The sequence below is a fragment of the Salmo salar genome, chromosome ssa25, assembly GCF_905237065.1.
Source record: "Salmo salar chromosome ssa25, Ssal_v3.1, whole genome shotgun sequence".
NCBI lineage: Eukaryota > Metazoa > Chordata > Actinopteri > Salmoniformes > Salmonidae > Salmo > Salmo salar.
The window spans coordinates 30,812,661-30,873,608 of record NC_059466.1 but is presented as its reverse complement, the minus strand read 5'-3'; the positions used below and the strand labels follow the sequence as shown (position 1 = coordinate 30,873,608).

The 60,948-nt window shown below is 44.5% G+C and overlaps 4 protein-coding genes and 1 long non-coding RNA gene across 9 annotated transcripts; 4 read left to right on the top strand and 1 right to left on the bottom strand.

Annotated features, from left to right (window-relative positions):
- Positions 1 to 352: 352 nt before the first annotated feature.
- On the top strand, positions 353 to 8,611 carry LOC106586582 (coiled-coil domain-containing protein 93). The gene is given in 25 exon segments (XM_045707658.1): positions 353 to 661; positions 841 to 924; positions 926 to 955; positions 1,069 to 1,154; positions 1,247 to 1,358; positions 1,455 to 1,553; positions 1,683 to 1,739; positions 2,368 to 2,425; positions 2,428 to 2,467; positions 3,152 to 3,188; positions 3,420 to 3,521; positions 3,640 to 3,690; positions 3,787 to 3,873; positions 3,997 to 4,110; positions 4,244 to 4,380; positions 4,500 to 4,549; positions 4,552 to 4,565; positions 6,441 to 6,515; positions 6,622 to 6,693; positions 6,843 to 6,951; positions 7,038 to 7,120; positions 7,382 to 7,419; positions 7,533 to 7,612; positions 7,778 to 7,876; positions 8,071 to 8,611. Coding segments are annotated over 24 exon segments (1,746 nt in total). The 5' UTR covers positions 353 to 541; the 3' UTR covers positions 7,789 to 7,876; positions 8,071 to 8,611.
- Positions 8,612 to 8,761: 150 nt separating this feature from the next.
- Positions 8,762 to 27,384, top strand: LOC106586581 (zinc finger protein 654). Its single transcript, XM_045707657.1, has 13 exons — positions 8,762 to 8,923; positions 14,284 to 14,429; positions 19,243 to 19,324; positions 19,534 to 19,669; positions 19,799 to 20,001; positions 20,121 to 20,257; positions 21,314 to 21,455; positions 21,595 to 21,876; positions 22,051 to 23,538; positions 23,712 to 24,481; positions 24,642 to 25,058; positions 25,294 to 26,234; positions 26,610 to 27,384. The coding sequence occupies exons 1-13, from the start codon at positions 8,801 to 8,803 to the stop codon at positions 26,612 to 26,614; spliced, it is 4,872 nt and encodes a 1,623-aa protein (XP_045563613.1). The 5' UTR covers positions 8,762 to 8,800; the 3' UTR covers positions 26,615 to 27,384.
- LOC123730527 (uncharacterized) lies at positions 8,932 to 12,395 on the top strand. Its single transcript, XR_006761982.1, has 2 exons — positions 8,932 to 11,603; positions 12,318 to 12,395. It is a non-coding gene; the product is annotated as an uncharacterized lncRNA (long non-coding RNA).
- Positions 27,385 to 27,428: 44 nt separating the features above from the next.
- On the bottom strand, positions 27,429 to 33,552 carry zgc:152951 (glutaredoxin (thioltransferase)). Of its 5 annotated transcripts, none has more exons than XM_014173965.1 (11): positions 33,466 to 33,552; positions 32,342 to 32,581; positions 32,022 to 32,145; positions 31,150 to 31,302; positions 30,867 to 31,046; positions 30,291 to 30,364; positions 30,002 to 30,199; positions 29,782 to 29,919; positions 29,538 to 29,627; positions 29,286 to 29,429; positions 27,429 to 29,203 (listed from the first exon to the last, which is right to left on the bottom strand). In XM_014173965.1, exons 2-11 carry the CDS (start codon positions 32,579 to 32,581, stop codon positions 29,075 to 29,077), a joined length of 1,470 nt encoding a protein of 489 aa, XP_014029440.1. In that variant the 5' UTR covers positions 33,466 to 33,552; the 3' UTR covers positions 27,429 to 29,074. The 5 variants fall into 5 exon arrangements, with proteins under 5 accessions (XP_014029440.1, XP_014029439.1, XP_045563173.1 ...); XM_014173964.2 differs by having other exon boundaries at positions 33,296 to 33,523; XM_045707217.1 differs by lacking the exon at positions 30,867 to 31,046 and having other exon boundaries at positions 33,296 to 33,524.
- Positions 33,553 to 33,555: 3 nt separating this feature from the next.
- Positions 33,556 to 38,393, top strand: cssa25h3orf38 (chromosome ssa25 C3orf38 homolog). Its single transcript, XM_014174012.2, has 4 exons — positions 33,556 to 33,779; positions 36,710 to 36,885; positions 36,972 to 37,210; positions 37,357 to 38,393. The coding sequence occupies exons 1-4, from the start codon at positions 33,653 to 33,655 to the stop codon at positions 37,721 to 37,723; spliced, it is 909 nt and encodes a 302-aa protein (XP_014029487.1). The 5' UTR covers positions 33,556 to 33,652; the 3' UTR covers positions 37,724 to 38,393.
- Positions 38,394 to 60,948: the final 22,555 nt, after the last annotated feature.

The following is a 60,948-nucleotide window of genomic DNA, read 5'->3' as shown; positions in this document are numbered from 1 at the left end:
ACACACACACACACACACACACACACACACACACACACACACACAGCAAATAGATGTTACGTTTTATGGGACAAACTGATGGTTTGCATTATAGGCCTATGGCAGGATCAGTGGACAGGATGTGTACTTGATGGTCCTGCTTCCTTACATCACTTCAACAATTGAGGATCATTAATCACAACGTGCATGATTTATTTGTCTCCAGGAATACTGACAACCCTGTTCAAATGAAAGATTCAATGATGTTGGAAAGGCTTCAGACCAAGAGAGCTTCATCATGTCAGCCTTTCCATATAATCTTTAGTGGCATTAGACCTCCCTCCAGTGGACGAAAGTGGAATTGCAACGTTTAGAACCGCTGCAGCGATTCACATCCAACATTGTTCCCTTTTGTTTTTGTAAATGTTAACTCAATTCTCACTTTATTGACTCCCATCACTCGAAAGTGGCCGTGTTGCAAGTGAGGTTAGCTTACTTTTTGTATAAAAATTACAGCTACATCTTGACCGCACAATTTATCAAGGATTAAGACCAAAGTCATATGCTTTCGTCATGTTACTACACACCACAGTCCAACATGGCGGCCACGTCTGTTTTCCACAGAGGGAGAACAGGGTCGAAAATAGGAGCTCAGTATGATCAAGAGGGCAATCTTATTCAGGTAACATATTTTTGTGTCTGTAATTTTTCCTAATATGGTGCGGTTTCTGTCATAATATAACAACACAACATTGCAATGTAAACATTTATGGGTTTGCCACTTGGCTAGATAGCTACAGGAGGTAGCGAATTCACAGTTTGCTAAATAAAGCAACTGATGTTAGCAACTGTGGCTTGCAGGTTGAAACAAGGAAGGACGAGGAGCAGAGTGTCAAGCTAGCAGAAATCCTGGAACTTCTGCTTGCTGCTGGATATGTCAGAGCCCCGAATAAAAGGACTGGGACCTTTAGACAAGGTGAGAACCAACTTACATTACAAACCTGAAGATCTGCAGGCTTTTGATTCCTGGTTTTACCATCTCCTCGCTACCCTTTCTATTTCCATTCCCTGAACCATGTCTTTTTATAGGTGGTTGGAGGGATGACATGGTGCATCACAACATTTAACTTTGACATTGATGTGGATCTGCTGTTCCAGGAGAATTCAACATGTAAGTAGCTAACATATAGCATTGTTTTGTTTACTGTTAGTGATGTTGCTGGACCAGTGTAACTGATGTTGGATGATTTTGTGTATATCTTTGCAGAGCTCTCACAGAGAAGATTGTCTCTGTTCTGCCCAAAATGATGTGCCCTCATCGCCTGGAGCCCCATCAGATCCAAGGGCTGGATTTCATCCATATATTTCCAGTGATACAGGTGTGTATTCCTGAGACATTAGAGTTTTGTAATAGAGTACCACACTTGGTTTGTGACCTCATGTCTGATTCATTGCCTGTGTTGTATGATCTTCAGTGGCTGGTGAAGAGGGCCATAGAGACGAGGGAGGAGATGGGAGACTATGTGAGAGCCTATTCTGCCTCTCAGTTCCAGAAGACACACAGCTTCCCTGAGGTGAGTGCTGTTATTGTAGGGTGGGTCCATGGCAGGGATATTCAACTCCAGCTCTACTCATTACATTTCTAAGTGCAATGTTCTGAACTTTTCACTGAATAAACCCCTGTCGTATTGTCTCCATCCTAGGATGAAGACTTCCCCCAGAGGAAGGAGAAGGCTGTGAAAGTAGTCCTAGATGTATTGGTGAGTGACTCCCTGACATGAAGCTGACATGCCATGCCTGGGTCAAATTATTCCATGAGCCTTTACAATAAAGATGGTGCTGCAGTGGATAGCAGACGTTTTACAGGCTTCTGACCAATTCTGCTTATATATACATATCTACCTCAATTACCTCATCGACTCGACTCGATACCGGTACCCGATGTTTATAGCCAAGTTATCGTTACGCACTGTGTATTTATTCCTCCCTTATTTTTCTCTTTGCGTTGTTGGGAAGGGCCCGTTAGTAAGCATTTCACTGTTGCTCCTGAGTGGCACAGCGGTCTAAGGCTCTGCATCTCAATGCAAGAGGCGTCACTACAGACACCTTGGTTCGTCTCCAGGCTGTATCATAACCAGCCGTCCCATAGGGTGGGGCACAACTGGCCCAGCGTCGTCCGGGTTTGGCCGGTGTAGGCCGTCATTGTAAATAAGAATTTGTTCTTAACTGACTTCCCTAGTTAAATAAAGGTTAAATAAAAATAGTCTACACCTGTTGTTTACGTAGCATGTGACAAATTAAATTTGATTTGTTTTAAAGACCCCCTTGTAATAGTATAGAAACTTTAAAACCACACAGCATGTTGTTTTTCTCCTCTGGTATTGACAGGAAGTGTATAAACCTCATAGGAAATACAAGAGACAGGTTGAAGCAGGAGCGCTGCTGGACGAGAGTCCAGGGTTCACTCCACTCTATTGGAGTATGGAAGGTAGGCTGCCTGTCTCTCTCGCTCTCTCCGTATTCAGTCCTCCATATCCAACTTTCTCCACAGTTCATGTTACATGTTCACATAAAAAAAAAAATGTTTTACCTTTATTTAACTAGGTGGGTCAGTTAAGAATAAATTCTTATTTACAATGACGGCCTAGGAACAGTGGGTTAACTGCCTTGTTCAGGGGCAGAAGGACAGATTTTTACCTTGTCACTGAGAATCAGAACCAATGTGATCCCATCCCATTTGACAATTGTGTTCCTTTCATTTTCCTATTCTTTTCCTGCATCTCATCCATCCTTATATTAGAATGTCAGATGACCTTCTGTAAGTATGTAAATGGACTCGTTCACTGCAAGGAGAGTTTCACATGAATGCTTGTTGTGTGAGTGTTTCGATACAGAAGAGAGTACAAAACTTCAAACAAGCATGGAGTGGGTGTGTGTGTGCATACATGTGTTATGTGCTCCTTTCATGTACCAGTATCCTAACAGCAGTGGAGGCTGTTGAGGGGAGGACGGCTCATAATAATGGCTGAAACGGAGCAAATGGAATGGCATCAAACACATGTTGTTGATACCTTTCCACTATAACGCTCCAGCCATTACCACGTGCCCGTCTTCCCCAACCAGCCTCCTGTGCCTAACAGTGATTTAAGTACTTATTACTCCTGTGTTTTAGACGGTATGGATTCAGCAAGCAGACAAAACAGGACCAGGTGAGCTTTATTGAAATTACTGTCATATGTGTAAAGTTAATTGTAGCGTTATATGAATTCAAAGCCTATAACTACAGCCTTCTACAGAAAGATGAAGACCGGGACAAGAGGTCGATCATTACAACCAATATTACAGGGATGGAGACTGGTAGATCATAGGTGTTCTGTGAACTGTAGCTATAGTAGAAAGTGAAACCCCGATGAAAGATGGTATCCCCCTGTTCCCTACAGGCAGAGGAACGGAAAGCCTCGTTGATGCCAGGCTCTCAGGCCACACCCCCAGGGATTACAGAGGGGTCGCAGGAGGAGGAGGACCTGCAGGCAGCGGAGTAGGTGAGGTCACATCACATGTGTATCGCTCTAAACCCAACCGTAGCCCCATGTCCAATACTACAGAAATGCATCCCTCTTTGTGATGATGTCCCTGACTCCCTGTGATATATCCTCTCAGCTGCGCATCAAAACACTGATGACCAGCATGGCTGCCATGGCGACTGAGGAGGTAGGCATGGCTTTAGTTCTACTCTTGGCCAGTGCCTTTACTGTGTGGTTGATTACTGTGTAAAGTTGTTTTATTTCATATGTAACACCAACACAGGGGAGGCTAACGGCTAGCACAGTGGGACAGATAGTTGGGCTGCAGTCTGAGGAGATTAAACAGACAGCATCTGAGTATGCTGAGAAGGTGAGCGACTCCCACAGCAGGGTTAAATGGTTAACTGCAATCATAAAATATTTGTCATATTTTAAAGAATAAGTCAATGCCACAGTGTGTAGTTAAATATTTCCACATACACATTTCCATCAGTTGGAGAGGTCTGCAGAGGACCGTCCAGAGCGGTACGGGCCAGTCCAGCAGCACCGTAGGATAGTGACCTCTCTGAACAAACAGATCCAACAGAAGACCAAGCAGTTGGAGGAGGTGACGACTGGACTTTATGAATTTCACAGAACGTTGTGTAAAATAGCCATGCATTTCTTAAATGGAAGGATACGATGCACTTTATTTTCCTGTCAGAAGTAACTAAAAGTATGTGTATTTGGTGTGTTTTCAGCTACAAGCCAAACACCTGTAGGTAAAATCAGGGTGTGTGGAAGCTAAGAGCAAACTGATGGAGGCCACAGAGCAGTCAGAGAGACTGGAGAAAGAGCTGAGTGCCCTGGAAGAGGCTGAGGGCCGGGCTGATACTGGGTGAGTGCTGCACATACAGACCAAACCATTAGGGCATTCATTCAGTGGTTGTTAGTATATAAACTCCCTGAAGTTATACAGGTGTTTTGGACTTTTCTCATCCTCTGTGTGTGCCACAGACTGTTGGAGAAGCTGAGGGCTCTGGTAGGCATGAATGAGAACCTGAAGCACGGACTCATTGTAGAGTAGTAGAGAGTCTAGAGTCTGCATACTTTCAAATCAAATGTTATTTGTCACATGCACCGAATACAACAGGTGTAGACCTTACAGTGAAACGCTTAGTTACAAGCCCTTAACCAACAATGCTTCAAGAAGTTTAAGAAAAATACGTTTTAAGTAATAAGCCCCCCAAAAAAAATATGAAAATAAAAGTAACAAATAATGAAACAGCAGCAGTAAAATAACAATAGCGAGGCTATATACAGGGGGTACCGGTACAGACTCAATATGCAAGGGCTCCGGTTAGTCAAGTTAATTGAGGTAATATGTACATGTAGGTAGAGTTAAAGTGACTATGCCAGAGAGCACCAGAGAGCAGCAGCAGCGTAAAAGAGGGGTCTCGGTAGCCCTTTGATTAGCTGTTCAGGAGTCTTATGGCTTGGGGGTAGAAGCTGTTAAGAAGCCTTTTGGACCTAGACTTGGCGCTCCGGTACCGTGCGGTAGCAGAGAGAACAGTCTATGACTAGGGTGGCTGGAGTATTTGAACATTTTTAGGGCCTTCCTCTGACAACACCTGGTATAGAGGTCCTGGATGGCAGGAACCTTGGCCCTGGTGATGTACTGGGCTGTACGCACTACCCTCTGTAGTGCCTTGCGGTCAGAGGCCGAGCAGTTGCCATATCAGGCAGTGATGCAACCAGTCAGGATGCTCTCGATGGTGCAGTTGTAGAACATTTTGAGGATCTGAGGACCCATACCAAATCTTTTCAGTCTCCTGAGGGGGAATAGGTTTTGTCGTGCCCTCTTCACAACTGTCTTAGTGTGTTTGGACCATGATAGTTTGTTGGTGATGTGGACACCAAGGAACTTGGAACTCTCAACCTGCTCCACTACAGCCGTGGCGATGAGAATGGGGGCGTGCTCGGTCCTCCTTTTCCTGTAGTCCACAATCATCTCTTTTGTCTTGATCACGTTGAGGGAGAGGTTGTTGTCCTGGCACCAGACGGCCAGGTCTCTGAAGACCTCCCTATAGGCTGTCTCATCGTTGTCAGTGATCAGGCCTACCACTGTTGTGTCATCAGCAAACTTGATGATGGTGTTAGAGTCGTGCCTGGCCATGCAGTCATGAGTGAACAGGGAGTACAGGAGGGGACTGAGCACGCACCCCTGAGGGGCCTCCGTGTTGAGGATCAGCGTGGCGGATGTGTTGTTACCTACCCTTACCACCTGGGGGTGGCCCATCAGGAAGTCCAGTATCCAGTTGGAGAGGGAGGTGTTTAGTCCCAGGGTCCTTAGCTTAGTGATGAGTGGGAAAGGGCAGTATTGAGTGCAGTATAGATTGCATCATCTGTGGATCTGTTGGGGCGGTATGCAAATTGGAGTGGGGCTAGGGTTTCTGGGATAATGGTGTTGATGTAAGCCATGACCAGCCTTTCAAAGCACTTCATGGCTACAGACGTGAGTGCTACTGGTCGGTAGTCATTTAGGCAGGTTACCTAGTGTTCTTGGGCACAGGGACTTTGGTGGTCTGCTTGAAACATGTTGGTATTACAGACTCACTCAGGGACAGGTTGAAAATGTCAGTGAAGACACTTGCCAGTTGGTCAGCGCATTACGTCCTGGTAATGCATCTGGCCCTGCGGCCTTGACCTGTTTTAAAGGTCTTACTCACATCAGCTATGGAGAGCGTGATCACACAGTTGTCCGGAACAGCTGATGCTCTCATGCATGTTTCAATGTTACTTGCATAGAAGTAATTTAGCTCGTCTGTCATAGTCCGTCCATATGACTTGTTAGATTTAAGTTTGAAATGGAACTACTTCACAGGTGTATTTGTGATGTAATTCCCTTATTTCCTGGTAAGAGGAAAACAACTAACATGGAGTGCAATTTTTTTCCAGGAGGAGATGGATCGCCTGCAGCAGAACATTGAGGACCTGAAGATGGAGTCAGGAGATGATACGGAGGACGAGAAGGTAACACACTCCCAAGACCAGCTAACTCTTTTTTTTGTCTATGTTTAACAAATGTTACACTGTGACTGACTTTCTTTCCCCCTCTCTCACTCTCTCTCTCCCTAAGGAGAGGAGTCACCTAATCGACAAGCAGTACAACACAGACAGAGATAAGCTACAGAAGATCAGACTGCTGATGGTAAAAGCACCAATGCACACTGCTGTAGCAGGATTCATTCCTGCTTAATCAATTTGAATTCACTTAGGCATTCTGTTTGGAGCATGCAAATAGTGGTCCTCTTACCAAATCCTTTATTTGCTCATGACCTGAGGGCTACTCTCTGATAGGCTCGGAGGAACCGTGAGATCGCCATCCTGCAGAGGAAGATAGACGAGTTGCCGAGCAGGGCAGAACTGAACCAGTATCAGAAGAGGTTCATTGAGCTCTATGGCCAAGGTAGGTATCTTAGCCTCAACCACTTACTGATTTGTTAACAATTTCTTACATCAAAGAAACATTACTTTTGTGTGTGTGTCCCCTAGTTTCAGCAACACATAAAGAGACCAAGTAGTTCTTCACCTTGTATAACACATTAGATGACAAGAAGGTATACCCAGAGAAGGAGGTAAGAGGAGAGGGCATCAGTTTCATAGAGCCATTGCAGCTGAAATCAGCTTGTTTACTCATGTGTTTTTTTTATTTAACTAGGCAAATCAGTTAAGAACAAATTCTTATTTACAATGATGGCCTAGGAACAGTGGGTTAACTGCCTTGTTCAGGGGCAGAACGACAGATTTTTACCTTGTCAGCTTGTCACCTTTCGGTTACTGGCCCATTGCTCTAACCACTAGGCTACCTGCCACCCCGTGTTGATCTGTTTCTGTAGGTGAACTTGCTGAATTCCATCCATGACAACTTCCAACAGTGAGTATTTTCACAATTTACCCTTTATAAACCTATCCTGCTTTTCGTATTATGGGTAATGAAGTCCAGCAGGTTTACCTCCTGTCTAAGCCGTGATCTTCTGTCTTGCTCAGGGCGATGGCGTCTTTGGGGACCAAGGAGCAGTTCTTGAGACAGATGGAGCAGATAGTGGAGGGAATCAAACAAAGCCGCAGTAAGTTGAGTACAGTAACTAACCATCTCTCATCTTCACTGTCTGCTGCCTAATGATAGCTTGAACTGAAGACGCCAGGTGCTTTCCGCCTGGCCCTAGTGAAAAACACTTAAATATGGCAGTGCTGTGTGATGCATATTGGTGATGTCTCCTCCTGGTCTACAGATGGAGAATAAGATGAGGAGAGACCAGCTGAATGATGAGTACCTGGAGCTTCTGGACAAACAGAGGCTCTACTTCAAAACTGTCAAGGACTTCAAAGAGGTGAGGCCTGAGAGAGAACCGCATTCGGGTTATGTATGGTAAAACATGCCGAAACTAGTTAACTGTTTTATGAATGTGTTCTGCTGTAGTCTCCCAGAGCTGATTTTATTTTTGTCTTTTTTTGCATTTTCCCTTCTAAACTGATAAAGTGAATCACTGATGTTGTTTTACTAATCCAATACTCTTTCTTACAGGAGTGTCGTAAGAATTAAATGCTGCTATCCAAGCTGAGAGCCAAGGGTGCTTCATAACCCAAATCACTGCCTCCAAAATAATTTCTCACTGTTATATAAAAACTAATCTCATCAATCAACGACTGTATGTCTTGCTGTCTGAATCATGTATTCTCCTCTATTTGGGGTCACTTGTATTGTATTGCCTTATTCTGCCTATTGTATTGTGCTTTGACATTCCACGTTGCTTTGCAGTATGTGGATAGTGATGCCACTCCTGGCAGGGCAGAGAGATTCTTGAGGGACATCAACCGCCCTTTGCACGGTGACATGAATGTTCTCTCTACGTACCATTTATATTAAGGTGCAGGAACTCTATACTTTTGAGCTAATATTCTAGGAGATGCAGGATCTCCAGCAGAAGAACATTTGAGGTGCTGGTACTCAGTTCCAGTGAGCTCCTGCCCAAGTCAAGCACTGGCTTTACCCATGTGTATTGATCTCTGTTGTCTACCCAGTTTATCATCACTTTGGCACTTAATAAAATAAACCATGCACAGTCCGTAAGATTTCCTGCAGTTTAATGCCTGGTCATAAAAAAATGTAAAAGCATTACGAGCAACTGCCTTGCTTTCTCATAACCCTTCATATTGATGTAGTTTTTATCCAATCTAGATCCAGGATATTAGTTGTTGTAGTATGTCAACCTATCCGCTAGTAGGCCCTTTATGTGCAAGGTAAACGAGCCAGTATGGCGGAGGGGGAAAGTGATTTGGAAACAGACAGGCTAGAATTGGAACTGGAGACTTTGTACATATACTCTAACGACAACTGTTCGGTACAAAGCAAAGAATATTGCTCTGAGTTTTGTAAGGTAAGCTAAATCACGACAATTCCTGGTTTTAGTTGGGAGAGAGGCGAGTTCTTAGGCCAAGCTTGCTAGCTACTATTAGCCAGTTGCTTGCAGTACGAAGCAGTTCAGCTACTGTAGATGGCTAGGAAAGTAATGTATTTGCTAACGTTACGTAGCATCGCGTTAATTAGCTAGCTAGCATTCATCGCAAATGAAGTCAACCCATACTGGCCTAGCTAGCTATAACCTTACCCTACAGAGCTTTTATTTCTCTTTGAGTTGGCTAGCTAGCCAACTTTAACTACCACTATGTGACGTTGCACGCTAACTATGGGTGCGTTCGTAAATTCACTAGCTATCTACTCCGAATTCAAAGCACTCGAAGAATGAGGAATTTACGAACGCGCAACATCCGTAGAATATGACCGATTTCAGTACTGTAAACGGCAGCACAGTCACCACCGCTCTTAAATAACATGAAAACAGCCTAACCAGTTCTGCTAGGGTGATTAAAATGGCCAGAGTGAGGTGTTCTCTCATTTGTGTCTGGAAGTAGCTTGTTAGCAAGCTCATTTAGCTTGGATGTTTGACTGTTGTTGTGAGGCCAGAACGCTCTGATCAACCCTACTCCTCAGCCACAGCGTACGATCAGGAGAGCGTAACCAAAGAGCTGTCGTTTCCAATGGGAGCAAATAAATCCTAGTGGGCAGAACAAGCAAGGAGATGGGCAGAGCCTAGAACGAGCTAGCGGGATCCAATTGGCGCGTTCTAGCATTTATTTGCATATTTCCGTTAGGGAACGCATACTCTGATGTGCGTATTAACTCGATTCGCCCTTGCACTCCTAAACAACACTATTTACTATTTTGTATATTTATATTTTGCAAATGGTAAAGTCTACAAAACGCAGTCCACTGTTTGTTACAGATTACTTTTCTGAACTGTATGGAGATCAAATGTTTCATCGAGGAGAAAATGTGCAGAATGTCGGCCAAAATCAATTTTCTCCCACTGCCTGCTACTGGGTTTCGTCTCGGCAGGATATTTGGTAGTGAGTGGAAACGCCAACCAGATGCTTCACATTTATACATCCGGTAAAATATGTCTCATTGTTCTGTGGCGAAACGTTCTGAATTTATGAACGGACAACAATGATCTGACAACGCTCTGAATGTACGAACGTTCTCCGGAGTCTATTTACGAACACAACCTAGGATTGCTAGCTAGCATGCAAAGCTGTCTACCTATCACTGTGAAGAAGCCTAACGTTACTGATTGTGTCCACAAGTTTAGTTAAAATGACAATAAGCTGGCATGTAGCTCGCTGTGCTGCAATACGTTTTTCTTCGCTAATATGTTAATACAGTGTTTACATTTAGCCAGTTGGCTAATAAGCTAGCTAAAGCTGTCACATCAAATCAAATGTATTTATATAGCCCTTCTTACATCAGCTGATATATCAATGTGCTGTACAGAAACTCAGCCTAAAACTCCAAACAGCAAGTAATGCAGGTGTAGAAGCACGGTTGCCAGGAAAAACTCCCTAGAAAGGCCAGAACCTAGGAAGACACCTAGAGAGAAACCAGGCTATGAAGGGTCTGTTGGCAAAAAGCTAGGGTGACCAGATTTAAAATACCCATATGGAGGACAACAGGATAATTGTAGGACAGTGTAGCCTACATTCATTTTAAAAAATGGCAGCACCTATTTTTAACACCCCCAAACACCAAGTAATGTTAGTTTCAAAATGGGCCATCACTGTTAATCATGAATGACAATTTTTCACGTCAAACGTCCAAGTTTCATCTGCATGTCAATCATTTGATCTCAAATCAGTTTCATGGGAATATGCATTTAGATCAAGTTTTTTTGTGAGCAGATTACAGCAGATGGTGTTAATTGAGCAATAAGGCCCGAGGGGGTGTGGTATATGGCCAATATACCACAGCTAAGGGCTGTTCTAAAGCCTACTGCAACACGGAGTGCCTGGATACAACCCTTAGCCGTGGTATATTGGCCATATACCACCAACAAACACCAGAGGTGCCTTATTGCTATTATAAACTGGTTATCAATGTAATTAGAGAAGTACAAATACATGTTTTGTTATTGATTCAGCAGCTTTGATCTAAGCACCATTGTGAGAAGCGCTCCACTACAGCCTTGCTCCCACGGCACCGAACGAGCTAATAGAAACACACGTAGCCTACTTTTTTTGCCTCACGCAAAATTTGGTGATGCAGAAACGAGAGACGAGAAATCTGGGAATATTTGGCCAACAAATAATTTCTGGTTGGTCTCAGGGAATGTAAAACAGATAAGGGAGTATTTTAAAACGGGACTGATTGAAGTAGCAGCAAATATGTTGAATGAGCAAATAGTGAGCATGGAGAGCCTCAAGTTTTATGAAATGACCTTAAATGTTAAGGTACCTTACTTCGTCAGAAGCACGCATTTTGTAAGTCGTTAGGCCACCCCAGCGGGCACATCTTCACGCTTGACACTTTTGAATGTGAGAAATAAAAGTATTATCTAAGGTTCTTTAATCCCCTGCTTCCCAAAATCCTCTTTGCTAGTTAGCGGGATCGACACTGGTAGACTGTCCTTTTCTTCTGCCTGCGGAACAGAAATGCTGGAAAACAGTGCCTAACAGGCAGTGGCGAAGGACACCGTCTACCGGTCGCTCCTGCTAGAACATCAGGTTGGAGCGATTGCATGTGTTAGCTTGCTAGTTAGTGACACCGTGTTCTAGATTGCCCTCATCGTATTTAACAGAACTATGGGGAAACCGGTGCCTGATAGGCGGGGACGAAGGACACTGTCTACCAGTAGCATCCGCCTCCCGCTAGAATAGCAGGCTGGGGCGATACCGTATGCTAGCGAACTAGGTAGCTAGTTAACGACACCATGTGTTAGTTAGCTTTCTAGTTAGCTAGCGCACATAGCTAGTTAGCACACGGTGTAGCCACAGGTAGCAGGTGTAGCCCCCGCCTGCTGTGTTCCGGACTAGCTGGATAAACTAGCAGTGTCCTTCGCTCCAGCCTGCCTATCACCTGCTGTCGTTAACAGAACTGCGGGAAAACAGTGCCCGACAGGCAGGGTGAAGGACACTGTCTGCGGGTGTATTGCTAGCTAGTTACTGTTTTCGGCCCCGCTCATTTTTCAGTGGAGTTTATCTGCGGCTGATATCCAACATTGTGCATTGACACCACGTACTGCACTGGAGAGCTCCCGCTGTCCTAGCTTAATAAACATGTACCAATATAAGTATAGAGGTGTTCCTGCATATGCAGGATCGATCTGAACTGCAGGCTGCACTTGAACCCTTCTCCCAAGTTTTACTGGAATTTAGCCCCAAAGTATTTGAGAAATGTGGTTGATTGATGATATGCCTGTCTCATCTTGCGCTGCGCAGAATCAGATCTCAACGACTGGATATGCGTTTAAAGAGTAACTCTCAACCCCAAGTTCAGCCTTTGCCCAGCACCTCCAAGAAAAAGAAAATAATGCATTAAGGTGAGAAGTTGTGGTTGGGGGGAATTGCTCATAAATATTCGTTTATTGGTGGGTAAATGTACCTGATCCCAACACTTTCTCAGTAAAGCATTCTTACCATAAGTCCACTGGCACACTCATAAAATAATGGCCATCGCTTACAAATGTGGTTCTGGACAGTTACCTCACAGTAGTAAGGCGCTGAGTTCATGAAATCTATTGCCACTTGCTGTGTAACATGCAGACCACAACGCCTGCAAAATAAATGTACACATGCATGTTATTCAATAATTTCATCCAAACTGCTCGCGTGTGTCAACAAGCATTTGCGTAACCAGGCGCTAAAATAGAGCTTGGTTCTATTTTAGACGCTTGTTGCGCTGCAAGTCCCGCCTCTCCCATTTCATTTGTTTTTAGGAGGATATACCCACGTGGGTGATTGGCAGACGAATGATGTCCACACTCCAGTCCAGTTGGTTGATGCACCTTAAAGTTGCTTGCCAAATGCCATATAAAATCCAAAGAACAAGACTGAACTAGGAGAGATTACTAGAAACTAACTAGAGCTGTGTTCGAATACTCATACTAACCCGCACTGATTATATAGTATGCTTACTGGTCATAGTATGGATGTAGTGAGTATGCCAAAAGTTCCTGCGTACTAATTTCGCGAAAATATGAAGTATACGCACGTTCTTCAGGAAATGGGCGTGGCTTCACATAGTTTTCAGTTTTGAAGAAAATGGCGGAAAATATGCAGCCAAAGTCCAACGAGAACTAACTGACAAATGTTAAGAAAATGTAATGACTTTTCAAACAAGTTACATTACACGTTACGTTGGCTGACAATTTGTTAGCTACGAATAGCATTTTTTTTTATTTAACCAGACAAGTCAGTTAAGAACACATTCTTATATGCAATAACGGCCTACCAGGGAAGAAGGGGATTCGATCCAGCAACCTTTCGGTTACTGGCTCTAACCACTTGGCTACCGTCCGCCCCTAGTTACGTAGTTGGATAAAAAATACATCGAACTTGCCATGCAACTAACCAACGTTTATTGACTTGATTATTCACATCATTCTTAGCTAAGTGGGATAGTCATTGTGCGTTTCAATGGACATAGCAAGAATTGTCAATCTTCTCCGATTTCAGAGCACTCGCACGGTTGAATATGGCGGGTGTCAGTAAAAAAGCGTAATTAAATTGTTGCCAGCAGCACAGTTCCAGTCACCAACACTCTGGATAACATGAAAACAGCAACGGACTGCGCCACCAATTAGTTATAACGGGTGGCAAAAACATAGATATTGTTGACATAATGACCACCAGTGTAATCAATGTCTTTTTACGAAGGATGTAGTTACAAATTAAACGTATCATCTTCATAGTAAAACCACACAGATGTGTATGAAACGGTAAGCAGAAACGTTGAATTTATTCATATGAGCAAATGTGCCTTACTTCCTTTTGAATTTTGTGTAACGTTAGTAGTCTAGTCAAAGAGAGGATCATGTAAAAAATATATTGGCTCACTCCACTTGCCAATAACGTTGACAAATAAGGCGCTCTGTCACTTGATTTTATAGTAAGTCTTGAGGTGGTACTACCCAGCACATCTAACGAGAAATGAAACCCAATTTGAGTAGCACTCTTCCATGAAACATTCCCTTGCCACATGGTCTAAAATCTAGATTGCTAGCCAGCTACACACGTCTCGACTGCACAGATGCTGAGATCTCTACAATACATGAAAATCACCTGAAAAAAGGTTTTAATATTTCAGAATTCAGGAACCACAACAACACATGACATACGGATCCAATAATGTGCACTGGCCTGTGTATCTCAATCACAGCCCCTGTATCTCTGTCTTCCTGTAAAGCTGGTAGAGGTGCACACAGGGAGATGGCAGGTGCCGCTGCCCCAGCTGAAGGTGCTGCGGACGGCTCTGACCTGCTTCACCAGAGCCACTGTTGCCTACCCCGATGACTGTCAGCACGTCTGTTATGCTCTCAGCAGCTTGGCTTTGTAAGTACTTGTTTGGTTTTCATCATGTAATGCTGACCCACACTGTACAAAGCTGACTTGAATATTCTCTTTCAACAATGTGCTATCCAGCACGACTGTTCTCTGAAAGTGTGTGTGTGTGTATATATATATATATATATATACAGTTTGTTTACAGACAGATTATTTCACTTATAATTCACTGTATCACAATTCCAGTGGGTCAGAAGTTTTCATTCACTAAGTTGACTGTGCATTTAAACAGCTTGGAAAATTCCAGAAAATGATGTAATGTCTTTAGAAGCTTCTGATAGGCTTATTGACATAATTTGAGTCAATTGGAGGTGTACCTGTGGATGTATTTCAAGGCCTACTTCAAACTCAGTGCCTCTTTGCTTGACATCATGGGAAAAAAATTGCAGACCTCCACAAGTCTGGTTCATCCTTGGGAGCAATTTCCAAACGCCTGAAGGTACCACGTTCATCTGTACAAACAATAGTACGCAAGTATAAACACCATGGGACCACGCAGCCGTCATACCGCTCAGGAAGGAGACGCGTTCTGTCTCCTAGAGATGAACGCACTTTGGTGCAAAAAGTGCAAATCAATCCCAGAACAACAGCAAAGGACCCTGTGAAGATGCTAGAGGAAACAGGTCCAAAAGTATCAATATCGACAGTAAAACGAGTCCTATATCGACATAATCTGAAAGGCCGCTCAGCAAGACAGAAGCCACTGTTCCAAAACCACCATAAAAAAGCTTGACTACGGTTTGCAACTGCACATGTGGACAAAGATAGCACTTTTTGGAGAAATGTCCTCTGATCTGATGAAACAAAAATAGAACTGTTTGGCCATAATGACCGTCGTTATGTTTGGAGGAAAAAGGGGGAGGCTTGCAAGCTGAAGAACACCATCCCAACTGTGAAACACGGGGGTGGCAGCATCATGTTGTGGGGGTGCTTTGCTTCAGGAGGGACCGGTGCACTTCACAAAATAGATGGCATCATGAGGGAGGAAAAGTATGTGGATATATTGAAGCAACATCTCAAGACATCAGTCAGGAAGTTAAAGCTTAAAGATCCTTACACGGAACCCAAACCGGCTGCGCATACATTTATTTTGTCCCCCCACACCAAACACGATCACGACACGCAGGTTAAAATATCAAAACAAACTCTGAACCAATTACATTCATTTGGAGACAGGTCGAAAAGCATTAAACCTTTATGGCAATTTAGCTAGCTAGCTTGCACTTGCTAGCTAAGTTATCCTATTTAGCTAGCTTGCTGTTGCTAGCAAATTTTTCCAGGGATATAAACATTGAGTTGTTATTTTACCTGAAATGCACAAGGTCTTCTACTCCGGCAATTAATCCACACATAAAACAGTCAACCGAATCGTTTCTAGTCATCTCTCTTCCTTCCAGGCCTTTTATTCTCTTGACTTTATATTGCGATTGGCAACTTTCATAAATTAGGTGCATTACCGCCACTGACCTTGTTTGTCTTTCAGTCACCCACGTGGGTATAACCAATGAGGAGATGGCACGTGGGTACCTGCTTCTATAAACCAATGAGGAGATGGGAGAGGCAGGAATTGCAGCGCAATCTGTGTCAGAAATGGAACTGAGTTCTATTTTAGCCCTTGGCAACGCAGACGCTCGTTGGCGCACGCAATAATTGAATAACATAGATTTCTAAATTTATTTTGCAACGCACACGACGCGAGCGGTGTGGTCAGCCTGTAACTGACCTAAGACAGGGAATTTTTACTAGGATTAAATGTCAGGAATTGTGAACAACTGAGTTTAAATGTATTTGGCTAAGGTGTATGTAAACTTCCAACTTCAACTGTATATATAGATAGTACCAGTCAAAAGTTTGGACACACCTACTCATTCAAGGGTTTTTCTTTATTTTGACTATTTTCTACATTGTAGAATAACAGTGAAGGCATCAAAACTATGAAATAACACATATGGAATCACGTAGTAACCAAAAAAGTGTTAAACAAATCAAAATATATTTTATATTTGCGATTCTTCAAAGTAGCCACCATTCTCCTTGATGACAACTTTGCACACCCTTGGCATTCTCTCAAACAGCTTCACCTGTATTGCTTTTCCAACAGTCTTGAAGGAGTTCCCACATATGCTGAGCACTTGTTGGCTGCTTTTCCTTCTCTCTGCGGTCCAACTCATTCCAAACCATCTCAATTGGGTTGAGGTCGGGTGATTGTGGAGGCCAAGTCATCTGATGCAGCACCATCACTCTCCTTCTTGGTCAAATAGCCCTTATGCAGCTTGGAGGTGTGTTTTGGGTAATTGTCCTGTTGAAATACAAATGATAGACCCACTAAGCACAAACCAGATGGGATGGCGTATCGCTGTGGTAGCCATGCAGATTAAGTGTGCCTTGTATTCTAAATAAATCACTGACAGTGTCACCAGCAAAGCAACCCCACACCATCACACCACCTGCTTCATGGTGGAAACCACACATGCGGAGATCATCCGTTCACCTACTCTGTGTCTCACAAAGACACGGCGGTTGGAACCAAAAATGTCAAATTTGGACTCATGAGACCAAAGGACAGATTTCCACTGGTATAATGTCCATAGCTCGTGTTTCTTTGCCCAAGCAAGTCTCTTCTTCTTACTGGTGTCCTTTAGTAGTGGTTTCTTTGCAGCAATTTGACCATGAAGGCCTGATTCATGCAGTCTCCTCTGAATAGTTGATGTTGAGATGTGTCTGTTACTTGAACTCTGTGAAGCATTTATTTGGGCTGCAATTTCTGGGGCTGGTTACTCTAATGAACTTATCCTCTGCAGCAGAGATAACTCTGGGTCTTCCTTTCCTGTGGCGGTCCTCGTAAGAGCCAGTTTCGTCATAGCGCTTGATGGTTTTTGCGACTGCACTTGAAGAAACTTAAAAAGTTCTTGATATTTTCCAGATTGACTGATCTTCCTGTCTTAAAGTAATAATGGACTGTTGTTTCTCTTTGCTTATTTGAGTTGTTCTTGACAATATGGACTTGGTCTTTTACCAAATAGGGCTATATTCTCTATACCACCCCTACCATGTCACAACACAACTGATGGGCTCAAACGCATTAAGAAGGAAAGAAATTCCACAAATGAACTTTTAACAAGGCACACCTGTTAATTAAAATGCATTCCAGGTGACTACCTCATGAAGCTGGTTGAGAGAATTCCAAAAGTGTGCAAAGCTGTCATCAAGGCAAAGGGTGGCTTTTTGAAGAATCGCAAATATAAAAAATATTTTGATTTGTTTAATACTTTTGTTTGTTTACTACACGATTCCATGTGTTATTTCATAGTTTTGATGTCTTCACTATTATTCTACAATGTAGAAAATAGTCAAAATAAAGAAACACCTACTCATTCCTGGGTTGTCTAAACATTTGACTGGTACTGTGTGTATATATAGTTCCAGAAGCACAACCATCTCTGCAGCACTCCACCAATCAGGCATTTATGGTAGAGTTGCCAGATGTGCTTTTTACTGAGGAGTGGCTTACATGACAGCCCACTTGGAGGCACCTAAAGGACTCTCAGACCACGGGAAACAAGATTCTCTGGTCTGATGAAACCAATATTGAACTCTTTGGCCTGAATGCCAAGTGTCACGTCTAGAGGAAACCTGGCACCATCTCTACTGTCAGTGAAGCGTGGTGGTGGAGAGCACTCAGAGCCAGAGTGCTTAGGACCTCAGAATGGGGCAAAGGTTCACCTTCCAACAGGACAACGACCCTAAGCACACAGCCAAGACAACGCAGGACAAGTCGCTGAAGGTCCTTGAGTGGCCCGGACTTTAACCCAGATCGAATATCTCTGGAGAGACCTGAAAATAGCTGTGCAGCGACGCTACCCATCCAACCTGACAGAGCTTGAGAGGATCTGAAATGTTTTGGTACCCTTCCCCAGATCTGTGCCTCGACATAATCCTGTCCTTGATCAAGGCCCTTCTACCCTGATTGCTCAGTTTGGCTAGGCCGCCAGCTCTAGGAAGAGTCTTGGTGGTACCAAACTTCTTTCATTTAAGAATGATGGAGGCCACTGTGTTCTTGGGGACCTTCAATGCTGCAGAATTTTTTTGGTGTCCTTCCCCAGATCTGTGCCTTGACACAATCCTGTCTCGGATCTCTACGGACAATTCCTTTGACCTGATGGCTTGGTTTTTGCTCTGACATGCACTGTCAACTGTGGGACCTTATATAGACAGGTGTGTGCCTTTCCAAATCATGTCCAATCATTTGAATTTACCAGAGGTGGACTTCAATCAAGTTGTAGAAACATCTCAAGGATGATCAATGGAAATAGGATGCACCTGAGCTAGTGAGCTAGCCTAGTGGTTAGAGCTTTGGGCTAGTAACTGAAAGGTTGCAAGTTCGAATCCCCGAGCTAACAAGGTACAAATCTGTCGTTCTGCCCCTGAACAAGGCAGTTATCCCACTGTTCCTAGGCCGTCATTGAAAATAAGAATTTGTTCTTAACTGACTTGCCTTGTTAAATAAAGGTAAAAAAAATACATTCGAGTCTCATAGCAAAGGGTCTGAATACTTATGTAAATAAGGTATCTGTTTTTAAATGTAATTCATTTGCAAAAATGTCTAAACCTGTTTTCGCTTTGTCATTATGGGGTATTGTGTGTAGATTGAGTAAAAAAATGTATTTAATCAATTTTAGAATAAGGCTGTAACGTAACAAAATGTGGAAAAAGGGAATGGGTCTGAATACTTTCCAAATGCTGTGTGTGTGTGTGTGTGTGTGTGTGTGTGTGTGTGTGTGTGTGTAAATGTCATTTTCAGGAGCTTCTTTGAGCTGATGTTGTTCTTTGGGAAAGAGGAGTTCCTGGAGGCCCCCCTGAGGGACATATTAGCCTCTTTTCAGGTGAGGCAAAAAAGAGTCATGTTTTTATTCTCACTGTCAATCATCATGATGATCCATGTAAACTGTGTTAACGTGAGTCCCATTTCCTCCTCTTTGACCCTGAAGAAGGCACAGTGATGCCGAAATGTTGGTGATTTACCCAATACATTACTGGGAGTTTATATATAGAGTGTGTGACTATCTTTTATTTTTTTATTACTCCTCTGTAGGCCTGCCATCGCCGCCTGCTGAGACACAGGAACGTGTACCTGCTGCAGGTGAGGCAGATCATCAAAGATGGCGGTCCCTGGGAGAGACCTGCTCTGCAGGCCATCCTGAAAGACACAGCCCTCACACAGACAGAAGGTACACACACATTCTCTGTTTGTTTTTTTGTTTGTGAGGTTCCTATGCATTTCTTATTGTCTCTTATCTCCTCTCCCCCTCTCTTCCTTTTTCCTCTCTTCCTTCTCCCACTCTCTCTCCCTGTTAAAGTGGAGAAGTATTTGAGCTCAGAGAAGCCAGTGTTCTTTGAGCTGCGTGTGCGGTACCTGCAGGCCTGTGAGCGCGTGCGGGAGGCCATGGCCCTGGCTAAGTGCTGCCTGGAGCACCCAGAGGTGTGGAGGCACCTGTTCTTCCACCAGGCCTACCTCACCTGCCTGTACAAGGCCTCACTACACCAACACCTGCACGAGGAGGTACAGCAACCATCTATAACTACCTTTCACTCTATCTTCAGACAGTCTCTCTAATCAGAGTAGGTTGATGGACAATGAGCATCATCAGCATGGACTCATGGTTTTGTTTCCTCCCTCAGATGGCTGAGATTGATGGCAGAGACGCAGTAGAGATAATCTGTAACGCAGAGAGCCAGGAGAAAGATGAGCTGCTGCTGTCTCTGTGCAAAGCCTTCCTCAGCCAACGGCTACACAACGGAGACATGTACTACATCTGGTCAGTAACACTGTGATATATATACTTCATGTAGTACATCTGGTCAGTAACACTGTGATATATATATACTTCATGTACTACATCTGGTCAATAACACTGTGATATATATATACTTCATGTACTACATCTGGTCAGTAACACTGTGATATATATATACTTCATGTACTACATCTGGTCAGTAACACTGTGATATATATATACTTCATGTACTACATCTGGTCAGTAACACTGTGATATATATATACTTCATGTACTACATCTGGTCAGTAACACTGTGATATATATATACTTCATGTACTACATCTGGTCAGTAACACTGTGATATATATATACTTCATGTACAACATCTGGTCAGTAACACTGTGATATATATATACTTCATGTACTACATCTGGTCAGTAACACTGTGATATATATATATATATACTTCATGTACTACATCTGGTCAGTAACACTGTGATATATATATACTTCATGTACTACATCTGGTCAGTAACACTGTGATATATATATACTTCATGTACTACATCTGGTCAGTAACACTGTGATATATATATATATATATATATATATATATATATATATATATATATATATATATATATATATATATATATATATATACTTCATGTACTACATCTGGTCAGTAACACTGTATATATATATATATATATATATATATATATATATATATATATATATATATATATATATATATATATATACTTCATGTATTACATCTGGTCAGTAACACTGTGATATATATATACTTCATGTAGTACATCTGGTCAGTAACACTGTGATATATATATACTTCATGTACTACATCTGGTCAGTAACACTGTGATATATATATATACTTCATGTACTACATCTGGTCAGTAACACTGTGATATATATATACTTCATGTACTACATCTGGTCAGTAACACTGTGATATATATAACTTCATGTACTACATCTGGTCAGTAACACTGTGATATATATACCTCATGTACTACATCTGGTGAGTAATAACACAGTACTGTAACATAATAGAATGTTGTGTTGTTACAGGGATCTGGTGTTCTTGTGGAGCAGACTGTACCTCAGGGCCCATCCCTCTAAGCAGGGCTTCCTGTCTGAGTGTCGCCAGCTGATGCTGTCCGCCATCAACGCCAGCGCCATCTTCCCCTTCATCAAAGTCATCACAGCAGAGGTGGGTGTACAGCCAACCACCAACACATCTGACACTCTTGTTTGCTTGTAGTCCTAGTTTACCCTGACTTAGAAATCAACTTTGTTGTTCTGCTATTTACATAATTAAGTGTTACACATTGTTCTTATTTCTTTGCCAGATGGGTAGTGAGGGAGTGCCGTTGTGTGTGGAGCTTTGTGCTACAGCGTTACAGACAGACCTCCAGTCTGACCCTGTAACACGCTGTCTGCTGTGTAAGACCATGGCCTTCCTGCTCCCCAGGGACCTGGAGGTATGTCGCCTTTGTGCCCTGCTAGTGTTCTGTCTGGAACGTAGCATGGAGGCCTACAAGACCATGTATCTGCTCTACACATACCCCGATGAGGAGCCACACCCCCAGCACACCCATGTCAGAACCAACATCCGCTTCTATATCCTACAGGTCAGACAGGGAGTACGTTTGTCAAAAGCGTATTTCATTGTACAGTATGGCATTTGAAAGCCCATTGGGCTATGTATTTTTTTTCTATGTAAGAAAATGTTGGATTTCCTCATTGAGGATACATGTTGTAATAATAATGTAATACTTAGGATTGAAAACTCTGTCCTGGTCCAGGTGCTGAAGAAAGGTCTGTTCTTTGACCCAGAGTTCTGGAATCTGCTGACCCTGAGAACCCACTGTCTGGAGCTGCTGACTGACAAGGCCATGAGGGATGCTCTCAATGAGCTGAAGGAGGAAGAGGAATTGGAGCAGGTGGAGGAGGAGTGGATACCAAGCTACTGGATGGAGGAGGAGACATGCAGAATACACACAGACGCCTCCCACCTCCACCCACACACTAACACAGCACTGGAGAGCTCTGACACTGTAGGTCAGGAACATGAGGAGGCATTGAATGGGGATGCTCCTGAGTCACAGACAGAGGACTTCTCTGTGAGGAGGAGGAGGAGGAGGAGGAAGAGGAGGTGGAGGAGAAGAAAGTGTAGGTCAGATATTGAGTATGCTGACGACCCAGACATTAAGTACTCCCTCATTCACAATCTCAGTTCTGAAAGCTCCACCAAGCTACCGGCCAATCGGCAGAGAGAATACCTGGCCAGACATGTGAAGAACAAGATCCTGAAGAGACGCAGCAGGAAACCAAGATGGCTGCTCCTGGAGATGACCAGACAGACAGAGAACATGTCCCCAGGGGGAACGAGGGAGAAGCGACGGGAGGGAAGGAGAGGAGAGGGTAAGAGACAGGGAGGGGAGGGGAAAGAGAGGGGGCATGGAAAGGAGGATAAGAGAGAGATGAGGCAGGGAAGGGAGAGTAAGAGACCTTACCGTCGGACTATATCTTGCATGGAGCTGTCCTTCCCTGAAAATGAAGTGCCTGTTGACCAGGAAGTGGTAGAGAGTCATCTAGAACCCAGTGTTCGTATTAAACAACAGCACAGTGATTCTGAGAAATATGTTAACATGGGACAGCCTAATGGTGTGTATGGTGAGAGACCGTTTAAGTATAAACCAGAGTCAGACGTGGAGACTTCGGTGGTGGAGACTTCGGTGGTGGAGCCTTCGGTGGTGGAGCCTTCGGTGGTGGAGCCTTCGGCGGTGGAGCCTTCGGCGGTGGAGCCTTCGGTGGTGGAGCCTTCGGCGGTGGAGCCTTTAGAAGTGGAGCCTTCAGACGCAAAGCCTTTAGACTCCAAACGTTCAGTAGTAGAGCCTTCTGACATAGAGCCTTTAGAAGTAGAGCCTTTAGAAGTAGAGCCTTTAGAAGTAGAGCCTTTAGAAGTAGAGCCTTTAGAAGTAGAGCCTTTAGAAGTAGAGCCTTTAGAAGTAGAGCCTTTAGACGTGGAGCCTTTAGAAGTAGAGCCTTTAGAAGTAGAGCCTTTAGAAGTAGAGCCTTTAGACGTGGAGCCTTTAGACGTGAAGGTTTTAGAAGGTCCCAGTGAGCAGACTGACCCAGAGTTGGATGGTCCAGCCTTGGAGATGGAGGAGTGTCCACTGAAACTGTTCCACATCTACGCCAAACTTTCCAAAGGGACAGCTGCTAAGGAACTACTTTCTAGAGAAAGTGAATTCACAGTGACAGAGGTGGGACCAGACTCAAACACTCAGGTTAGTGTTATCTGGAGCAAAAAAAAATCTAGTGATTCATTCATCTATAATGTTAATCTATAATGTATTCTTAACCTTCCTCCAGAGTTCTTTAGTGTTTATCTAGTACACCCGGTTCTGTGAATATCACCTCTACACTTTGACAGCATAACAGCTTGTTTCTGCACCTGCAGGGTGAAGAGACTGAGCCAGGCAAGGCTCCAGTACGCTCCAAACACCTGCGCTTCCACTGCAGTCACTGCCAGAAACTCTTCAAGGGAGGCAACGTGGTGAGACACACCCTGGCCCACCTGAAGCTGAGGAAGACCAGGCTCAGCTGTGTCTTCTGCGGCAAACACTTCCAAAGGTACAACCGCGCCAAGGAACACGTTCTAGAGCACATAGAGGAACTGAGAACTTCCACAGCCAACATTAAGGTCAAACCCGCTGTCAATGGGGAGACATATCCCTCAAAGAATATTAATCAAGCCTCAGAGAACGAAGCGAAACCCGGTGAGAACGTGACCGAGCCCTCGACTCCGACGGACCAGCCTCCTAAACCCAAACGTGTTAAAGCCAAGCCGGTGGTGAGCAAGCAGAGTAGAATCATCCAGAACCTGAGAAACCTGATCAGAAAGACCCAGAAGTGTAAAATGGACACGGACAACCTGAAGTCTGTGGAAGTGACTGATGAACAGGTGACTGTGAAAGACAAAGTGGTGATCGTGAGAGAAGTGGTGCCTGGGAAGGAGACAGAGGGAGGAGAGGACAAGGAGAGCGAGGGAGGAGAGGAGGAGGGGAAGCAGAAGCAGTACCACCTGTGTCCTGCGGAGGGCTGTGACAGCATCTTTATGAAGATCGGCCCATCGCTGCTGAGACACGCTGTCACCTACCACATGGAGGACGCAGCCGTCCTGGACAAGACCTTCCAGTGGGGGAAGGGGAAGTGCCAGATCTGCCAGAGGTAAGAATGGTGTTCCCCACAGATTATTTCCCAGGTCAGATGCAAAGGCACAGAAAAATATGTAGGCTCCAACTAGACCAAAATGTACCTAGGTGGGGCAGGGGTTCCAACTTTACTATGGTGTCACTTATGTCTCCATCTTTTTCTTGTTGTGCCCCAGGCTCTTGTTGGTGATTGAGCACTACAGAGACCACATGAAACTCCACGATGCTCCTCTAAAACATCCGTGTCTCCACACGAACTGTGGCCAACGCTTCAAGACTGCCCAGGAGCTCAAAGACCACATAGACACCCACTGCCCTCTCCAGGCCCCCTGTGGGTACTCCGGCTGTAGGGAGATCTTCTTTACCCTCCCCTCTCTCCACGACCACGAGTGGAGGCACTATACCCAGCACCAGTCTAAAGACGAGCTGGAGCAGGGCGCTACCACAGAGCTGAGCCCTGAGGGCGAGGCCCCCGGGAAACAGAGGGCGAAGAGCCAGGATGTGACAGTGCACGGGTGGAAGGGGCAGAGGGAAACGCCTACTCCCAAAAGCAGGCGCTCTGATCCTCATGAGAAGTGCCTTTACTGTAACAGGTGAAAAGAGGGAGACTCCACACACTGCTGTCAAATTATTTCTATCAAAACAACATTTCAACCTTGAGGTGTTCTTCAGGCCAGGCCTGAGACACGACTTGCAGAAGCCAGTGAGAGCACCAAATCTACTGCTCTCCATGATTAGGCTGGGGAACCAGCCCATAGATGGTTAAGCTGGTAAATTAAGGCCTGTTGAAAATGGTGTTGCTTATGTCTCTATTCTTTTCTGTTCCAGGTACCTGTGGAACCACCAGCACTTCCTAGAACACATGAAGATCCATGATGCTCCTCTGAAACAGGTGTGTCTCCACCTGAACTGTGGCCAGCGCTTCTCCATAACCCACTTACTCTGGGAGCACATGGATACGCACCTGCCTCTCCAGGCCCCCTGTGGGTACTCCGGCTGTGGGCTGATCTTCTCCCACCTCCCCTCTCTCCACGACCACGAGTGGAGGCATTACATCCAGGCCCAGCCTAAAGACGAGCCGACAGAGGAGCAGAGCGCTACCAAAGAGGAGGGGCAGACTCCGGAGTTAGACACCAACGGTAACGACTATGACGGCCCAATGGAGACTCCAGGCACTGTTCATGGTGCTGTCACCACACCTAATCATTGCACACTGAAACTCATCAACGGCCATGATGAAAAGGATAAGAAAGACCAAGCCACCGAGACAGCCGTCCCTACCACCACTACCACCTCTCCCTCTCCCGCACCCCCATCCCAAACCACCACATCCACACACCCCCATCCCAGAATCCTCCAAAACATCACTGAGCCAATGACCATGAGGGACGTGGACAATATCGTTAGTTTGGCTCAGGTGGTGCCTGGCGGAGAGGAACCTGTCATTGCGGAACACAAGACCTTCAAACTAGAGGATCCTTCCTACCTACCACTGGCCAAAGCTCCCCTCATCCGCCCGCCCCCCTCTACATACCTGACCGAGGCAGCCCTCAGCATGCGCAAGCGCAGGAAGCCCAGCGAGATCACTTCCTGCGGGACTGGCAAAAAGAGTAAGGCTGCGGTAAAGGGGAGTGTGGTGGGGAAGGAGGCCCCTCAAAGACAGCGCTGCTCCAAGTGTTTCTCCTCCTTCACTAGCACCGAGGAACTGGAGAAACACCTCTCCCAAAATACCTGCTCCTCCCTCTTCAGCTTCGACTCCGATGATGACAGTGAGTAGCGTACATGGGAGTTTCTGTTCAGTGAATTTGTCAAACGAGGAGCTAGGGCTGTGACCATTATTACATTTGGGGTAACGATTAATTGTCATGCAAATATCCATTTATTATCAGAATTGTAATTTGTTGAAACATGTTTTGAGCTTGTAATGTACCATAATGCATCTTTGAAAAGGAGCTACGGTACACCTAATGAATAGAGCACAGCTTTATATCAAAAGGGAGAGAATGTTTTGAAACATGAATTTGGTCAACAACAATGACAAACTTGGTCAACAATTTTTCTATCGTATACAATAAGCATTTGCATAGTAATGTGACAACTCTGTTTTGTAAAGCAAATATAAATGTTGCTCTATTCCTTCCCAGGTTAGTGGTGGAGTGAAATGCTCTTCATGGTGCCGGTGGAGAATGATTTTCTGTTCATGTTCGAGCACTACAGAGACCATATGAAGCGCCACAATGCTCCTATCAGACAGGTGTCTCTACTTCTGTGTTTTATCTGTACTCTCTGAACTGGGCCTAATACAGGCACTACTAGCAGACAGTCGGCTCTGAGAGCTGTAGGGCCAGACTCTTGTGGCAGACTAATACTTGCAGCCTGAAGTTTGCCGGGCACTAAAAATACAACACACACAATCCTCTGCAATCAGTGTTACTGCTACACTTCACTGTACATACATGTGGACCGAACAGTACTGCCTTTCAGTCATTACACTTTGTTCAATTCTTATTTGCTTTAAAATCAGTATGAAGAATCACACTGTAGGTATGGTGCTTCAAAAGTACTTCTAATTGTATTGTTAGGCATAAGTTTTAGTTGGCACATAAAATGTGTATTTTAGTTCAGTATTTTAACTGATTTTGTTCTGACAAATTAAACTGTTTCACAATGTATTAGAAATTGATCATCTATGCATTTAATTTAAATATTTTGTAAAAGAGAATCCAAATGCATTTGAGAATAAAAATCACTGTTGAGCCCATAATGGGATGAATATAGTGATGTGCACTTACCTACATTGGTTGTTTATATGTACAAATGTTATTTAAGTTTGTACTCAATGTAAATATCCTCAATTCAACTATTTTTCTTAAAGAAAAGTCACTTGTTTTCAATAAACTATTTACAGTATAAACCAAAGTAGTGCTTTACTGCAATGGGTCAAGAAGGGAGAGCACAGCCAGTGAACTATAAGATATTTATTTCAGATGACAAATTGCATCATTTCCATCATAAAAAGTATTGCTTCAGAGTTAGGTCAGAGTTAGATCCAGGCAAAAGCCACGACAGTGTTGTTCTCTACAGGTTTGCATCACATTTTTTCCCCCTGACAAATACAAAGAGAGATGAGGTAAGTTTAGGGAAGTACAGTAGTCGTCAGAGCAGACTGAGCTCTCCAACTTCTAGGGTATCATTCAGAGTACAAGCTCTTACTGTTGCAGAAGCATGAAACCTTACTAAATCAGTGTTCTTCATTACTGGTCCTGGAGCTAATCAAGGTCAAACACGTATGTTAGTGCAGGGCTGGAACAAAAGCTTGCACATACTGTGGATATCCAGGACCAGGAGTAAAGAACACTGCCCAACTGGAATTTCCCGGCAACATGTCTACCAGTGTAGTACTTACTAGTAGTTATAACTCTGTTAGTATGAAGTACTGGTGCCTGTTGTTAGCAGTAGGGGTTAGGAGTACTAGCTATAGATGTGGCCAGGGTCTGAGGTACTCTCTCTCTCATGCAGGGTTAGAAGGCACTGGCTAGAGAACAGGGTCATATTCTAACAACAGGCTTCAGGATGAGAGGATTCAGCATCCCAAGCATACAGTAGTACATGCAGCAAACAAACTAACGCATTCCAGTCATTGTAACATGCATTTCAGTGAGTGAATGAGACAGTAAAAATAGTAATGCCTAGTAATACTTCTAAACAGTATCTAAGGTCGGCTTTGCCTTCGGAGCAGGAGAGTTATTCCTCTCACTGGAGAATCTGCTTCACTAGAGGCACAGCAAATCTCACAGAAACCCAACAAACAAAGCCAAACATCGGAGTGGGAGAAAGAGCAAATGGTTAAGCTACATCAGGATTTGACAGAAATAGTACAGTACACTGCAGGTATATGAATGATACAGATATTACATGTTATTGTGATATCATGACAACAGTTTTCCAGATTTTGCTCATACAAGAAGTCCTACCATTGCATCATGGGGCAGCTGACCTGAGATAAACACACAAGTGATTTGTGGGTAAAGAGGGAGACATACCCCTCTTGTCATACCGTTGGGAGAGTTCTAGAAACAGATGGGCTAGAATAGACTCAGTGTGCTACACAGTACAAAGCTCTTTCTGGAGAACAATTTACTGGTACCTGGCTATAGAGACCAGCGCCATGTGGTATGCATAAAACAGGAGATGAACAAACCATTTGGGCTAAAGGTTTTAAACAGTTTTAGCTTTTTTTATAAATAGTTAACTTTTTATTTTGTTAGAAAAAGTACAAATGTGTCCTTTAAGTGTTGAATTGGATCATAAACATGCATGGAATTAATCAAGCCTTCCTAACATATACAGTATCAATAAATATATTTATAATCAATGATAAAACTGATTTATAATAAGTAGGTGCGTGCTAAAATGCAGCATTAGCACTTCCAAGGCTGGAAATGGAAGACCCAGTAAGAAGAGGAAGTAAAATCAGGTTAAACTATAGGTTCACATGCTGTTAGACACACAGACCTCTTTACTGAGGATAGATATGTCTGCAGGCTGAGCTGTGTGTTTCTCTGTGTTGTGGACAGAACAGTGTGTTCCTATGGCTTGTTACTCTGCCTCAGTGAGAGCTGTTGGTGCTCCAGTCGTAGGGCAGGTAGCTGACTTTGATCTTCCCAGAGGAGAGGACACTCTGCAGACTGGACCTCTTGGGAGACTCCCCCATGTGCTCCAGGATCCAGTTCAACAGCTGAAGGAGAGAGCGGGCAAGGCTGTGTTAGGACAGGAGACCGTACTCTTCAGTTAAAGGTGAAAGGTTAGTGTTGAGGTACCTTCTCATCTGTGCCTCCGAAGTCTGCCTTGTACCACTTAAATATTTGGCTGAGACGGACCTCGCCCTTCTCAGAATCCACCACACAGCCATCATCGTTCTCCAGGAAGGACTCGGCCGCCGTGCGCAGCTGACTATCGATGTCCTGATTGGTCAGAGAGGACAAATCATGTGACTTTACTCAACTCCAGATTCAGAAAATACTGTGTCACTACCTGTGTAGTATTTTCAATGTACAAACCCAGTGTGTTACCTGTGGAGTGTATGTTTTGATGGGTGGACAGCCCATAGCTCCACAGTTCAGAGCAAAATGGATGAGAGGCTCAGCATCTGGGAGAGCCACCTGGTGGACAAACAGAACAACCACTATCACCACTACAACCACAGATTGTGCAACATTTCAGATAAAAACATACATTTGCACCAGTAAATCAGAGATGTGAATAAAAAAATGATAATAAGTTGAATAGTTTTCTCGGTCCAGCGGAGTAGTGTACCTGTAGGCGAGGGTCAGTCTTAGAGAAGGGCCTGAGAAGCTGTGCGACGCCCTTTCTGTTCCCTCTCAGAACTCCGTTCTCTATGTCCTGCAGAGTGAACACCTCTCCTCCAATCAGGTAGCTCACGTAGTTAAAGAACTGCAAACAACACACAGGAACAAAGTAATATCACTGCTAAACAGACTTGTTGTCTTTCCACAATCCTAGATGGTGCTCTTACCTTGTATCTCTGCCACATGTTGGTTGGGGCTCCCATCCGGACGTTTCCGTGGATGACCAGAGCATTGTAGGTGTTGATGAAGAAGGCTAGTTTCTCCTCTCTGGTCAGCGACAGCAGCTCCACTCTTTGTAGCTGAACAGCCAGCTCACAGTAGCGCTCAAACACTGGGCTCAGGGACATGGCCTTGTAGTCCACACACTGTAAGGAAACGCACATATTGTAGTACAACTGTCATGTCATAATAGATCTACTGTAGTGGAGGGTTCAGTTAGTTCAGTGTGACTGTTACCTTTCCATCAGAAGAGAGGTACTCAGAGAACAACTTCAGGATCATATCCCTTAGAATGGCAGACAACTCAGCAGCTGAGAGAGAGGAAGAAAGACAGAGGGAGAAAGAGAGAATATAGACACATTATATAATTAATAATCTATTTTTAACAGATAATGAGCAGATGTCCTAACTAGGAAAGACATTCTGATTAAGGTTACTTCTTATGCAAGACAACAGAGGCATGCAGAAAGGCTAAACTTATGCAATGACAGAGACTCACACACACACACACGTTTGCACGAACACAGACAGATCAGCTGCTTTTAAGGACACCTACTGCAATCCCAGTTAATCGTATCAGGGAATGAATGTAATAGCCCACACCAGGTGTGGATTGCCTCTTACACTTGTGTGTTTAACTAGCAGAAAGAGAAGCTCCATGCAGGAAAGCCCCCACCTACACAGTGGGATTTATCTGAAAGTGCCTAAACCACCCAAAGAGCAAGCAGAGCCGACAGTGGCAAGGAAAAGCTCACTAGCAAGAAGAAACTTTGAGAAGAACCAGACTCGGAAAAGGGAGTCCTCCCTACCTACTCTGTAAAGGGGAGCATGCAGCAGTTTGTCCTGCGTTCAGGGCCGAGTGAGGGTTGTGTTCCATCAGCCTGTACAGCCTGTCACTCACTCCAAACCCCTCCCCCTTCCCTGCCCCAGCCACGCCCACCATGTACTTCCTGTCCAGTAACACCTGCCCAGTCTCACATGCCTTAGTCATCTCTGCCAGAATCCGAGAATTAGAATCAGTTAGAATCATAGAATAGAACAATAGAATTAGAATGTAGAATTTAGGAATATCTGTTTACTCATTCTCATTCCTTACCCATGCCCCTGTCTTTCTGCAGCCAGCCAACCAGCTGTGCTCCTGTGAAGCTGTTTCTGCACATGCTCAGTCCCCTCCACTGAAATCCAATCACATCGCTCCGCTTGAGATCCTCTACCACGTTCGCTAACGCATCCCTCTCACACTTAAACTCTGCAGAGAATGCACAGAAGGCTTGGCAATCATTTAATGTGTGAATGGATGCCACCTACCAGACATCAACACTATAGGAATGTGTAAGAGAAAATGGTTGGAGCAATTGACAATATTTATTTCTTACTGTAGTCCATTTGAATGTATTTTATGGACCTGAGTGATAGCAGAGGAGACTAGAACTCAGAGACGCATATTGTGGCTGGGCAGAGAGGCCAGGTGCTGGCTGGTCTGGGGCTATCAGGTAACACTGATCCATTGTCTCTGCGTCTGCTGTGGTGACAGGAGACGGGCGCACACACACTCACACAGAGAGCTGTGGCTGCTGAATCAAAACCAGCCTGTCTCTCATGCAGCAGACGCCAACATTCCACACTGACAAGACAGACACTTCTTCCCCAGGTCTTAAGATACTGATATTACAGCTGGTATTCAAACAGTAGCATGTCCAGTAATATCCGTATCATATCCAAATAACCCTGTCGAATCAGAGCTCATGTTTATAACTAGAGGAAGACTAGATTAGTCTCGCCACACGAGGTCTGTCTTAACTGCAATAGGCAAAAATGGTTAATAAACACATTTGACTGAATGTGTCTTTGCAGCCATTCCAGTCTACCCATTACAGTTCTGAGGTGCAAACATTTCTATAGAGCAGGGCCCAACTATAAATCGACCGTAATCTAATCAGGCACAGGGCTTCTTGTGTGTCCACTGACCTCCATCAGCCTCCTCAGCTGTGTCGGAGCCATCTGATTGGTTCTCCTCGGGCAGGGGCAGGGCTTCTGGCAAGACAGGCTCCTCCCTCACCAAACGCACTAGACGCTCCAACTCCTCTGGAAGCTTCAGAGAGTAGTGTTAATTTAACCTTTATTTAGCCAGGCAAGGCATTCAGAAGCAAGCCTCTACTTACTACAATAGCAAACCCACCTTTCGTACATTTTTTGGTAAAGTACCTAAAGTTCACTTAACTGAATGACTGAATATACAACAGTCAAAGAGACGATGTATCCATCCATCTGAGAGACAGTGTTCTCACCAGTTCCTGTAGGTCATCATTCCCCCCAATGTGGACACTGTTGAAGAAGATCTGAGGAACTGTGCTCCGTCCAGTCAGCTCCTTCACACTGCCCCGCAGCTCTGGGTGCTTTCCCATGTCTACATCCCACACAGGCAGACCCAGACGGCCAAGGCTTGTCTTAGCCTGCACACAGTGGGGACAGCCCAGCACAGAGTACACCGTCACCCTGCCCAGCACCCTGCCTTCAGTCTCCCCCATCTGAACAGCCACCGGAGAGGATAAACAGAGAAGAGACAGAGGTTAAGTAAGCAGCTATTGTTGGGTGGTAGTGGTGAAAATAAGTGTTTTGACAACACTTCCTTGAGGAGGTGTAGCAATAATTATGTACCAAGTTCCTTGTGGGGAAATGACAGTGATTTGCAATATAGGTTCATTGGGTTGATGAAATCATGGTACACAATCAACTTCCTCCTCAAAACAAGCTTACCTGCAGAGTTCATCAATACTGGAAAAAGTATATTTTTACCTCCATGATGACATTTAACACACTGTTGAAGGACTGTGTGGTTTAAACATTGCCTACAACTTCCTGTTAATAAATCTGACAACATAGAGCAACCATGAGAAATAAAAAAAACTTGGCTACTGATGACATCCACTTTGTCAAATCTACTGCAAAGAGGTTCATCCTCTCTGGTAATAAGGTTCGTTTAGGGTTAGGGTTGTTTGGGTTACTAGGGCTATTAACGTACCGTTAGCCAGGAACACCCTCAGCTAATGAACGTCATCATACTGTACTAGCAAGTCCCATATAGCTAGCTACTGAATCGCTAAATGATTGCGAAGCCCAGTACAGTAGTGTACTATCAACTGGCCACTGGCCAACATTAAGCTATCATATAAAATGCAGATTCTTGACATAGGTAGCTAATGATACTCACCCTAGCATAGCTAGTTATCATCGTTGCCTACCTTGTTTTGGGACGACGTCGGACACCCTAACGTTACTTGCAATACGCCACAACCGTTATCGCCACGGAATAAATTATGTTCTTCTGTCGCGATAATAATGCCTTAGTATGCATTATTAAGAAGAAAAAAAATAGTACCTAGTACATGCTGAAAATGATTAGTTAACTCACTATAGATGGCACTGTCACTTCTGCTTCTGTCTACAGGCAGCGTGCAAACACTTGCGGAACCTTTGAGGGATGCGGTGTTTCCTCCCGGACGTTCCCTTTGGTACCCTCGAGTGGTGGATGACGGAAGTACAACCACAGCCGTTGCAGGTGTTTACTGGGTTAAAAGTTGTATGCTATTGTTTTAAATATGCCTGTATTGTCCGATACGGAGCGTAAGGGCTGTAAAAATATGTTGGGTATCATGTCAAGGGGCGACATACTTTCGCTTAGCGATACAGTCACCAACAAAATGATTGCAGTGGAAAACATTACAGGTGAGAACTTAGCGGCTAATGTAAACTAGGCTAGCCCAATAATAATGGACTAAAGGAGCCGAACGTTGCTGCTTTTTAGTCCAATGACGACATGTTCTGTTTAAATGCGAAATGACTTTGACTCTGGATGCAAAAACAGACAAATACTCAATCTAAACGTGAATCGATTGTCAATTGCGGTTCGGCTGTAGAACCCTAAATCCCTTTACTTTCATATCACAATTTGTATTATTAAAATAAATGTAACCTTTATTTAACTAGGCAAGTCAGTTCAGAACAAAATGTTATTTACAATGACGGCCTACCGGGGAACAGTGTTCAGCCTTGTTCAGGGGCAGAACGACAGATTTTTACCTTGTCAGCTCGGGGATTCGATCCAGCAACCTTTTGGTTACTGGCCCAACGCTCTAACAGCTAGGCCACACTTCGAAAAAATGTCTCAAATGCAAAATACACACTTACTGTACATTGTTTTAATACAGTCGCAGCCCACAGTATTGTTAAGTGTCAACATGTTTTTGGCGTCTGTCTTCGGTTTGGTTACATACGGGTTAGAGGTCGACCGATTATGATTTTTCAATGCCCGATACCGATTATTATTATTATTATTTTTTTTACATGTATTTCTAATAATGACAATTACAACAATACTGAATGAACACTTATTTTAACTTAATATAATACATCAATAAAATCAATTTAGCCTCAAATAAATAATGAAACATGTTCAATTTGGTTTAAATAATGCAAAAACAAAGTGTTGGAGAAGAAAGTAAAAGTGCACTATGTGCCATGTAAAAAAGCTAACATTTAAGTTCCTTGCTCAGAACATGAGAACATATGAAAGCTGGTGGTTCCTTTTAACATGAGTCTTCAATATTCCCAGGTAAGATGTTTTAGGTTGTAGTTATTATCGGAATTATACTACTATTTCTCTCTGTACGATTTGTATTTCATATACCTTTGACTATTGGATGTTCTTATAGGCACTTTAGTATTGCCAGTGTAACAGTATAGCTTCCGTCCCTCTCCTCGCTCCTACCTGGGCTCGAACCAGGAACACATTGACAACAGCCACCCTCGAAGCAGCGTTACCCATGCAGAGCAAGGGGAACAACTACTCCAAGTCTCAGAGCGAGTGACGTTTGAAACGGTATTAGCGCGCACCCCGCTAACTAGCTAGCCATTTCACATCGGTTACACCAGCCTAATCTCGGGAGTTGATAGGCTTGAAGTCATAAACAGCACAATGCTTGAAGCATTGCGAAGAGCTGCTGGCAAACGCATGAAAGTGCTGTTTGAATGAATGCTTACGAGCCTGCTGGTGCCTACCATCGCTCAGTCAGACTGCTCTATCAAATCATAGACTTAATTATAACATAATAACACACAGAAATACGAGCCTTTGGTCATTAAAATGGTAGAATCCGGAAACTATCATTTAAAAAACAAAACGTTTATTCTTTCAGTGAAATACGGAACCGTATGTGCTTGTTAAATCATCACCCGTTTGTCGAAGTAGGCTGTGATTCAATGAGAAATTAACAGGCACCGCATCCATTATATGCAACGCAGGACACGCTAGATAAACTAGTAATATCATCAACCATGTGTAGTTAACTAGTGGTTATGTTAAGATTGATTGGTTTTTTTATAAGATAAGTTTAATGCTAGCTAGCGACTTACCTTGGCTTCTTGCTGCCCTCGCGTAACAGGTAGTCAGCCTGCCACGTAGGCTCCTCGTGGAGTGCAATGTAAGGCAGGTGGTTAGAACGTTGGACTAGTAACCTGAAGGTTGCAAAAACGAATCCCCGAGCTGACAAGGTAAAAATCTGTCGTTCTGCCCCTGAACAAGGCAGTTAACCCACCGTTCCTAGGCCGTCATTGAAAATAAGAATGTGTTCTTAACTGACTTGCCTAGTTAAATATAGGTTTATAAAAAAAATGATCAGCAAATCGGTGTCCAAAAATACCGATTACCGATTGTTATGAAAACTTGAAATCGGCCCAAATTATTCGGTCATTCCGATTAATCGGGCGACCTCTAATACAGGTTGGTGTTCGGAGACGCAGATAGCTAATTAGCACATGTAACTAGTCCAACCACTGTCTAACGTATTTTTCCGCAAACAAGCGCTGTAACATGGACATATGTGTGGGAACCCAAACCCTATAAATATGTGTATCAATGAAACCTCTTTTATGATTTCTCCCAGATATGAAAGATAAGGACCCTTCATGCATCAAAAACCATACCCCAAGCCATGCTGTTAATGTTCAGACTGAAAGTCGGGACTCTTGACAAAACACCCCCATACAAAAGACGCCTTCATCCAATGACTCTTATGTGTAATAAGAGTCATGATCAAGGGGTAGCTAACCCACTCATAACTACCTCTAGCGCCTATTGATGATAGTGTCTTCTGGCCAGGGCATTTTGTTAAGAGCCTCGATGCTTGTTCTGAACGTTAAAACGCATCGCTTGTGGTATGGTTTTAGAAACATAAAGATTGTACATCTTTCATATAATCGAGAAATATTTTTCAAAAAACAAAAGGTTCAGTTATTACACACCTTTGTTAAGATTCCCACAAGGCAATATTTCCAAGTTACAGCACTGTTGGCTGCATCTGTGTTAAAACAGTGTACAGTAAGTGTATATTTTTCATTTGTGATATGAAGGTAAAGGGCTTTTTTTTTCTAGAACCATACCTCAATTGAGAATCGATTCACATTTAGATGGAGTATTTGGCTGACAGCCAATTCGCCTCTAAACAGAACATGTAAGGTCCTTGGACTATAAGGAGTAACATTAGGCTCCTTTAGTCCATTATTGGGCTAGCTAACTAGCTAGCTGCCAACCATTGCAGGTTTTGATCCGTAACTGGTATACCATAGTAAAATCTTGGGGTCGTCTCTGTCTGTTACAGAAGCAGTTGAGGCCATTCTTTCATACACCAAGGATACGGAGGAGCTGCTAAAACGAAAAAAGGTGCACCGTGACGTTATATTCAAGTACCTGGCAAAGGAGGGGGTGGTGATGCCCCCCAACAGTGAGAAACACCAGCTAGTGAAGCGGACTCTAGAGTTTTGGTCTACTGGGAAGGTATAGACACATTCGTGTTTCTGTGTTTCATAGAGGCTGAATTTGGCAAGAATTTTGTCACTTAATGTCTGTGGTCTTGTTTGTAGGCATTGGACTATCAAACCCCAGCAGTTGAGACCAGCCTAAGTCTGAGACCAGCTGAGAGTGTCTCTGTTTCCTCTGAGGCAGGGTACAGTTCTGGTTTTGACCACCTGGCCTTGGCCAGACAGTTCTGTCAGTGGTTCTTCCAGCTTCTCAACAGTCAGAACCCCTCCCTGGGCCAGCCTTCTAAGGACTGGGGACCACAACACTTCTGGGAGGACGTCCGTCTGCGCCTCTTCTCCAGGTAAAAATCTGGACACAAATTATATAGTTTTTAGTCTCTTAGGGACTAAGTATTGATTTTGACTAACTTACCATTTGATTTTGTATTGAACATACAGTATTAAATACCATATTAATTCATAGGACCTCTCTCACTCTCTGTCTCAGTGCTGATGGCCAACAAATGGAAGAGTTCCATGGCTCTGAGCTGACCAGCCTGCGTCTCCTGGCCCTGGCGAGGGACGAGAGGCTCCTGTTGAGCCCCAACCTTGACCCTCCTGGCCTGAAGGTCCTGTCCTCCCCCCACGGCCTGGTGCTGGTGGCTGTGGCAGGGACCATTCACAGACATGATGTCTGCCTAGGAGTCTATGAACAGGTGTTTGGCCTCATCCGCTCACCGCTGGAACAGAACAGCTGGAAGATCAAGTTTGTCGACCTGAAGATCAGGGGGCAGGATGCCCTGGGAGGAGCAGAGGAGCTGGCCTCGCCTGCACTGACCTGCAGCTCCTCTGAACTACAGCTGCTCTGTAGATGAGGGAACTGAGGTGCATCCCAATAGTCTAAAGGGGCTTCCTCTCCTTGCTTCCTTTCCTTTATCTGCACTCGTGAAAAACATGGACAGGTGAAAGTAAATTGCCAACGTCACCATCCACCATATTGTTTTCACCTATCTTGGGTTCTCAGGTCAGTGCAGATGAAGGAAAGAAGAAGAGAGAGAGAGAGACACTTCAGATTATTGAAATTCACACTTGGTGTCACTAAGAGAAGAGGTCAGCTCTGTAGACCATAAGGGAGCAGTGGTTAGAGATATGCCTGTGAGAATGAAAGACAAAGTGAACTCAATACATTATGCAAGTCATTTAATTGTCATGATGGGGTAAACATACATTTCATGGTCTGTTTTCCTCAATACTATATAGTTAACTATTATTTACTGCTGTTAATACTATATTCCAGGATGTTTAGGTTTACTCTCCATGGGAAAAGTTCTTGGTTGGTGTAGGAATGTGTGTTTTTCACGATTCTTCTGTTCTGTCATTTGAGGCGTTTTCCCTTCAATGACCTGTGATCTGTGCCTTATGTAGAATAGTCTATAAGTAAGCAGAAGCATGCCTCTATCATCGGTAACGGTATATGGCTAAAACTTGAAGTATATTATATTGTAAATATGTATCATACCAGTACTAAAAATAATTTAAACCTTTGCTTGTGTACTGTTTGCTTCGCTCTGTGTCATCCTGTTTGGCAAATATTATATTAACTGTATTGACATTGATCAGGTATGTGACTTACAGTGCATTTGGAAAGTATTGAGACCCCTTGACTTTTTCCACATTGTTATGTTAGCCTTATTCTAAAAAATATATATATATATAATTATCAATCTACACACAATACCCCATAATGACAAATCCAAAACAGGTTTAGAAGTGTTTGCACATTTATTAAAAATAAACTTAAATATTACATTTACATAAGACCCTTTACTCAGTACTTTGTTGAAGCACCTTTGGCAGCGATTACATCCTCAAGTCTTCTTGGGTATGACGCTACAAGCTTGGCACCTGTATTTGGGGAGTTTCTCCCATTCTCTGCAGATCCTCTCAAGCTCTGTCAGTTTGGATGTGTAATGTCACTGCACAGCTATTTTCAGGTCTCTCCAGAGATGTTCGATCGGGTCCGGGCTCTGGCTGGGCCACTCAACGACATTCAGAGACTTGTCCCGAAGCCACTCCTGCGTTGTCTTGGCTGTGTGCTTTTGTCGTTGTCCTGTTGGAAGGTGAACCTTCGCCCCTGTCTGAGGTACTGAGCAGGTTTTCATCAGGAATATCTGTACTTTGCGCCGTTCATCTTTCCCTCAATCCTGACTAGTCTCCCAGTCCCTGAAAACATCCCCACAGCATGACGCTGCCACCACCATGCTTCACCGTGAAGCTTGGTATTCAGGCAAAAGAGTTCAAGCTTGGTTTCATCAGACTAGAGAATCTTGTTTCTCATGGTCGGAGAGTCCTTTAGGTTCTCCCATCTCCACAGAAGGTCCCCAACATGTTCTTGGGGACCTTCAATGTTGCATAAAGTTTTTGTCTGTGCCAAGACACAATCCTGTCTCGGAGCTCTATGGACAATTCCTTCGATCTCGTGGCTTGGTTTTTGCTCTGACAAGCACTTCCAACTGTTGGACCTTATATAGACAGGTGTGTGCCTTTCCAAATCATGTCCAATCAATTGAATTTACAGCAGTCCAGTCAAGTTCTAAATACATCTGAAGGATGATTAGTGGAAACAGGATGCACCTGAGCTCAATTTCGAGTCTCATAACAAAGGGTCTGAATACTTATGTAAATAAGGTATTTCTGCTTAGATTTTTTCATAAATGTGCGAAAATTTCAAAAAACTTGTTTTCACTTTGTCATTATGGGGTATTGTGTGTAGATTGATGAGGGGAAAAAGTAATTTAATCAATTTGAAAAAGGCTGTAACATAACAAAATGTGGAAAAAGTCAGGGGGTCTGAACTTTCTGAATGCACCTAGTCCTACAGTATATGTTCTCTTTCGACCTGTGCTTTATGCAGTCTTATAATTCACTGAATTTGCATTACTTTTCAATGTTTTGCGCAATAATTTTGCAATAGACCATCAATACATTGGTTAATGAACCAAATGTTTAACATTTAATTCCATTTTTTATTGAGGTTACAAAGGTTTCTATTTTGCGTAATTGAAATCAAAAGCTCCCAGATATGCTCTGCTGAAATTGAACTGGTTAAATCGGCATATATTGCTGGCATGATCTGACATCAAGTTACTATGAAAAGTTTCAGCACAAGTTACTGATTTTAAATGAGCTCTTTGTAGTTTTTAAAATGTCAGGATTTAATTACAAGGAGGGTTATGGTTGCAGAGAGTTGTTGAAGAAGATGTCAAAGGATGACATCCTCACTTTGATTTACTGTCACTAACAAAAAGATGGATCTTTTCAAATCAAATTCACATTTTTTGTTACATCCTTCGTAAACGTGTGTGGAGTAACAGTGAAATGCTTACTTACAGGCCCTTCCCAACAATGCAGAGAGAAAGAAAATAGAGAAATAATAGAAAAGTAAGACATGTAATAACAAATACACAATGAGTCATGATAACTTGGCTATATACACAGGCTACCAGTACCGAGTCCATGTGCAAGGTAGTTGAGGTAGATACTGTATGTACATGTAGGAATAAAGTGAAAGATAATAAATAGTAGCAGCAGTGCATGTGATGAGTCAAAGTTAGCGCAAAAAGGGTCAATGCAGATAGTCCAGGTAGCTACAGTGTCTTCAGAAAGTATTCACACATTGTGTTGTGTTACAGCCTGAATTTGAAATTGATTGAATTGAGATTGTTTTGTCACTGCTATAGACACAATACCTCATAATGTCAAAGTGGGATTATGTTTTTCAACATTTAATAATTAATCAAAAACCAAAGGTGAAATTTCTTGAGTCAATAAGCATTCAATCCCTTTGTTATGGCAAGCCTAAATAAGTTCAGGAGTAAAAATGTATTTAACAAGTCACATAAATTACACTCTGTGTGCAATAATAGTCTTTAACATGATTTTTTGAATGACATCTCACCTCTGTACCACACCTATACAATTATCTGTTAGGTCCCTCAGTCAAGCAATGCATTTCTAACAAAGACCTGGCAGGTTTTCCATTGCCTCACAAAGAAGGGCACCTGTTGGTAGAAAATAAGCAGGCAATGAATATTCCTTAGAGTATGGTGAAGTTATTACTTTGGATGGTAAATCCCTGGGGGAAGCCAATGCTCAACCCCCCCTGAAGCAAATCCAGAAGTGGAAAACAGGAGCTGCCTCCACCATTTCAACTTCAACATTTCAACATCATCAAATCACTTCTGCTTGGTCTAATACAGTGACATCTAAAAGACAGGAGTGATGGCCAAATCCAAGCTGGCTTCCATTGACACTTTTTTTTGGTGTGACAGGACCATTCACACTTGAGCTCGCTAAGTTTAGCACAACGCTGATTGGCAAATTATACTATTTTTGTCAAGGAAGGCCAGATGCTCGCTGGCTTCCCTTGCCTTCAATGCCAAGGGTGGCAACAGTATACTCATTTGGACGAGACAGACTAGACAGCGGGGCGCTGTTTCGCTCGCTCGGATGCTTTCTCCTGTGAGATACATTCAGCTTCTTGCGAATTGTAGTAAAATTATGAAACACAGAGATATCCATGAATACACGCCACTGTGGATCAACAACATTGTTTTTACTCCACGATACTAACCTTAATTACATAATGAAAAGAAAGAAGCGTGTACAGCTTACAAACATTCCAAAACATGCATCCTGTTTACAATAAGGCACTAAATAATACTGCAAAAAACAGGACTCTCACAGCCTCACGTCAGAGTTAGATGTTCATCCATGTTTCTCAAACGTCAAATTTCTAAGTTTTTGGTTACTTCTCTTTATTGTTCCAAGGTTAAGTTTAGGCATTAACTCCACATTCTTAAGGTTTGGCATTAACTCTGAATGGTTAATGTAAAGGTTAAGGTTTTGGATAGGTTTAAAACCAAAATATCAAAAACAACTTTCTATCACTGGATTCATACATGCAACCAGAGGCAGACGCTTACACCCACCCACCACCACTTTCCACAACACCTTAACAAAACCAAAACCTACTCGAAGGTAACAGCGCTCACTGTTGCCCCTAGTGGCTGGTTTCCACGTCATCTCCCAACATCCTCAGACAAGAATGGAAGTCGAATATTGACTTGTATCACAGGTGACCTGTCTGCAAAATGTTGAATGTTCCTGAGTGGCCTAGTTACAGTTTTGACTAAAACTTGAAAATGGCTGCCTAGCAATGATCAACAACCAATTTGACAGAACTTGCAGAATTTGAAAAATAAGAATGGGCAAATATTGTACAATCCTGGATTGCAAAGTTCTTACTTTCAGTTGAATGCATTCAGTTATACAACTGACTAGGTGTCCCCCTTTCTTAGAGACTTACCCAGAAAGACTCACAGCTGTCATCGCTGCCAACGGTGATTCTACCATGTATTGACTTGGGGCACTTATCTAATAAAGATATATTAATGTTTTATTTTATATTCATAAAAATATAATACAAATATTCCACTTTGACATGGCAGAGTATTTTGTGTAGATGACAATTAAATATATTTTAATCCCAATGTGTAACACAACAAAATGTGGAAAAAGTCAAGAGGTGTGAATACTTTCTGAAGGCACTGTATGTACTTTCACAAAGACAATTTCATGACAGAAATTATATGTGTCCACTCCCCTTTTCACTGGTTTTCTCTCACCCTCATTCTCTCTCTCTGTCACTCTCTCCTCTCTCACTCTGTGTGAATGTAGCCTATAGGCCTGGCTCTGTGTGGTGGGGTAGAGAATGCAGCAGTGACTCTGTGGTTTTGGTGGGAAATGTTACATGTGGGAAATTATTCTTGGCATTGGCTTCAAAGGAACTGAGCTAGTTAATATCTGTCTCTGTAGGCTGGAGCTCTGTACTTTACTAGGCCATAGTTGTGGCAGAGGAAACCACCATGGCCATTGATCTCTGGCTGTTCACCTCACAGAAAGAATAATAACAAGTTGCCCGCCTCCTGCCTTTATGGCACTTGGCTTTCCTCTGTTTAATAAGTGGTTTGGCCCATGGCACGGCTCTGACGCACAGCTTCAAAAATACCACTCACTGGCGTCTGAGTGTGTGTGTGTGTGTATGTTTGGCGTCTCCCGATCTCTGTGACTGGAGTTTTTCTTTAATGAAGAAGTGTGTTTCTCATAAAGGAAATGTTAAACTCTAAACTCTGGATCCCTGGAGCTTTGAAATAGCTTTCGGGTGGTGAACCATTGAAACAGCTTTAATTGCCAAGTAGATTTGTTTTTGCATTTCAGTTTGATTTGACGGTTCTAATTACGTTACACAGTTGCTTTTGTATAGAGATGAATGAGCATATTAATGAGAGACGATTTTGGTGAAAGTCTATATGGTGGAACCATCAATACTTCTCAGACACTCTCTGCCAAAAATGATGGGTTTACTGGTGCATTGTAAACCCCAATTTTTCCCTTAGATGGAGTTAAACGTATCCTGTCTATTTTTGAACTGGGTTACTGTTTCATGATGGTATAATATATTAAATAATAAAACGTTATATACCGGATAATTATGCCCTATTTAAAAAAAAAAAATCTCATACTGAAAGAATGATACTGATCTTTTTCCCCCATTTCAAGTTTTGATGACTTTCAAAGTGACATTGTCCCATCATTCCACAAGGGGGCAGGCATGCTACATCAGGGAGCAGTGATATTTTGATCCTTGGCCAAATAAAAAGCTTTTAAAGCAATTATGTGAGGAAAGTCGTCAATTCCTAAGCACAGCCTGGGCTACTTTATGTAAGCTGGCAGTTTCTTGTAGCCTAGGTCATGAACAAAACAGTAAATGTTTTAGTTTACTGTGAATTGTCTGCCATTAAATTAATAGGGTTCTAAAAGAGTGGCACGTTAAACTATTCCCTTTCAAAGGTATGAAAACACATATTTCACTAGTTATGGAAGTGGCAGTAATTTATGGATGCACATGAAGGCGACAGAGACAGCATTGGCTGCTACAGAAGAAAGACAATAAAAACTGGATTTATGTTTGGCAGCTATAATCAATCAATAGGCAATAATATTTCTCCTCAAAATTGACTGACAAATCACATTAAGAGGTAAATTCAATCAATGTGATTGGAATCTCAGAAGTGCTATTCAGTCAGAGCATTTCTAATACATACAAGTTTTTAGAAACTTTTGTTGAGTAGACTTAGCTAAAAAAATATATAGAAAAACTTGTGTAAGAAAAGTGAGGGTGATGGTAAACTAGATTCTGGGCAAGGTCTCTATCGATTGACAAATGATGTCACGTTCACTCTTCCTTCCTTCCTTTTACGTCAGCTAAATGCATCTATTTACAGCTGACATCATTGTTCCATTTCAGGTTAAATTGATGTGGACTGGAGAGGCAGGCTTCAGAGGTTCTGACAGTGCTCTGTGCTCCGGCCTGGTGTAGTTTTACACTCACATAATTACCTCACATAAACATTGGAAACGTTATACTACAGGGGAATACCCAGGATCCCAGGAAACAAACAGGCAGAGCGTGAGAGGATCCTGTGGCTGTGACAGTCTAGTTTAACATCAATTAACCCAAACAACAACCAGAACACTTTCTGTATTTATACAAGGGGAAAACACAGGGATAAGCACACCTAAATACATGAAGCCAACTAGGATGTTTCAATCAGAAGAGCTTAAAATAAACCAGGAAACAATCACTGCTCTCCATCATCCTATACAGTGGTTGACATGGGGTGGAAGGGGCTGGTACACTGACCCAGTAACTCAGATTTTCTATTGCTTGAATGCCAGGTCAAAACTGGTTCATCCACAATACATATCATGGGAGTATTAAAGATAAAGTGTGCAACTTTATTTTTCAAAAACACATAAACACACAGCCCTTTAGAATGTCTGTAGAGTTCTATAAACATACAGCCCTTTAGAACATCTGTAGAGTTCTATAAACACACATCCCTTTAGAACATCTGCAGAGTTCTATAAACACACAGCCCTTTAGAACATCTGTAGAGTTCTATAAACACACAGCCCTTTAGAACATCTGTAGAGTTCTATAAACACACAGCCCTTAAGAACATCTGTAGAGTTCTATAAACACACAGCCCTTTAGAACATCTGTAGAGTTCTATTAACACACAGCCCTTTAGAACATCTGTAGAGTTCTATAAACACACAGCCCTTTAGAACATCTGTAGAGTTCTATAAACACACAGCCATTTAGAACATCTGCAGAGTTCTATAAACACACAGCCCTTAAGAACATCTGTAGAGTTCTATTAACACACAGCCCTTTAGAACATCTGCAGAGTTCTATAAACACACAGCCAATGTTCCCTGTAATGTTTTTCGGCACTGAGCAAATTTCAGGTCTGCTGAGCACAAACTTGAACTTTGTGAAAATTCTGTGCAAATTCCAGCGCAACTTCTTACTTTGAACACTGAGGCTGTACCAACTTTAACTTACAGTTTTAACAGTGGCCATGTAGGCTACTGTGGCTGTTTGATCATAATGTGCAGTACATGCGGAAAGTATTCAGACCCCACATTTTGTTACGTTACAGCCTTGTTCTAAAATTGAAAAAATATGTTTCCCCCTTATCAATCTACACACAATACCCCCTTATGGCAAAGTGAAAACAGGGTTTTAGAATTCTTTACTAATTTATAAAAATAAAAGAAAGAGCAATACCTTATTTACAAAAGTATTCAGATCCTTTGCTATGAGACTCGAAATTGAGCTCAGGTGCATCCTGTTTCCATTGATCATCCTTGAGATGTTTCTACAACTTGACTGGAGTCCACCTGTGGTAAATTCAATTGATTGGACATCATTTGGAAATGCACACACCTGTCTATATAAGGTCCCACAGTTGACTGTGCATGTCAGAACAAAAACCAAGCCATGAGGTCGAAGGAATTGTCCGTAGAGACAGGATTGTGTCGATCTGGGGAAGAGTAACAAAATATTTCTGCAGAATTGAAGGTCCCCAAGAACACAGTGGCCTCCATAATTCTTAAATGGAAGAAGATTAGAACCACCAAGACTCTTCCTAGAGCTGGTCACCCAGCCAAACTGAGCAATCGGGGAGATGGGCCTTGGTCAGGGAGGTGACCAAGAACCCGATGGTCACTCTGACAGAGCTCCAGAGTTCTTCTGTGGAGATGGGAGAACCTTCCAGAAGGACAACTATCTCTGCAGCACTCCACCAACCAGGCCTTTGTGGTAGATTGGCCAGACGGAAGCCACTCCTCAGTAAAAGGCACATGACAGCCCGCTTGGAGTTTGCCAAAAGGCACCTAAAGGACTCTCAAACCATGAGAATCAAGATTTTCTGGTCTGATGAAACCAAGACTGAACTCTTTGGCCTGACTGCCAAGTGTCACATCTGGAGGAAACCTGGCACCACCCCTACGGTGAAGCATGGTGGTGGCAGCATCATGCTGTGGGGATGTTTTCAGCCGCAGGGACTGGGAGACTAGTCAGGATCGAGCGAACAATGAAAGGAGCAAAGTGCATATATCCTTGATGAAAACCTGCTCCAGAGTGCTCAGGACCTCAGACTGGGGCGAAGGTTCACCTTCCAACAGGGCAAAGATACTAAGCACTCAGCCTATCACACCCTGATCTGCTTCAACTGTCTTTGTGATTTTCCCACCCCCCTCCAGGTGTCACCCATCTTCCCCTGTGTATTTATACCTATGTTCTCTGTTTGTCTGTTGCCAGTTCGTCTTGTTTGTTCGAGTCAACCAGCATTTTGTGTCTCAGCTCCTGCTTTTTCCAGTCTCTCTTTTCTCGCCCTCCTGGTTTTGACCCGTGCCTGTCCTGACTCCGAGCCTGCCTGCCTGACCACTCTGCTTGCCCCTGACCCTGAGCCTGCCTGTCGACCTGTACCTTTTCCCCCCTCTGGATTACTGAGCTCTGCCTTGACCTGTCTATCGCCTGCCCCTGTTGAATTATTAAACTGATGTTTATTCGACGTGGTCTGCATCTGGGTCTTACCTTCATATCTGATAGTATGAACTGGCCATGACTGACCCAGCAGACCTGGACCAGCTGCACAACGCCATCACCTCCCAAGGAGCCTCAATTGGTAGGCACAAGGAATTGCTTAGTGGGCTGATGGAGGAGACAAAACGTTGGCTGAGCGTCATGACCGGGCATTGGACATGCTGCTGGAGCAATTCTGCGGGTCGTCTGGGGGGCAGCCTGCCTCGGTGGTAACCCCACCGCCCCTCAGCAACTCGGCGGTTAACAATGCCGCCCCACCGGCCACTCCACCTTCCTGGGAGCCCCGGGTTACCTCCTCCAGAACGCTTTAATGGAGAGCTGAGCACCTGTCAGGCGTTTTTAGCTCAGTGTGCCCTCAATTTTAAGCTTCAGCCATCCTCCTTCCCCTCGGATCGCTCCAAAATTGCCTACCTAATCACACTGATGTCTGGTAGCGCTCTCACCTGGGCTACAGCTGTATGGAAACAGCATCCGGCCATATGCGCGAGCCTGGAGGGGTTCATGAGAGAGGTGAGGAAGGTTTTTGATTCCCTATTGTCCGGGAGAGAAGCTGCCAGGAAGCTAATCTAGCTCCGGCAGGACGTCCGCACTGTGGCGGACTATGTGGTGGATTTCTGTACGTTGGCAGGGGAGAGTGCATGGAACCCGGAAGCACTGTTCAACATGTCTCAGAGGAGGTTAAGGAGGAGCTTGCGCCTTGGGAGTTACCCACAGATTTTGACTCCCTCATCGCTATGACCATCCACATCGATGGGTGTTTGTAGGAATGACGGATGGAGAGAAATTCGATTTCACTCGCATGTCCAGGGATTCCACCTCGCCTCGGAGTCATCCCGGAAGTCCACGACAGTCCCGTGGCCGAGAGCACCCGAGATTTCCCGACCTTCTTTGAGAGTCACCGACAAGGGCCGAGGCACTGTTTCCCGAGCCCATGCAACTAGGCAGGGCTGGGCTGTTGCCAGCGGAGCAGCAAAACCGGATCAGCACAAGGAGCTGTCTGTATTGCGGGACTTTTTGTCATTTTGTGTCCTCGTGCCTGGTAAAAGACCAGGCTCACCGGTAAGAGCGAGTACTCTGATGGGCCATATGGGGAACTTTTCTGCTTCCCTTACTCACACCCCTTTTCATGTCATTCTGCTGTGCGGAAACCAGTCCAAATCTCTCAGTTTCCTCGTTGACTCCGGGGCTGATGAGAGCTTTTTGACACCACACTGGCTTCCGAGCTGAACATCCCCACTCAGCCCCTCTCCATTCCCGTGGATGTTAGAGCATAGGACAGGTGCTCTATAGGTCGGATCACCCATAACACCACTCCCATCAACCTACGTGTGTCAGGGAATCACAGCGAGACCATTCAGTTCCTGCTCATCAAGCCCCCCCAGATTCCTGTGGTTTTGGGATTCTCCTGGCTCCAGCGACACAACCCACTCATCAACTGGTCTACAGATTCCATCATGGGCTGGAGTCCGTTCTGCCACGCCCATTGTCTGAAGTTGGCGCAACCTTCCCCGGGGCGTCTTCCTGTGTCCTCGGATGTGGTTTTGGATCTCTCTGCCATTCCCGCGGAGTACCAGGATCTCCCCTATGACTGCAGGATTGAACTTCTCTCTAGCACCACGCCGCCCCGGGGACATCTGTACTCACTGTCGGGAACTGAAACCAAAGCAATGGAGGACTACATTGGGGACTCCCTAGCTACTGGATTTATCCGTCCCTCTTCCTCTCCCGCTAGCACAAGGACAAGACCCTGTGCCCGTGCATTGACTACCGGGGACTCAATGACATCACTGTAAAGAAACATTATCTGCTACCACTCATTTCCTCGGCCTTCCAGCCACTTCAAGGAGCCACTGTGTTCTCCAAGCTGGATCTACGAAACGCCTACCACCTGGTGTGGATACGAGAGGGGGACGAGCGTAAGACCGCCTTCAACAAGGTAAGTGGCCACTACGAATATCTGGTAATGTCCTTTGGCCTCACCAACGCCCCTGCCGTATTTCAGGCTCTGGTGAATGACGTTCTCCGCGTCATGCTGAATTGGTTCATGGTCCAGCACGTCTTCCGGATCCATGGACTGCCCGTGGACATGGTCTCCGACTGCTGTCCTCAGTTCTCGTCCCGGTTCTGGAAGGCGTTCTGCACCCTCATTGGGTTATTGGCCAGCCTGTCCTCCGGGTTCCATCCCCAGTCCAATGGCCAGTCAGAGCGAGCCAACCAAGACCTCGAGACCACCCTGCGCTGCCTGGTCTCCGCCAACCCCACCACCTGGAGCCAGCAGCTGGTGTGGGTGGAATACACCTGCAACATCCTTCCCTGCTCTGCCACGGGCCTATCACCGCTTGAGTGTTCCCTGGGGTATCAGCCCCCGCTCTTCCCTGAGCAGAAAGAGGAGGTCGACATACCTTCTGCCCAGATGCTTGTCCGCCGCTGTCGTAGTACCTGAAGGAGAGCCCTGTCGGCCCTCCTCAAGACCACCTACAGGAAACGACAACAAGCGGATTGCCATCGGACCCCAGCTCCCCGGTATCTTCTCGGGCAGAAGGTATGGCTATCCCCCCGGTATCTGCCCCTCCTGGTGGAATCCCGCAAACTCTCTTCCCGGTTTATCGGCCCGTTCCCCATCTCCAAGATCATTAGCCCCTCTGCTGTTCATCTTCTGTTGCCCCGTACCCTTCCTATGCATCCCATCTTTCATGTGTCCAGAGTCAAACCCATGTCTCACAGCCCTTTGTCTCCTTTTTCCTGACCCTGAGCCTGCCTGCCGACCTGTGCCTTTGCCCCCCTCTGGATTACCAACCTCTGCCTTACCCTGACCCTGACCTGCCTGCCGTCCGGTACCGTTGCCCCACCTCTGGTTTATTGACCCCTGCCTGCCTTGACCTGTCTATCGCCTGCTCCTGTTGATTTATTCATTTTTTATACGACGTGGTCTGCATCTGGGTCTTACTTTCATAACTTATACAGCCAAGACAATGCAGGAGTGGCTTCGGTACAAGTCTCTGAATGTCGTTGAGTGGCCCAGCCTCAGCACAGACTTGAACCCGATCGAACATCTCTGGAGAGACCTGAAAATAGCTGTGCAGCGACCTCCCCATCCAACCTGACAGAGTTTGAGAGGATCTGCAGAGAAGAATGGGAGAAACTTCCCAAACACAGGTTTGCCAAGCTTGTAGCGTAATACCCTAGAAGACACAAGGCTGTAATCACTGCCAAAGGTGCTTCAACAAAGTACTGAGTAAAGGGCCTGAATACTTATGTAAATGTGATATTTTCATTTAAAAAAAAAAAAAAACTGTTTTTGTTTTATCAATATGGGGTATTGTGTGTAGATTGATGAGGGAAAAAAACAATTTAATCAATTTTAGAATAATGCTGTAACATAACAAAATGTGGAAAAAGTAAAGGGTTCTGAATACATACTGAATGCACTGTAGGCCTACCAGAGTGGCCTACCATTACAAACAACGGAGAAAATACATCCCATAACATTTTAACATGGAAATAGCTGTTCTTTCATTCAGCCTACAGTTGCAGCTAATGTGTGGTATTCAATGTAGGCCTAAAATTCATGCGACTTTAGAACAACAGCAGAGTTCTATAAACACACAGTCCTTCAGAACAACTGCAGAGTTCTATAAACACACAGTCTTTCACGGATGTCGTCGGGAAAGGAGGATGAAAATGCAGCAGGATTATGGATGCTCATCTTGACGTTTATTAAACTCAAAAGTGAACACCAAAATAATCAACACAACGAACTCACGATCAACACAACAGTCTTGTCAGGCTCACACACGCTAAACAAGAAACAATCTCCCACAACTACAAACACAAACACACCCTAATATATAGGGCTCTCAATCAAAGGCAAATAGACAACACCTGCCTTCAATTGAGAGTCCCTACCCCAATTAACTAAACATAGAAACAGATTCACTAGACTAAACATAGAAATACCTAAACATAACACAGTGCCCAAAACCCCCGGAATACATAAATCAAATGCCCTACTAAATCAACCACCACCCCGAACCAAATAAAACAAATACCCTCTGCCACGTCCTGACCAAACCCTTATACTGGTCAGGACGTGACAGCCCCCCCTAAAGGTGCAGACCCCGGACGCACCTCCTAAATAAACAAAACCCAAAACAACAACAACAAAAAATCCCCCTAAACTAAAGGGAGGGAAGGGAGGGTGGCTGCCGTCCCCGACGGCACTAGTGCTACACCCCCCCTCCCCAACCCACCTATGCAGGTGGTGGTTCAGGCTCCGGCCTACTGTCCTCCAGAATGCAGACCGACCCGATCAGCCTCGGGCCGTAGGCAGACTCCCTTTGTTCCGGATCGTACGTAGACCTCCTCCACTCCACACTATAGGCAGACTTATTAGTTATACAGTTAATCATAATTCGTTTTAAATTGTCAGGCTTACTTAGTTCAGGGTTGCTGCTAGACTCCCTTGGTTTCGGGTCATCGGCAGACTCTGGGCAGACGGGCCACTCTGGCAGATCCTGGCAGACGGGCCACTCTGGCATCTCCGGGCAGACGGGCCACTCTGGCATCTCCGGGCAGACGGGCAACTCTGGCATCTCCGGGCAGACGGGCCACTCTGGCATCTCCGGGCAGACGGGCCACTCTGGCATCTCCTGGCAGACGGGCCACTCTGGCATCTCCTGGCAGACGGGCCACTCTGGCATCTCCGGGCAGACGGGCCACTCTGGCATCTCCGGGCAGACGGGCCACTCTGGCATCTCCGGGCAGACGGGCCACTCTGGCAACTCCGGGCAGACGGGCCACTCTGGCATCTCCGGGCAGACGGGCCACTCTGGCATCTCTGGGCAGACGGGCTGCTCTGGCAGCTTCTGACTGACGGGCAGCTCTGGCGACTCCTGACTGACGGGCAGCTCTGGCGACTCCTGACTGACGGGCAGCTCTGGCGACTCCTGACTGAGCCGACGCACTGGAAGCCTGGTGCGTGGTGCTGGTACTGGGGTTATCAGCCTGGGAACACGCACCTCCAGGCTAGTGCGGGGAGCGGGAACAGGACGAGTTGGACTGGGCTGACGCACTGGAAGCCTGGTGCGTGGTGCTGGTACTGGGGGTATCAGCCTGGGAACACGCACCTCCAGGCTAGTGCGGGGAGCGGGAACAGGACGAGTCGGACTGGGCTGACGCACTGGAAGCCCGGTGCGTGGTGCTGGTACTGGACGTGCCAGACTGGGAACACGCACCTCCAGGCTAGTGCGTGGAGCGGGAACAGGATATATCGGACCGTGGAGGCTTACTGGCGGTCTCGAGCTCAAACCTGGCATCGCCTTTTCTGGCTGGATGCCCACTACCCCCTGGTAAATGCGGGGCGCTGGTATAGCGCGTACCGGCCTAAAAATACTTGGCCTCGCCATAGTACCCATTACCCAAAGCACGAGACCTGTCCATTAACTGGCTTCCCAGAAAAAGTACGGGGATTTGGCCTGGGGCAGAGTTCTATAAACACACAGTCCTTCAGAACAACTGCAGAGTTCTATAAACACACAGTCCTTCAGAACAACTCCAGAGTTCTATAAACACACAGCCATTTAAAACAACAGCACAGTTCTATAAACACACAGCACTTTAAAACAACAGCAGTGTTCTATAAACACACAGCCCATTAGAACATCTGTAGAGTTTTATAAACACACAGCCCTTTAGAACATCTGTAGAGTTTTATAAACACACAGCACTTTAAAACATCTGTAGAGTTCTATAAACACACAGCCATTTAGAACATCTGCAGAGTTCTGTAAACACACAACCCTTTAAAACAACAGCAGAGTTCTATAAACACACAACCCTTTAAAACAACAGCAGAGTTCTATAAACACACAACCCTTTAAAACAACAGCACAGTTTTATAAACACACAGCCCTTTTGGACATCTGTAGAGTTTTATAAACACACAGCCCTTTAGAACATCTGCAGTGTTCTATAAACACACAGCCCTTCAGAACATCTGTAGAGTTCTATAAACATACACACTGTATAGCCTCCATACTGCAGTGTTACTCTGATATAGCCAGACCTTCACCAAGCTGCCCAGGGCCCTGACAGTTCTCTCAGCTTGGCTCTAAATAGAGATCATCACGTTATCAGAACGTTGCCAGGAGGTTGTCAGCTCGCGTTGGGCCTGCTGGCTGCCCCGACCAGAGCGTCCGGTTGGCGGATGTGTGTTGGTGCCAGCCTCCCAGCACCCGTCCTCCTGGACATCTGCTGCTGAGAGCTGCCTGCCTGTCCACGCTGCATCTTAATCCCCATCTCTCTCCAGCCTCCAGCCCTCAGCCCGCTGCCCGCCTGTTTGTATTAATTGCCCTTGCTTTGCTCGCTGTTTGCTTCTGATTACACTCATTAATTTCAATTCCCAGGGAACCCAGCCGCTGCCACTTCACGCACGCACACACACACACACACACACACACACACACACACACACACACACACACACACACACACACACACACACACACACACACACACACACACACACACACACACACACACACACACACACACACAAAATGACATCAGTGCCTGGACATTTGGATACTATTAATAGCTCTTAATAGCAGCAATGTCCACTCCCCACCTCTATCCATCTGTCTGGAAGTGGACTGCCAGTTTGAAGGGTAAAGATGTGGGTACTGACCCCATGACCTTATGTCCCTTTGCCTATAGCCCAGCCTCTAGATACCCAGCAGGTGGATCAGATCTGGTCCCATGTTTCATCTAGATTACATTGAGAGATATTCACTGTAAAGCCATCAGAAGTGTTATAGCTTTCTCTCTCCCTCTCCCTCCAACTCTAAACCCAGAAAGCATCAGCTCTCTCCTGCTGAGTAGATGAGAGATTAAGAAAACGGGAACACTTTGAAGGTTTTAACAAATAACTTAGCTGAAAGTTATAAAAGTTATGATACATTGACGTGTTCGATACCGTTCCATTTATTCTGTTCCAGGCATTACTATGAGCCCGTCCTCCCCAATTAAGGTGCCACCAGTTGCCTCAGGTGTGGGGGTAGGTACTGTTCTTCTACAGTTGACTTGCCTTGCTACCTCTACTACTGTACCGTCAACTGCTGAACTGTTTAACTACTGGCCCCGGCCCTGTTCTGCTAAGCCTACCAGTGGAACCTCACTTACTGTATTTTGCCTACCAGAGGGGCAGTGGAAGACTCAACTCCCACCCACCCACCCAGCTGCTGCTCCTCTCCCTCTCACTCGCTCCTCTTACAGCCTAGGGGATTGTGGGAAAATGAGTCTGCAGGAGTGATTCATTGTGCAGCTGTACCCTAACAGGCCTCCAGGGGGCGACACCTCAGAGGTCAGTGCTTTCTGTTCAAACCCCTTGCATCCTGACTGACTTCCTCACACAACACAACCCACGCACAGTAAGCCAATTAGAGAACAGAGGTTGGACGGAAAAATGAGAATGTTCCGCTCTAGATTTCCCAAGAGAACTATATTAGTTTATTAAATCATTTTCCTCTGTGATTTTCAAGGATTGTTTCGGCATGTCACCATGTGGTGACTCAACAAAGCAGATTCATGCCTTAGTGAGTGGATGTGGGGGTGACATCCTAGACTGGGACCGTGTTCCAGAGCATCAAAATGATTGCAGGCGTCTGCCGACTGACCTACAAATCACCTTGCATCATAAATAACCACTCATTATAATTTGAAGATCAGTCAGTCACAATTTACTAAGGATACATTGCGTTTTTATCCTCGAACACAGCCGGGGTCTCTTTTGTACCATAAGACTGTTTTAGTGGGAGACAACGCATCTCTTCAGGTCTCAGACAAGGTTAATCACCATTGAAACACCTCTATTACACTTCAATGATCGATTCAAGGGTCTTCCTACTGTATCTATCACCCTCCAGTACCTCTCTAAAAGACAAAAGATAATGAGCTCAGATTGTCTCAGCATTGTGGGTAGTACAATACTGCATTACCCTGGGGGCCTTAGGGCCTTCTGGGGGATACTGGGAGATGGAGCCAGTTAGAAGGAAGGATCTGTGTTCTGTGTTGTAGAAGAAGGTCATATTGATTTATAGCTGACCCCTTGGCTAGGCTGGGAGTTGTGAGTTGTGTTCCCTCTGGTCTTGTGCTGTGTGTTTGTGTTGGAGACCAGACTGCTGCCCACCGGGCCTGGTAATCGCTGGTAACACCAGTTAGAGTGAGGAGAGGAAATCAATGGCTGCCCTGCTCACTCGGAACCCAGGAGTGCATCTCAATAGTCTAATAGTCTACATTTGCCCACTCCTCTGCTCTCCTCTCTTCTGGCTATACATCAACATGCTGCTGCTGCTGACATCCAGGAATGTTCTCATTCATCCTCATCTCCTCCACCAGACCCCTGGGCTCCCCTCTTTATTTCCCCAGACAACCCCCACAGACGTCTCCAACCCAGCAAGCAGTGAGGGAGCCGTGTACCTTCATGGAACCTCTGTCAATATGTCATCATATAAGCCAGTTGGCACTGCAAGCAGAAAGGAGCAGAGAAGAAGAGAGAGGAATAGAGAGGAACAGAGAGGAGCAGAGAGGAACAGAGAGGAATAGAGAAGAGCAGAGATGAGCATAGATGAGCAGAGAGGAACAGGAGGAGCAGAGAGGAGCAGAGAAGAACAGAGAGGAATAGAGAAGAGCAGAGATGAGCAGAGAGGAATAGAGAAGAACAGAGAGGAGCAGAGAGGAACAGAGAGGAGCAGAGAGGAACAGGAGGAGCAGAGAGGAGCAGAGAAGAACAGAGAGGAGCAGAGAGGAGCAGAGAGGAGCAGAGAAGAACAGAGAGGAATAGAGAAGAGCAGAGAAGAACAGAGAGGAATAGAGAGGAACAGAGAGGAGCAGAGAGGAACAGAGAGGAGCAGAGAGGAACAGAGAGGAAGAGAGAAGAGCAGAGATGAGCAGAGATGTGCAGAGAGGAACAGGAGGAGCAGAGAAGAACAGAGAGGAGCAGGAGGAACAAAGCTGTAAGCAGCAGAGATGTGTCAGCAGATCTATTCATCTCTCTCTCTCAGTCACCAAGTTTAGGCCAGAAGTGCTTACTACTGCTGTATACTATGTGTCTTACTGCTTCCACAAACAAACGCACACACACACACACACACACACACACACACACACACACACACACACACACACACACACACACACACACACACACACACACACACACACACACACACACACACACACACACACACACACACACACACACAACCCTCTCTGTGTTCTCCTGGTGGAGTTGGACTCATGATGAGGTTGTCTCTGTTCAGTAACTTCGTTCCTGTAATTGAGTGGTATGTGTGATGAACAGACATGTGGCCATCATGAGGCACAGAGAGCTGTGTGTGTGTGTGTGTGTGTGTGTGTGTGTGTGTGTGTGTGTGTGTGTGTGTGTGTGTGTGTGTGTGTGTGTGTGTGTGTGTGTGTGTGTGTGTGTGTGGAACCAGTAAGACACAGAGAACTGTGTGGGTGTATACAGCAGTAGTAAGCACTTCTGGCCTAAACTAGGTGTGCTGACAACAGTGTTTCAGCTAGCAGAGGAGGGCCAGTGGATTCCTCAGATGATACCTCCTCAATACAAATGTAGGATATCAATAATTCACCTGTGTGCCTTTGTGGTGCAGCAGCTTGCTATGAGGGAAGGGGCTGGGTTTGGCTCTGTTAGCCTCTTTAAACTGATATTTTATCTTTATTCACAACATTGCTCATACCCTTTGGATGCGGAAAGGAAAATACAAGCATCAGGGCCTGTAGGAGCATCCAGTGCAAGCCCCAAACATTTAAACAGAGACAAATGTTGGTTGTGAGTTTGAACTCTGCTCTGAATGTGCTGCGATGGCTCTTTTAGAATACTTCTCAGCCAGAACTCAGCTTTGCTAGTACTGTTTTTCAGCAACACGTTCTGTAAGTGTTATGGTGTGTGCATGTAAACAATAATCATCCATTCATTGAAACCAGATGTCATGTACTATACTGTCAATTGAGTCTGCTGCAGTATAGCAGGGCTGCATATGAGCTATAAACTACTGTATGCCATATGAGCTGAGAGGAATCTCTAGGTCTTTATTTGAGTCAGTGACAAACAGAATCAGAATCAATCTCACAGTTTGTCATCTGAGTCCAGTGTGTCAGGGTTAGGAGAGAGAAATGCCAATTTGTATACAGTTTAGAAGAGAAGAGAGAGAGGGAGGAGGAGAGGGAAGAGAGGGATCAGGAGAGGAAAGGGGAACAGAGGGAAGGGAAGCTTAGAGAATTCTCCCTCCTCCCTGCAGAATAGCCAGCAGCTACCCCCTTCTTGCTAAATTACAGGAAATTGCAACTTTGCTGCTGTTCTCCTGAATTAATTCTGTATATTCAGGAGATCGGAGCGAGAGCAGCACACATGTTGGCCCAGCCTCTGTAGACTATAGATGATAATGCACATTTAATGGGGAGGAAAATTATAGTAGATTTCATTGGAGGAAAACACAGCGGTAATGACAGAGATGATGACTGTGATAATATCAGTAACAATTGGATTGAATATACTTAGTTTGCTTCCTCTTAGCTGAGTTTGCTCACTTAATCCCATTGTTGTTGTTTTTCAAACATTGTGGTTGTAATGGAAGCCATGTTACTTACAGTAGTGGGTAGACAGCAATATAGTCATGTAGAGTCCAATCCAGGTTGAGATGCGCGTTTCCCACAAATCTCCCATTGATATCAATGCATGGTCAACATATTAGTGAAATTGATTCTAATAAAGTTATGGATATGTCACTGGCTCACAATGCTTTCTAGATCTATGATACAACTTGGATTGAGTGGCTTTTCCCGAAGGGAGGCTCAGGCATCTTAATTTTCTCACTGTCCATTACTTTACACCACAACAGTCTCTCTCTCTCTCTCTCTCTCTCTCTCTCTCTCTCTCTCTCTCTCTCTCTCTCTCTCTCTCTCTCTCTCTCTCTCTCTCTCTCTCTCTCTCTCTCTCTTTTGGAAGAAAGAGATCTAGGCCTCAGTCTTTAAAGAATGGCACTGGCAACTAGATGTCTCTCTCTGTGTGTGTGTGTGTGTGTGTGTGTGTGTGTGTGTGTGTGTGTGTGTGTGTGTGTGTGTGTGTGTGTGTGTGTGTGTCTCTGTGTGAGTGTGTGTGTGTGTGTGTGTGTGTGTGTGTGTGTGTGTGTGTGTGTGTGTGTGTGTGTGTGTGTCTCTGTGTGAGGTGTGTGTGTGTGTGTGTGTGTGTGTGTGTGTGTGTGTGTGTGTGTGTGTGTGTGTGTGTGTGTGTCTCTGTGTGAGTGTGTGTGTGTGTGAGTGTGTGTGTGTGTGTGTGTGTGTGTGTGTGTGTGTGTGTGTGTGTGTGTGTCTCTGTGTGAGTGTGTGTCTCTGTGTGAGTGTGTGTGTGTGTGTGTGTGTGTGTGTGTGTGTGTGTGTGTGTGTGTGTGTGTGTGTGTGTGTGTGAGTGTGTGTGTGTGTGTGTGTGTGTGTGTGTGTGTGTGTTTGTGGAGTGGAAGGAGAGAGTCATGGCACCAGGAATTCAAGTTTATCTTTGTTGTTGTTAGGCTCCAAAGAACAAAAAGCAAAAGTCTTGCAGGAAAAATATTAATATTAATAAAGTAGCTGCACAAAAATCTACGTTTTAAAAAGCCCTGCCCATACCTGGAAGATACTAAAGGCAGGTAAGTTAGTCACATGATTAGGCTACATCCTTTGAACATGAATATTTTCACAGCATAGAATGCATTTTAAAATATCTTTACGTTTTAAATATACATTTTAGATTACTTATTCAATAGTTTTTATTACTGGCACAAAAAATGTAAAATGTAAAATACCACCCCCTCTCCAAGGAGAGATTCATTTAGTGACCGTGCAGTGAAAACGATCTTGATCAGACGTGCATTCGTCTTGGAACGCAGCCCAGTGCCTGCAGTTTGCTACTAAGCAAGAATCTCAAACAACAACGGCAAGATGCATGTTAGTGGTGGGCCTAATGTAAACAGTTGTATTTTTAAACAGTCAATAGTTGATCAGGCTCTGTGAATTTCATTTACTGATAGCCTACAGTGTTTGTAACTTTTGACCAAACAAACAGTACAAGGCTGCATGGCGCTAACTTGCCTAATAAATCAGACTGTAACCCCTGATATCTGGGATCCAGTCTGAATTAAAGCATTGCAAAGTTTTCTGTGCTGTTGCTTGTGATTCAGGTCGAAATATGAAAACAAATATCCACATAAAAGTATTATTTACCAGACATTTTAGAGCGCTGGTACTGCCGTTGAAATTTCGATCACCTGGAACATGCGCAAAACCATGTAAACACATGCAAGACTTTGTTCAGTATGCATGTGCCGCATACACTACCATTCAAAAGTTTGGACAAAATGTTGTTGTCCATTAAAATAACATCAAATTGATCAGAAATAAAGTGTAGACATTGTTAATGATTTTTTATGGAATATCTACATAGGAGTACAGAGGCCCATTATCAGCAACTATCACACCTGTGTTCCAATGGCACGTTGTGTTAGCTAATCCAAGTTTGTCATTTTAAAAGGCTAATTGATCATTAGAAAACCCTTTTGCAATTATGTTAGTGTAACAGTATTGCTTCTGTCCCTCTCCTCGCCCCTACCTGGGTTTGAACCCTACCTGGGTTTGCACACATCAACAACTGCCTCCCACGAAGCATCGTTCGCCATCGCTCCACAAAAGCACAGCCTTTGCAGAGCAAGGGGAACAACTACTTCAAGGTCTCAGAGCGCACCCCGCTAACTAGCTAGCCATTTCACATCGGTTACACTCACCCCCCCTTTTGACCTCCTCCTTTTCCGCAGCAACCAGTGATCTGTGTCAACAGCATCAATATTGCTTCTGTCGCTCTCCTCGCCCCTACCTGGGCTCAAACCAGGGACCCTCTGCACACATAGACAACAGCCACCCTCAAAGCATCGTTACCCATCGCGCCACAAAAGCCACAGCCCTTGCAGAGCAAGGGGAACAACTACTTCAAGGTCTTAGAGTGAGTGACGTCACTGATTGAAACGCTATTAGCGCGCACCCCGCTAACTAGCTAGCCATTTCACATCGGTTACACTAGCACAGCTGAAAACTGTGGTGCTGATTAAATAACAATAAAACAGGCCTTCTTTAGACTAGTTGAGTATCTGGAGCATCAGCATTTGTGGGTTCGATTACAGGCTCCAAATGGCCAGAAACAAAGACCTTTCTTCTGAAACTCATTAGTCTATTATTTTTTCGGAGAAATGAAGGCTATTCCATGCAAGAAATTGCCAAGAAACTGAAGATCTCGTACAACGCTGTGTACTACTCCCTTCACAGAACAGCGCAAACTGGCTTTAACCAGAATATAAAGGAGTGGGAGGCTCCGGTGCACAACTGAGCAAGAGGACAAGTACATTAGAGTGTCTAGTTTGAGAAACAGACACCTCACAAGTCCTCAACTGGCAGCTTCATTAAATAGTACCCGCAAAACACCAGTCTCAACATCAACAGTGTAGAGGCGACTCCGGGATGCTGGCCTTCTAGGCAGAGTTCCTCTGTCCAGTGTCTGTTCTTTTGCCCATCTTAATCTTTTCTTTTTATTGGACAGTATGAGATACGGCTTTTTCTTTGCAACTCTGCTTAGAAGGCCAGCATCCCGGAGTCGCACACAGTATTATTTGTAGTGTCTTTAAATCAGACCCTGATATATAGTTAACTGTCCTCGGAGGCGCTGTAAATCACAGGACATTAACAAAGTGAGGGGGTAATCAAAATGGCCATCCACATCAAGTCCTCAAGGACAGTGATTGACATTTTATACAGCGCCGGCAATTTAGAGGTATTGATGGCATTTCATTTAGCAGTAGATTAATTTAATAAAGGAGCTGTCAGGTGCCTGATGTTTTCTGAGTGCTGGTTAAGAGCGTGCAGAAAGGGAGGGCAGAGAGAGGGCCAAAGAGGGAGGGATAAAGGAATGGTCAGAAAGCAGTAATCCCCCAATCAGGATGTCTACTCTTGTTAAAAACATTTATTCTGATTATAAAAGACAGA

Excerpts from the sequence above, each read along its gene's own strand:
- LOC106586581 (XM_045707657.1), top strand. The coding sequence starts at position 8,801 with ATGGCGGAGGGGGAAAGTGATTTGGAAACAGACAGGCTAGAATTGGAA. Across the intron at positions 8,924-14,283 it reads ATTGCTCTGAGTTTTGTAAG|CTGGTAGAGGTGCACACAGG; the intron begins GTAAGCTAAATC and ends CTTCCTGTAAAG. Across the intron at positions 20,002-20,120 it reads ACCAACACCTGCACGAGGAG|ATGGCTGAGATTGATGGCAG; the intron begins GTACAGCAACCA and ends TTCCTCCCTCAG.
- zgc:152951 (XM_014173965.1), bottom strand. The coding sequence starts at position 32,581 with ATGGGGGAGACTGAAGGCAGGGTGCTGGGCAGGGTGACGGTGTACTCT. Across the intron at positions 31,047-31,149 it reads GCAGAAAGACAGGGGCATGG|AGATGACTAAGGCATGTGAG; the intron begins GTAAGGAATGAG and ends GGATTCTGGCAG. Across the intron at positions 29,920-30,001 it reads ACATGTGGCAGAGATACAAG|TTCTTTAACTACGTGAGCTA; the intron begins GTAAGAGCACCA and ends TGTTGTTTGCAG.
- cssa25h3orf38 (XM_014174012.2), top strand. The coding sequence starts at position 33,653 with ATGCCTGTATTGTCCGATACGGAGCGTAAGGGCTGTAAAAATATGTTG. Across the intron at positions 36,886-36,971 it reads AGTTTTGGTCTACTGGGAAG|GCATTGGACTATCAAACCCC; the intron begins GTATAGACACAT and ends TCTTGTTTGTAG. Across the intron at positions 37,211-37,356 it reads CGTCTGCGCCTCTTCTCCAG|TGCTGATGGCCAACAAATGG; the intron begins GTAAAAATCTGG and ends TCTCTGTCTCAG.